This window comes from Amblyomma maculatum, chromosome 11 (assembly GCF_055883805.1).
Source record: "Amblyomma maculatum isolate TAMU_Amacu chromosome 11, ASM5588380v1, whole genome shotgun sequence".
Taxonomy (NCBI): Eukaryota; Metazoa; Arthropoda; class Arachnida; order Ixodida; family Ixodidae; genus Amblyomma; species Amblyomma maculatum.
In genome coordinates, this window is record NC_139354.1 from 36242086 (window position 1) to 36314174 (window position 72089).

The 72089-nt window shown below is 46.3% G+C and overlaps 1 long non-coding RNA gene across 1 annotated transcript; it reads right to left on the reverse strand.

The window, feature by feature from the left end:
- Positions 1-23602: 23602 nt before the first annotated feature.
- LOC146173493 (uncharacterized) lies at positions 23603-36781 on the reverse strand. The gene is made up of 3 exons (XR_014701739.1): positions 36614-36781; positions 26645-26708; positions 23603-23801 (listed from the first exon to the last, which is right to left on the reverse strand). It is a non-coding gene; the product is annotated as an uncharacterized LOC146173493 (long non-coding RNA).
- Positions 36782-72089: the final 35308 nt, after the last annotated feature.

The following is a 72089-nucleotide window of genomic DNA, read 5'->3' on the forward strand; positions in this document are numbered from 1 at the left end:
CCTCTTTTTTTCTTTTTTTCACAGAAGATATACTGTTATGCTCATGTTTTCACATTGCATTGTTTCAAGGGAGGGGAGGGAGGGGACAGCTCATCAAGCCAATAACTCGGCCTTTCCTCCCTGCCTTGCCCTTCACATGATATAAAATAAAGGTATTATTATTACTATTATATGATTATCATTAATTACACCGAAAGATTGGACAAATTCCAGAAAACTGGTTGAATGACAATTTTGTTTTCGCATGTCGTGCACCTGTATCATAAAAATAAATATATCCGCGTGTCACCCTTCGACAGCCTTGTAGTTTATTGCTATTTCTTTTTATTTGCTTCCAATTGATTCTATTTGCTTCCAATTCGATTGTTGTGTTTGCTCGTTGTGCACGCAGAATTAAGTTTAGAATCTTTTTACTGGAGGGAAGGTTAGACGATTTCTATCAATATACCCATAAAATTGTGATACAATATTCCTAGCTTCCTCTCAAGTTTTTTTATATTCTCATGCTCATCAATTTATTTAACAATATCTGATAATTTGTTTCAAAAAACACAGTGTATTGGTTTTCTATGGCAGCTTTAATTATTCGCTTTGAGCGCAAAAAAAAAAAATGTTACAATTTTTTTGCTGCGCCTCCGAAGCTAAGACCATTCCCATCAACAAGTTAGTAACAATACGTTAAATTATCACCACAGTTGTCTTCAAAATAAAGGGCGTTCCAGAATGGTGGCCTTGAATGCTATCCTCAGATTTGGCACACCGTTCACAAGCTAACCGCGCCATTTTGGTGTCCCATTAAACAGGCGCTCTAAGAGCAGTCAACCACTCTTGTGTCTTCCTCCACACCCTCCTGGATAGGAGGTTTAGGAATATCCTTTTTTAATCGGGCCAGCAGGAGCGCCGGCGAGGAAGCCGTAAATTGAGTAGCAAGCAGTACCAGCTGCACTGCATCTCGCGGTGCCTTCTCCGACTTTCCACTTCTTCCCGATGTTCCACTTACGCTCATGGTGCATACAGAACGAAAAGAGAAAAGAGAGAGGCTGCATACGGAGGTGGAGTGGGTTAGTAGCTCCTACATCAGGCAAGACTTAGGCAATGAGGGTACGCAGAAACATGCATGCCTTTCTCACTTTTTATTTACCTTCATCCTACTTACTTTAGGGCAGGGTTAAGGTTTTCGTGCTCAGTAAAGCATCTACCGCACCTCTCCTTCAACTCCTCTTTGATGATGACGTCAGTTGGAACGAAAACCTACTGCTTCCTTCATTGTCCTCGACTTGAAGTCGTTACTACCGCACCTCTTCTCAACTCCTATTTGATGATGACGTCAGTTGAAACGAAATCCTACTGCTTCTGCCATTGTGCTCAAATTTGAAGTCGTTATTACCGCACCTCTCCTCAACTCCTCTTTGATGATGACGTGAGTTGAAACAAAAAAAAATAGTTGTGGTTTAACACTGGTTAACCCTAGTTGAATTGCAATAGCAACGGCAGAAGCTTCTTTTGCCTGCTACATTATTTCCCTATCACGCCCTATAAGTATAAAATGCTACAATATTGGAGACACTTAAACTCATCCTTTAAGAGTATGACGCGAGAGAGTAAGCTACCAGCCCACATATAAATGAGAAGGGTTCAATGCTGCTGAACCGAATGTGGAGCGAAAGCATAAGCTGCCGGTGACCGAACGTTCTTCTTCTTCGTCTTCTTTGTCTTCTTCTTTGCTCTTCGTCTTCTTTTCCTTCTTTTTCGTCTTCTTCTTCTTCGGCTTCTTCTTCTTTGCAGATGTTCAAGGCCAAACGGGGCCCTACCCGGGACGACGCAGCGAGCCGAAACCTGGCGCAGTATTGCTATCGCAATAAAACCTACTGCTTCTGCCATTGCTCTCGACTTCAAGTCGTTGCTTTAAAGCCGCTAATACAAAGTTGACATGCGAGCTGCTTTTGTACACTCATCTTGCTCGCGTGACATTCGATAATATACCGCAGACACGTGAGCATTTACACACGAGTTCACGAACACACGTGTGACGCGTAGCGCGCATCAAAAATATCACGAGCAATGTGTCTTCAGCAGGCTTCAAGTTCAGTTTTCCCGTTGCAAAGTTATATTTCCAAACACATAAGCCTTTTCCATGGGCACTGAAAGATGTCATGTCAATGTCATTCAGCAGCTGTAGGGGTACCTTCGTTGCATCAAATGCAGCTAACACAAAAACTGCCACTGTGGCTTGCACGAGGCTCCACCGCGGCTACGTGTAATGGGACATGGAAGCCCTAGTGACTTAATTTGCACTCCGATGTGTTGGTGAAGGCGTCTTGTAAGTTTGTAGTCTTACTTTTGGCAACCGCAGAAAGGGACAACAGAAGATAAGTAATACGGGACATGCCTTGTCCAAGTTCGAAAATAATATCCGCGCACGGTTCTATTATCCGTAGACATCAAAAAGTACCTCAGGGTAGTTAGATTTAATGACTTCCTAAATGTATTTTCCGCTCAAACTATGTCATTACATACATTTTTTTGCTATGAAGCACCGATTAGTGCTGCTATCTTGGAGGTTCACGACTTCGATGCTCTCAACGTCTGGGCATTGCAGGGTTCAAGCTATTTTTTAACTCGTATAAAAATTTAGGCTTGAGTGACATCTATAATTCGCTGTTTCAATAGCGAAACTATTATTCTAATCGCGCTTTTTGAGCCACTTTTCTGTGCTGTTTTGCCGCCATACGACTACGCGTTAAATAGACGTTCTCAGCAGTTCGAAAGAGACGCGCCCAGAACATTTCGATGAAGGAGGGGGATCGTGGAAATGACGAGAGAGGAGGTGGAGGGTAAGTTGGGCACTGGGAAACTTCCGCGACAGCCGTGTTACATCACGGGAGCCAGCTCCAGGCGCGGACGCTGACGTCAGCGTGTCACGTGACTGCAGGAGAGGCCAACCCTGGGGGCTCAAGGGCTCAAGTTCACTGCGCGGTGCACCTCCTCCACTCCGGACCGGAGCTGGAGATCTGCTTCCTGCGTAGACGCGCAATGCGGCGTTTTCTTCTCCGGTGCACCCAGTCGTTTTTCTCATCTATATATTTTTTGCTTCTCTCCCTCCTTCTGGCACCCTCACTCTGTCGTAATTCTTTTTTTTTTTTTTCTTGCCCTGCAGATGCGGAGAGCTTTAGCCAACATTCCGAAAGAGAAGTTTCCCCCCCGGCATCCTTTCCCGGGCTGGGGAATCGATACAGTGAGCCTTCGTTTGCTTTATCGACGCCGCGATCTCAGTGAACATTTTCTCTCGCTCTCTCCGCTGAGGCTCTTCATAGAAGCAGACGACACTAAATTGCGCTCTTGAAGGAGGCTTTATTTCCCGCCGTTCGTATTGGTTTTGCTTGCCTGAAAAAAGAAAAGAAAAAACAACAACGAGCGCACCTGAGCGAGAACATTCTAAAGACTATGTGGTTACTGTCCGTGTCTGCAGATGCGAGTTTGAGAGTCCTGCCCTCTATTGGACACTTTGGACGTCGTCTGCAAGAAGACGTCGCAGTTTATGGATGCCGTGCTACAAGGTGCAGACGACTGCAGAGTGTAGATGTTACAGGCCGGCCCTCTATCGGACACTTTGGACGTCGTCTGTAAGAAGACGTCGCAGTTTATGGATGCCGTGCTACAATGTGCAGACGACTGCAAAGTGTAGATGTTACAGTGCGTAGTTTCCGGTTCCGGGCTGCGGGACATCCGTGTTTCAGAAGATAGCAATTTTCAAACGCTGATACATGCAGTACATTTTCGTGCTATCTCTTTTATATCTCTGTTTTGTTTTCACATTCGGACTAGAGCGGTCTCACAGATTGCGTATACCAAGTCGTAGATGACGAAAATTACGTCGGGAGGCAATCCCAGAAGGCTTCCATACCGTTTTCCTTTCCGTTCCGTTGCCTGAAAGGGAAATGGCTTGCACTTTCATCGAGCCCCTGCAAAGATCGAAGGTATATCATCTGCGGTAATGGCATCAAATCTGACGACACACTCACAGTCATTTGCTTTTTGTCACGAGCGCGCAAGTTTGTTACCCAGCAATATGTGGTTGATTTAGAGGCGAGGACTGTTTAATAATAAGCGCCAGCCTTCGGCCGAGGAATGCGCGAAATGTGCTACAAGAGCTGTGCGATGATACGACGTCATCGACCGCAGGTTCGAGCTCTGCTAATCTGCGGTGGGTAATTGGCAAAATCTGCTCGCCGTAGTTGACATTTAATCATCGACAGAACCCCAGGTGGTCCAAATTTCCGGAGTCCTCCACTACGGCGTCTCTCATAGCCTGAGTCGCTTTGGGACGTTAAACCCCACAAACCAACCAACCAACCAGATCAGCAAGCGTTGGAACATTGAGCAGCCTTCTCAATCATGAATGCTATAACTGGCAAGGCGTACGCTTTACACGAATATTGAAAGATGAGAAGGAGGAAGAGGAGGAGGAGAAAAGGAGGGCGGAAGGCAAAAAAAAAGATGGTTTTTCAGGGCAGGTTGCTTAAAACAAGTTAATTACAGAGTTATTTGTAGCACCTAAGGCAACAAATTAATTAATATCGAATCAGGTATCTGCCTGCCTTATTGTGCAACTTGAAAATAGGAAACTTGCAGTCATTATGACATCTTAAAAATATTTTTGAATTGCTTTATGTATCGACTTTGCCAAAAGTAACCAGGCAGCACGGTTTGCTCCTTAGCCCTGTAGTTAAGCGTTTATAGAAAATGCCAAATTATTAATCACCTGTACGGAAAGAAAGCCCCTCAATTTTATCTGTGAAGATGATTTTTAGCCTCTTGGAATAGATTAAGGGCTCCAAACACGGCAGAGAAGCAAACCATGCAGCCTGGTTACTTTTGGCAAAGACGGTACATATACACGTGTGTGTACAGAAGTCGTGACGCCCACTGTTATTTTTCTCCTAGCAGACGACATCGACGGCTGTGTGTTTGCAGACGAAACGGGAGAAAACGGGGCGAGGACCTTGAAACACGGAATGAACAAGCGTGGGCCAGGCGATGGGAAAGAGAAAAGATTGCTAGTTCAGAATCACTGCCTTGCCGCGAGCAAGCGAACAAACAAATTGAAGCGAAGTGGGCGAGGGTTGTTGTTTGGAGACGTGTCCCATAGCCGGCGCCAGGAGTAATGCACTCCGCATACGCTGCGCAAGCGCCGCAGTACGGTGAATCACTGCGGCAGGCGAGAAGAACGCCAGTGCGGTCGTCTGCTACCATTGGACGTGCAGACGGCTGCTCTGCGTCGTCGTCTGCTAGCGTATGTACTGCTGCTGCATACCGCAACCCAGGTGGAGGCGGCCGCTTAGTCCGTTACTCGTCTCTTTTATCGCTGTCCTTTTTTTTCTCTCTTCCCAATGCCTTGACAGTGCCTCTGGAGAGTAGGTCCGTATATAAGGCCTCGTAGCGCAGTTTCCCCTCGAGGATACCGCAATTAGCGGCGGCGTCGGTCGTGAAGCTGCCGATTACTGGTGGCCGTGTCTGCTACTCCGTCCTAGCTGACTGTGATGGCACGTCGTAGAGAGATGCGTAATTGCATATCGATTCTTGCCCAGTTGTGTGCGTGTTTTAAACCCAGGCCCCTTTTAGGGTAGGAACACGGAGGAGCTTCTCGTATATTCGAATCCGCAAGGAAAACACAGCTCACCCGGGTATCGACCCGCTTTCCCTTTGATTTCTTGGTTCTTTTAATGGGGACGCTAGGCGCGAAAGCGCGGTAGCTGCGGGTTGGGTTCGGTATGCTTTGCCAAGAAAAGGGCAACTCGAGATGCTTTGCCGGCTTCGTATTGATTCGGTTCTAAGAGTGTTCGATCTCCTGTGCAGTGGCCATGAGGAACGCATGCTTTACAACTTTGTCGTACAAGGGGTATTCACGTGAAGCAGCTTATCGCCTTCTTTAATCTATTCCTCCGTGTTTGCTAGGCTGGCACAGAGCCAGCTGCAACTTCTCTGAAACATTTTATTCCTGTTCACTTCAATATACTCTAGCCTGGCATTATGCAGAAATGTGTCGAAGTTTTTACAAACCCCCCTTTTAATGTTTCCACTTATTTCCTAACTTAAATTATCGATCTGAACATCGCAAGTCATCCACGGATTTCAAATGCGCACATAAACACCCGCTAGGTACTGCATTTTACCCTCATACCCTCACACCGCGCCGTATCTGTTAAGCATGACCGTAGCTCGGTGCACGACCATATTCAGTGTGCGGGAACCGGTTTATTACGCTCTTCATTCTCATGCTTGGACTGTGCGCACTGCCATGTTGTTAGTCGCACAGTTTCAGTGCAAGCGCCTTTCTGCGCACTGCATACAACTTTGGTACACCCAGCAGGCGACCGCGTCCGGTCGCTCCCTGCTGTCCTGTCGAGTACGCCAAAACTCATACGCCTGCGTGTTTCTTGTGTGTACGCCACCGGACGCTTGCAATGCTCGAGTAGTGACGTCGCCGCGGTTGCATACACGCGAAGTGCACCTCATGTTTATGATCACCACCGCTGACTCCAGCGCAGGCAGCAATGACTGCACTGATGGCGCGACGTAAGTGCGCCTGCTGTCCCGAGTCGGTGACATAAATACTTGTGCATTCAGCCAATTAATTCTAAACGCCTGTTTATTGAAAGGAGCATTTTGGTCGCGTCAACCAAGTATCTATTGAAATGTCATTACCCTAATTCCAGCAATGTATATCGTGCATATCTCGGCTCCATTGATTTCCCAGTATCGAGAGTCGCTATAGTAAATTTAAGGGAGTACTTTGGATTTTAACTGCCATCGGAGAAAAAGCAGTTATAGTACAAGCGATTAACCTTACCACTGAGTGGGTCTCAGCAATCCGAAGTCATTCAGCATTTGCTTTTTATTCGCCAACACGTCTTACTGCACTGTGTAAGGGTTCTACCATAAATATACAAAAAAATCAATTCGGAGAAATGAAATTCAATCAAATTATTGCAACAGTGTACACCATAAGATCGAAGTCTTATCAAAAGCACTTGTGATGAGTACTTAAGAAGCGTGGTTCGATGATTCATCTGCTGGGATGTATTGCAGCGGTTCCTGATGTCAACATGCGCCATGAAGTCTCTGTCTCATTAAATGCAAGGATAACTATCCGGTGTCATTTTTATCACAAGTCCGTAGCGCTGGCTTACACCAACTTCTGTTTTGCGCGCATAGCGAAGTGATCCCCGCAAAGAAGAGCCGCAGAAGCAATATATTATACCTGTCATTATCGCAAGCGACAAGTCAATCCTATAGCAACTTTCACGTACCCTGACATCCAAGCTACAGTTACCACGCACTTAAATATGCGGACGGCTCATGAAAACAGATGTGAAAGTTGCTTTTAAAAAAAGATTTTAAGTGAGACAGTAAGGAGGCTACTTAACATTTCGTTATAGGTGGATTACATTCTTAATATAACGAAAACAAAAATGTCTCAGATCCATGTCACTCGTCCGTATTTCTTTGCCGCGGTGGGATGGTTGGTTGGTTGGTTGGTTCATAGGAAGGGAAAGGCGCAGTATCTGTCACACTTGCTCTGTGGACACCTGAACCGCGCCGTAAGGGAAGGGATGAAGGTGGGAGTGAAAGTGGATAGAGAGAAAGGGGGGCCGTAGTGGAGGGCTACGAAGTAATTTCGACCACCTGGGGATCTTTAACGTGCGCTGACATCGCACAGCACACGGACGCCACTTCGTTTAGCCTCCATCGAAACGCAGCCGCCGAGGCCCGCGGTGGGAGATGTTTTTTTTTTTTCATGACAAGCTTTATTTATTCTTTCTGAACGGGGAACAGCTTTTTTTCGTATTCACGTTCGTGTTCAGTTATAAGCTTCACCTTTTCAATGCTACCGACCTTTTTGTGTATAGAGTTTCAATATAAACGGTAACAGAACAAGGAAAACAAGAGACTGAGGCGACACAGAAGAAACGCGTGCCCTTCGAAGAAGAAAGGAAAACCTTACAATGGATCTGACGGAACTTTCAAGAAAGCAAAGGCTATAACCAGGGACAAATTCCAGGAAAAGGAGACCCAAGACCGACCCCGCCTGTCACACGGTGGGACCAGTGGTTAAAGAGAAGAAAAAAAAATAACACATGGAGCAGAAGAAAGCGAATCCAAGCCGCCTGTCTGTTGCGACATTGTTCCCAGATGGCGCCGCGTATACGTCTCGTGTCTAGGTCGGAGCCGATCGCATTAGACAGCTGGAAGGACCATCCATCATTGCGACAGTCGCACAAGAAAAAGGACCGTCTGCTTCGGCTAGGCACGCTCAGACACTGTTTTTTTCTAACAGCGTATACCCACTAAATGCGCAGATGTACGTGACTGCGTCGTCGACCGTGGATTACTTTAACCGTAAACGTGTGCTCCGAGGAAAGAGACAGATAAATACTTCGTTATAAAAGGTGAAATAAAGGCGGCTTTATGCGTAGTCTTTTTCCAATCGGACAAGTGTCAACTGGTCGACATGAACTACACAGTCCTGCCTCTCCCGAAATTTTGGAGGAGGGGTGTTTTAGAAAGTTGTAGGGTAGGGAACCGATGGTATTGATGAAATTGAGGATATTCTCCACGTTGACGCTAGAGCAAGGGCAACTTAGGCAGGAGGGGTCGAAGCGATGGTTCTCAACCTGTGAGCCTGCGAGGTGGCAGAAGATAATGTAGTATAGTTAACATTGGCAGTGAGTGTTGATGACGTGTGTAATATTGCTTCTGTGTGGTCTTATAAACGTGTCACTCGGTCACCGAGGTAGGGAGTGGAATGGATTAAAACTTTCTGAGGGCCCACAGTGCTAACGAGTCTCCCACTAAGTTTATGGATTTTTTACGCCATTTAGTGGGCAAAATTGTATTGCGGGACGCGAGATTTTTATTGCGAAAGCAATACTGCTAGCACTTCGAGCCTTTGGCGTGTCGTGGCGCCTCCATACATGACCTTTCACGGGACCGTGTGACGTCACGCCAGACCGAGAGACGGGGCCCCAGCTCGAGCCATCCGATGGTGGCGGTGAGTCCTTACACGGCGCTGTGTCGCAGCCGAGAGAGGGCGCTCACTGTTTGTGACGTCACGTTAGGAGGATAAATGAGGCTGTGGCTCGGCTCCTCGCAGTAGTCGGGGCGCAGCCTTACGGTATGTCGGATGATACGTTTAAGGCGTATAAGGCGTCATTTAAATGGGCGAACAAGAAGTGAATTAAGCCACTAGAAGCAACCTACAGCAGCATCTGTGCTTTCGCATTACTCCAATGTAGATTCTGCAGTGCTCTAATTTTTTAGATATTTTTCAGTCCTCTTGACTTCTTTTCTGGCGGTTATCGGTGATCCTACATATTTTGTTTACAATAGTCTAAGTAATTATGCCCATTTCTGCAAGAGAACGTGGCAGTGTACGCACGCCGTCACGTTCATCTCACGGTGTCGAATATTACAAAACCCTCAATACGCCTTCAACTGATTTAAGCGTCGTTTTTAATACAGTGGTCGAATGTGCTGTTGCCGGTCATGCTGCCCGATGTTTGGCGGCTCTCAAGTATGTGCAGAATTTAGGAAAAATCGATTTCACTTCCGAAACTGAGTACTGGAAGTTCCAAATACAAATGAACGCTCTTTTGTGTAGTTAAACAGTTGTCTGCGCTTCTTTGGAAGCAATTAGTGTCACGAGAAAAAATTAAAATAGAAGAAACTCGCTCTCGGCTGCTCGAACATGTGGGGGAGCACATTAGCATCCTGAGACCAATAAGTGAATAAGTTCAGGGATGCTTTCGCCAAAATCCCTTTTAACTTCCTTATATCCTTGCTGGTGCTTCCCCGTTCGAGCGCAGAAGGGTAACGTGCGTTCTGTCAACTGAGCATTATCAAATATAAACAGGGCACCCAACAGAGATGACGAATACCATCTTAATTATTCAAGCCGGACTACTAAGGAATACCAGATGCTGCTCAAACTGCGAATTGCTCGCTAATGTAATTCAGAAGATTGTCACAAAACGACGGGGCCCTTTAGCAACAGTGCTGCATTTCTACTGGCAGTACGAGTGGGCAGTCGCTTGCAAAGAAGCAGACGACATTTTTTTTTTTTTGCGAGTTTAAGGGCTTGAAGTAAGCAGTTAAGAAATATTTAGGGGCAATTACGATACTCTTTATTGGGAAATTTGTGCGTAGGTACACAAGCATTTTGCGTTATCTGAGGCAAGGAATTTAAGAGATGCTTGCATGCATCCGTATGCAGTTACAAAGCTCTCTGTTTTTTTCTTCTCACGAGCCAGAAAATTTCTCAGACGAAAAGAAAGAAGAGCAATGAGCGAGCGGCGCAGAGCTCGTGGCTCTTCTTTCTCTTCTTCTGAGAAATTCACTTTAGCTTGTGGCTCTCATCGTGGCTCGTGACTCTCTTCCTATCGGTTACACCGGCAACGCCACTAACGGCGACGCGGCTCTTCCACCGAACGGGCCCATAGGAGTTACGCTTTAAAAGAGTGCCCTTGAAAATCTTATTTCAACCAAAAGAAGCTAGGAAAGACATTCCTAAGCATGAAAGTATTAATAGGTCGCAGTTTCTAGTCAACAAGAAAAAAGATGCTTTCGAAACCATTTATTGTATCGGCTATATTGGTTACAGGCAAAGTAACAAAATAAAATGCGTAAAAACTAACTTTTGGTGGTACAGTGGTAAGACGCCGACTGCTGTCCGAAATTCCCGGGTTCGAACCCGACCTCGGCGGCTGCGTTTCGATGGAGGCGAAACGAAGAGGCGTCCGTGTGCTCTGCGATGTCAGCGCACGTTAAGATCCCCAGGTGGTCGAAATTACTCCGTAGCCCTCCACTACGGCTCCTCTTTCTCATCCCTTCCCTTACGGCGCGGTGCAGGTGTCCACAGACACAAGTGCGACAGATACTGCGCCTTTCCCTTCCTGTTAACCAACTATTATTTATTATTATTGGATGCAAAATATTGAGTTTATTTTAGCGAGTACTAAGACTTCCTAGAGCGGGTTTTCTATTTTTGAGTTAGCAACACTGCCGGAGAAGGCATGGTGTTGCTTGCATAAGCAATCGGTTACATTTCGGGAATGAATTAGGCTAACAGTCGAGCGAGCGGGTGCGTTAATGAGAACGACTTCGCGAAGTTACAACTTCACGGTAGGGACTCGCGTAGGGACTCAGGGTTGCGGTGTTCTTGGGAGTAGTAGAATAAATATGAATGAGGCTGAAGCGGACGAGGTTAGTTGGGAGGTGTACAGCTGGGACGTCGAAACCATTCGTCAGTACTTTTTTTTTTTTTTTTTTTTTTTTTTGCGCGCGTCGCTGCTGCAGATATGGTTTCGAGAAAGGGCAGACATTGATAACTGTTCATCTAACATTTATGTTCATCAAGCATCTGAAGCTTTTAGGAAGAAAGAGCTGTTTCCCACGTTCTTATGGTTCCTATTTATATAAAACTCGTCCCACTGATTGATTGATTGATTAAAACTTTAATTTCCACCGATTTAGGAGGCCCCCTACTCCCCGCTCCTGGCACGCAGGCCTGAGGAACGGGGGCTGGAACCTCCGCGACTAAGGACTGGCGAATATACATTGGTTATTCGCGGCCTCAGCCGCCAGGCGGACGGCTTTCTGCTGGTCAGCGGGGACGTCGCTTCGCAGCAGGGTTACCCAGGCTTCTCTACTTTTAATGTTGTCCCTAGCGCCCGGAGACTTAGGGCATTCCCAAATTATATGGTCGAGGGTCCCCCTCGCTTCGCAGGCTTTACATTTATCGTTTTTTCTCTCCTCTATCTGGGTTTGAAACAACCAGACAGGGTTCGGGAAATTTCCGGCTTGTAATCGCCGCCAGGCTATGGCCTCTTTATTATTTAAGCTAGGATCCGGTGGCGGCATCAGACGTCTTCCTAATCTATAATTTTCGATGATTTCTTTATAGGTTTGCAAACGTTCGTCCATCGCCTGGCAGTCGGGCGGCTCCGCGTTTGCCCGGAAGTAGAGATCTCGGGCTAAATCATGGGCCGCCTCGTTGCCGGGGACGGACGTGTGTGCTGGGACCCAAATTAGGGTGATTTTGCGATCAATTTTAGTTGCAGCTTTTAGAATTCGGGCGGCTTCTTGTGAGACCCTGCCTTTTCCGATATTCCAGAGAGCAGTTTTACTGTCGCTAAAGATCAATCTAGCCTTCGTTCCGACGCAAGCGAGCGCTATTGCGACCTCTTCAGCCGTGTCTATGTTTCTACTTCGGATGGTGGCGGAGACGACTGGTGCGCCGCTACCATCGACTACCGCGGCGACTGCCGCCCCTGATAGGCCGCTTGCAGCGTCTACGTAGGCAACTTCTTTTACTCTGAATTCTTTTGCACTTTTAACCAGTGCTTCTGCTCTCTTCTCCCGTCTCTCCTTGTGGTATTCTGGGTGCATGTTGCGGGGGAGAGGACGGACAATGATGTTCTCGCGACATTGTGGTGGTAGGAAAACCTTGTCGGCTGTGCCCCTATCTATTTTTCGACCCACCCATTCTAAGATGGTTCGACCCGTGCTCGACCTACTTAATCTTTCATGTTGGGCGATTCTTACCGCTTCAGCAAGTTCCGTCCAGCTATTATGCACTCCCATTTCTATCAGGCGTTCCGTAGAAGAGGAGATGGGTAGACCCAGCGCCCTCTTGACGCAACGCCTGATGAGTGCGTCTATCTTTTCTTTTTCATTGGTCCTGATGTTGAGGAACGGTGTGGCATAGCATATTCGACTTATTATGTACGCCTGCATCAGTCTCAAGAGGCTTCTCTCTTTGAGGCCTCTGCATTTGAATGCAATCCTCCTAAATATTCCTGTTACCTGCGTCGCGTAGGTAGTGAGTTTTTTTATCGTTCCGTCATTATACCCGTCCTCTTGAATAAAAAGTCCGAGGATTCTGATTTGCTGGACTCTTGGTACGGTTTTGCCGTCGACCTTTATTTCTACGTTAAAGTCGCCCTTGCACCTCATTGATTTTGGATTATATATGAAAAGTTCGGATTTTTGCGGAGAGCACGAAAGACCCCTTTCGGCCGCGTAGGACACAATGGTGTCCGCCGCCGCCTGTAGGCGTTCCTCTATGCTGCCATCGCTGCCGTTGTTCATCCAGAGATTAACGTCGTCCGCGTAAATGCTGAACTTCAGGTCTTTTATGACTTTAAGGGCAGCAGGAAGGCCTCTCATCACCACGTTAAAAAGGAAGGGGGAGAGCACCGAGCCTTGCGGAGTTCCTTTACTTCCCAGGTGGACAGTGGGGGATTCTAGGTCCTGAAACTTTAGTTTCAACGTCCTGTTTGTCAGGAAATCCATTACGTAATTATATGTCCTCTCGCCGACTCCTAATTCCTGTAGTCCCGCGAGAATTGCCTGGTGTTTTACGTTGTCAAATGCTTTTGTTAGATCTAGTGCTAGAATTACCTTCGCGTCTCTGGATTTCGAGTCAATTATGTCATGTTGTAATTGGAGCATTACATCCTGTGTGCACAGGCCCGGTCGGAACCCGACCATCTCATGCGGCCACAGGTCGTTTTTCTCCATGAAATTAGTTAGCCTTGTTTGGATTACGCGTCCCACTGAAAAGGTGTGTGACGTCACGGTGTATGATGACGACGTCATGGCATCTTTCAGCTCAAGTCGCCGTTCACCAGCGTTCTAACGAAACCAGCGGTGGATGTTGTGACGGTCGTTTTTAAGAATGACGTGAAGCACCGCGAAAGAACATCCTTAGAAGAACAAGACCTACTGGGACTGCTGAAATTTTGACTCGAAAACATCTACTTCGTCTTTCGAGGCAGGTTCTGCAAACAAGTTCGGGAACTGCAACGGACACGCCCATTTTTGTCACGGCCGCCAACCTCACCATGGGAGCTGCAGCCAGCCGGGCTCTGACTTTCAGTCCCCGGCCTAAAGTCTTCTAGCGGTACATTGATGATAGTTTCTGTATAACCAAGAAGGACGCACTCGCCCCATTTACATAAACGGCGTGAAAGAGGCCGTCAAGTTTACTTTCAAGAACCGGTTGCCAACAGACTGCCTTTTTTTTTTTTTGGACATATTAGTGGACCGAGACGGTCACACCCTTTCCTTCTAAGTGTTTACTAAGAACACACACACACACACACACACACACACACACACACACACACACACACACACACACACACACACACACACACACACACACACACACACACACACACACACACGCACACGCACACGCGCACACGCGCACACGCACACACGCACACGCACACGCACACGCACACAGGCATATACAGAGTAAGTCACGCTTAGCGGGAACACGGCTCTGCGTGACCAAATACGGATTTCAAGCCATTACGCATAACCCTGTTACTAACAATGCAGAGTGGCGCACGAATATGAGGACCTCGAAAGAGTGCTTCGCATATCTGCCATTTTGCGCGAATTGCTACCGGTTTGGGCCCAATGAGAATCCACGCGTGCGCCGGCACGCGGAGCCGTATTCGCGTTAAGTGTGACTGACCTTGTGCATGACTTTTAATTCTGTAAAGTCGACCTGCCAAAGACGCGTGGTTGCGGCTTCGCTGCTCGCAATCACAAGAACATGCCTCTGGTCTGGTGCAAGTGCGCCGTAAACTGACCAGTCGCGGCTACCCCGCAATTTTCTTTCTTTCCTATTTTGTTTCCTTCAATCCAATTCCACTGTGTCATTTGTACCTCTGCCTCTCCCCTCTACGATGCTTTTGTAAGCTCTGAGGGTAAAATAAGTAATCATTTTCTTACATACCGTGGAGCGCCGCTCGATGATACTAGGGAGCACATCCCGCAAGAGAACGGCCAATCACTTGCCTCATATCTTATGTGCCTGGCATAAGCGAAGCGCTAGGATGTGCACTGGTTTACCACGACGTGCAGGTTACCTACAACCCCCAAGGTATACTCTGAACTGGCGACTGTGAAAGCTGTCAAAAGAGAAATTTGCAGACATTGTGTGTAAAGAATATCCTGCGACGCTTGCGGCCATGTCGACATAGGCGAGAGCGGTAATTTTGAAAGGGATTTGAAAGAACGTATGAAGGTTGTCAAAAAAAAAAAAAAAAAAAAAGTTGTTTCCGATGCACTTTCGGCGCACGCAATATCAGCCGTGCATGATATCTGCTGAGAAGAGACCTCCGTCATCACCAAGGAAAGGAACTGGCTTTAGCGCCAGAAACACTGAACAGCAACAACGGTAATCATCCACACAGGAATGAAAGATGTTTCGAACGATTGTTGGGATGGACCTAAGCGCAGTTTCCCAAGAGTAGCTTTAGTAAACAAAGCTTCCGCAAGGAAGCCGAAACGTCTTGTTTTTAAAAAACAATATTTTGGTTGCCGAATCCATTTTGTTGCGAGGAACTTACCACCCATTCAGAGATTTTTCTCGAAACCTTATCTTTAATCGGTTTAGCATCTTATCATTTTTAAATAGCATTTCCGCAATCCTACAATTCTAATAATAATCCAGCCCAGCGTCACCCACTGCGAAATAGCTGTCTATGGATTGACGACTCTAGGCTGTATGAGGATGGTTTCTAACCATCCTCATACAGCCAATAGGTAATTCTATTACCTATTGGTTCTGTGAACAGGCAAAAATATCCGCCGGACGCAAAAGTACCCGCACTCTGTCCGACACGTGAATGAGGACTGGCGGAATGTAAAATACGTAGGATAAAGGAATAGAAAAAAATGGAAGAAAAGCGACTGGCTAGATAGATGGGAAGTACCGAATAGCGAAGCCCATTCACTTGTTTTGTACACCCTTGGTCAAGGGTCTTCAAGTCACTATAAGTTTATTCTGAGCCCCATACATGGGCGGGTATCGTACTTTTAACGCCTGAAAATAAACCATTAGTTGTGGTTTAGCTCTGGCTAACCCTCGTTTAATTGCGAAAGCAACGGCGGAAGCTTCTTTTGCCTGCTATATTATTCTCCTATCACGCCATATCAATGTAAGGTGCTAAATTATTGGGGACACTTAGGCTCATTCTTTAAGGGTATGACGCGAGAGCGTAAGCTACCAGCCCATATATAAGGTCACGCTTCAACCATGTCGTATGGACGTGCCTGCGTGTCGTAGAGGTAACGAGAATGCAAGCGGTTCTTGCAGGCTTATTCTGACATCGCCCTCCCACATAAAAAGAGCGACCCGAGTTGGCAACTCCTGACGTGGCATAGGAGTGACGTGAATTCAAATGTCTTGGCAACTCCTGACGTGGCATAGGAGTGACGTGAATTCAAATGTCTTGGCAACTCCTGACGTGGCATAGGAGTGACGTGAATTCAAATGTCTTGGCAACTCCTGACGTGGCATAGGAGTGACGTGAATTCAAATGTCTTGGCAACTCCTGACGTGGCATAGGAGTGACGTGAATTCAAATGTCATGGCTGGCTGAGGAAACCGTAGCTACTCCTCTTCACGACATAGCTGCGGCTACCCGAGGTCTTGAAAACCTATCGCAGTGTTGCTTTCGCTACAAAAAGCAGAAAGTATGGCAGTTTTCCTACATTTCGGAAGGCTTGTAACCTATGGTTGTGCGGCAGCTGCCCTTGCAAGACTCAAAAGCTTAGTTTGTGGCAAGAAGATGAACTTTGTGTAACAAAAAAACACACACAGGCATAAGCATTCGCAGTTCGTTATCTGTGTGCGTTCGGATAGATGCTCTCATATAAGGACGATGTCCAGAACGCACGCTCGTTCGCCCACCGTGCCTCCCATACACATGCCTTGCATGTCTTCACCGCGTGGCCATGTACCTTGCTTCCGCAAGGGAGCCAAGTCGTATACGCGGAGACTTGGTGACGTCTTTCCTCTGAGTTGGCCCCGATGACTCAAACGTCCTGCCTACACGTTTCCGGGTGTATCGCGCCGAAGGCCAGCGTTTCCCGTCTCTTCATATACAGCGCCGACTCGCCGACGCACACGATAGCCACACAATGGCGGTAGGAGAGCTTGTTTTCAGCCGTCGACCGGACGGATCCTTCTCTCTTATCCTTTTCGTCGGTGTTGCGTTGCGCCAGGCCTCCGTTGTCGTCGTTGTCCCCGACGGCGCCGAGACGAGTCGAGGTCACACTCGATCATCATTCGCCGGTTCCCCTCCAAGACCACACCCTCGACGCGTCGACTGCCGCCAAAACTTTCGCACGGGACATGCGTGTCATGTAGAGCATATGCTGGCGGCAGCTGTTTTCTGATTTTCTTGGAGCCGACCTGCGTGACCCGGTTTTTTGCACAGACTGACATCGCAGCTAGAAAGTTTTTTCCGAAGAAGAGGTGTTCCTCAGGCTATTTTCTAGTCGGGGTACGTGAATAAGATTGGGTTGTAATGGTTTATCCAGGGGCAGTCTCGCCGTAATAGATCCATTATGATAAAGCGTCGGTGTTGACTAAATATATCTGGCTTTGAATAGGAACCATGGAGAGAGAGAAACAAATTGTATGCGGCCATAACCTCGCATTTTCTCACACAATCTCACTCAATTCACATAAGAAATCCCTAGGGTACAAGTCGCATATATTTGCATAAGATCTCACAGCTTCTTGCATATTAACATAAGTTATGGCAGATATTATGTGATAATGATGTGCACCGTATGAGAGTCTATGCGATTTGATGAGATTGAGTGAAGTTATTGCCCCGTTGAGCTTTTGGTTTTTCAGTAGGGTACGTGGTACTGGAAATTGGCTGCAAAGCTCCAATCTGAACCACTGTGTCTCAAGATAGATGGGTACGAGGTTTGTCCACTCAAGCGGACATATAACCGCTGCGAGGTTATTCGCTCAATTACTAATTGTAATTTCGCACAGGAGTTCAGAAAGAGAAGCAAGGCAGTTCATGTTAAATGAGAAAACGGTTCACTCGTCGAGTCGAAGCGATCTTTTAACGCTTCATGCTTAATAATAATAATAATCAATCAATCAATCAATCAATCTTTATTTAATGTGCGCAGGAACAGCCATGTGGTCTTTGTGCTGCAGCACAAATAAAAAAAATAAACAAAAATGAAAAAGCGCAAACATGTTTACACGCACAGAGAGAACACAAAAAAAGAAATAAATAATACATGAAATGAAACTGAGACGAAAAGTATCACAAAAAGTAAGCAATCAATGAGTAGCATCACTTATATACACAGTGAGAGAATTTTTGAACACACCAGGAAAGAAGAAAAAAAGAAAAAAAAAGAACGGTAGATACAAGAGAAAAAAACAACAACAAATAACTGACATTGATTATATTAATATAGAAATATACATAAAATAAACAACCATTCCAGGCGCAAGAAGTGCATGGCACTTAAAACACAGGCTAGAAATACAGAATAATACAATAAAGAAGTAAAATTGAACAAGGGACAGTAAGATTCGAATATAAAGTTTAAAGTTGAAATATAAGTTAGAAACAGATAAAAAGTAGTTCAAGATGATAATAATAATAATAATAATAATAATAATAATAATAATAATAATAATAATAATAATAATAATAATAATAATAATAATAATAATAATAATAATAATAATAATAATAATATGTTAATACATTTCATGGCCGGATAAGTTCAGTACAATATTCCACAGGCCAGTCTAAGCACTAACCGCGACTTGTGAAACCACCTGACCTAGTATATATGCATGGAAATACTGAACAGTAGAGTTCACAACATCAGTTCCCCCTATTTAACTGATCCGATGTGACTAACCCGCCAGTAACCTAGAAATAAATTTCGAAGCAATAGGAACTGCCGTCGGGCATGTAAAGCTATAATAAAGCTTTCCACAGAACGGTGAAATTCAATGAAATAGATATATCAGCATTTTTATGGAAGCAGGAGGATAAACTTCGTTGGGCGAGTCACTGAAAACTTTAGGCAGATAGACGCAACGCTTTGTAACTTTGTTGTATCTGGTATTTCCATGAAGAAATGTGACACGAAATTCTACTAGCGCACGCTGAAGAACATGATTAATATTTAAAGCTAGGCTACCGAAGTACCGAAGTGCCGTAATATCACTGTGTGAAGGAATAAGGATTGAGGAAACGGAAAACGAAGCGATCTAATTTTCGTTGGATAGTTAGAATTATTGGTTGTTTGTACGCGACATTCTAAGTGCGCTCTTCATAAATTAATCGATACGGTGCTGGCAGGGACGCGGACAGAAAGTAAATATATATAGTAATGCCGTAACATAGTATGTCATACGCAAGTCCAAGGACGATCATTCTTTTTAACTGAAAAATACACAGTGTTTCTTCAATGATAAAGAAACCGGGCAACATCACTAAGGCGATTGCAAACATGAATTAAATCTGGTTCCCTAGAAACGCTCGGGTATAAAAACATGCCCGTCTATTTATAGAAGAAACGTATTCAACTGTAGGTCGAGAACACGGCGAACACTGATTACTCTATAAAAACTTGGCTAATAAATCACTCCAGTCTTGAAACGATTTCTGAAGCAAATGAGTTTAGTTATTTAAAGGTTAAATTTTAGTAAAATAGTTGAGAACTAATGCATATCTTTAAATACAGCAATACACAGCATGGTATCAGCAGAGTATTACGAACTGTTGATACAACAGCAACAATGTTTACTGCATAAGCTCGCATACAACTTCACAAAGAGGCGAGCGCGTCAAATCCGGTGCGGGAATTGTCGGGTCCTGCCACATTTAGCAAGGTTTTACCTAATTTTGGACCTAGTTTGATGAGCTGTAGTTCGGTTTAGTTAGCCGATCGTTCGTTTCATCTCAACCGAATAACTAATAGCAGTTTCGGCGACGCTACCACTCTAAATGAATGGGGCACAATTAAGCTCCGTCTTTAATGGTGTGACGTCATAGCGTCAATGGCTGCCGTTTGCCAGATCCCCTTGCGGATCCTCGTTCGAGTGCATGTAGGTTAAGCTCGCTTAGTTACCAATTCTTCAATTGTGTCTCTAATATCTCACACATACTAATTATTAATAGTCATTTAGCTACCACGTTATTCAGCTACAAGTCGCACTTGGCCAAACGACTTAGATGTAAAACCCTGCCTTAACTAATCCGTTCGAACGTAACTTCCTGGCCACCGAGTAGCGTGCATTATTCGACACCCAAGAGGCCTGGAAAGTAGATACCTATCCCACCCTTGGAAGGTTATGCCTATCCCAACCCCCAACCTCAAATGAGTAACCCGACTCTGCAGTTCCTTGCAACATTGTGGCGTCATGTGGCGCCATTACGTCACACAACCAATCGACCAATCAGGACTCCGACATTCCACCTGCCAACTAACACCTGCCAGAACCATGCCCGTGACACACGCCGGGCACATCCTGATGAGCGACTTGTGCGTGGAGTAGGGATAGGAAATAAAAACTTCGAGAGCACTGCAGAGATCTGCATTGGAGAACTGCGAAAACATGTTCGTTGGCTGCTATTTAGCAGCTCCTAGAGTGCCATGACTGAGCACTTTTGAGAGTCATGACTAGACACTTGTCATGGTCATGACTTCGACTTACACAAGTCACGCACTCCATAGTCATGCACATTGCATATTCGATCTTACTCATGACAAGTGACCATGACTCATGAATAAATTAACTCATGACTCACATGACATAGTTAGGCAGGACATGGAGTTTATATACCACTCGTCGTTGTCTAACTATTCATGACTACCAGTCTCGTCTTAATATGACGCCATACCACACGTTACATTTTCCTTCCATATTTTGCGTCCATGTTTTGCTTTCACTTTTTGCTTCCACATTTTTCGGACACGATTTCGCAACCGTAGCCAAGTAAGGCTTTCGCCTTAATAATAGTAGCTCTAACATCGATCGCAACGAAAACGAAAGAGAAGCTGGAATTTGTTTTTGACTTCGACAGGTTTGAAGCTCCGCGAAGTTTTTCCCCCCTACAACAATGCCCCAGTGAGGGCATTCTGTATAATTAAAAAAAAAAAAGGTATATACAAACGATCTCGTCAGAAAAAAAGAAAAGCAACTGGCATACAAAACTGCTGCACGGACAAGACGATATTCTTGTCCGTAACGTTAACGAGCACCGGATTAACTGGAGAAAAATGGGAGAGGCTTTCGTCCTGTGGTGGATATAGTCCGGCTGGTGATGGTGATGGTTTGGTGTCAGGCTACGACAGACGCTTTAGTGAAGGGCTCCTGGAAATTTCGACCCCGCAGGGTTCTTTACCCTGCGCTGACATCGCATAATACACGGGCGCCTTGCTTTTCGCCTCCATCGAAAAGCATCGAAAATCGGCCCTCTCGACCGGGACTTTACCTCGCGTCTTTGACCACAGGAGGTGTTTTTCCCACAACACGATACACACATGCAGGTTTAGATTCATCAATGAGGGATGCGACAATATTTTTTTTTTTTTTCAGGTAGAATGCTCTTCGAATTACGGGTAGATCTTATGGACACTTCACAGCCTAGACACTTTGTTGCTTAATTGTCGTAGCAAGAGAATTTCACCTTGAAAATGACTACAACTACTTTACAAGATCACATACTTCCTTTTCCGAAATTTTTAGATATCATGACACCAATTATTGGACTAATTGAATGGTTATCATTTTTAGAGTGTTGATTTTTAAGGTACTTTAATAAGGCAACATTTCAGGGCGCATGAGCGTTGTAGCTACCGTTCTAATGAAAATGTTGCCCGTATACACACTCGAGACGATGTACAAACAAAACAAATATATAACAAAATTGTGTAATTATACGAAGTCAAGTCAAAACCTGCTTAGTAATATTATATTCCGCACTTGACCCTGCGCGGGAGCTAAGAATATTGATCGTACAGTTTTTAGGACCTGAATTCATTACTGCGAAATCTCTGCAGCTCCTGGCACCAAAATAAGACATCGCCCATAAAAAGCGGAGTACAGAAATCCGGCCACGTCACCAACACTTTTCCATAGTGAACGTGTAATCATTAGTATTAGTTAGTTATAATGGGTTTAATTGGTTTGGTTTGTTTGGTTTGTGGTGTTTAACGTCCAAAAGCGGCTCAGGCTATGAGAGACGACGCAGTGGAGGTCGGGTGTGGATCTCACATCCTTGGGTACATCAATCGAGCACCCTAACGCTACACTGCACCACAGCGTCAAAATTGTGAAGCAATCGTTCTTATTCAGCATCCAGTAATATCGGGTCATTTCACTTCCGCTTCATAATCCGTCTGCTAGTCAAGTTAGTGCTATTTAGTGACATAGATTCAAACTGGTTACATATGTGTCTCGAGTCGCGGAGATAAACCTCGGCGAATCTTTAACCGCATGCGGGTACTGATGTTCTCGTGTTAAATATGCGACAGAGTTGGTACCAAATTATTATAAGTTTTCGTCTTCCTGTGGCAACGACAAATTTTCGCGGAAGGAAGGAAGGAAGGAAGGAAGGAAGGAAGGAAGGAAGGAAGGAAGGAAGGAAGGAAGGAAGGAAGGAAGGAAGGAAGGAAGGAAGGAAGGAAGGAAGGAAGGAAGGAAGGAAGGAAGGAAGGAAGGAAGGAAGGAAGGAAGGAAGGGAGGGAGGGAGGGAGGGAGGGAGGGAGGGTAGAAGGAAGGAGGGAAGCATGACCGTCGACGCAGACGGAGCTGTTTGCCATTCGCAACGCAATATCCCTTCTCTGTCCGGTTATCTTGCCCTCTAGTAGTCACGTTGGCATAGTAACGGAATCTTCAGCCGCCATCCCTAGTCTGTGGCGTGTTTTAAATCGCAAAGTTTGCCACAGGATATTTAGGACATGCTGGAAAAATTCTACTTAACCATTGGGGTAGCCTGGATCCATGGGATTGCACACCCTGCTATAGCCTTGGTGGATGGAACAAGTCAAGTCGCTGCAACACCTCCTCGTTCCCTTGAAATGGCCGCTCTCACTATCAAAGGCTAGACTACTGACCAAGACACGGCGCAACGGACGTAAGACAAGCGAGTAGACAGGAAAGGCGCTGAATATCAACTCTGAGTTGATAGTCAACGCCCTCCCTGTCTACTCGCTTGTCCTTTGTCCATTGCGCCGTCGTTTCTTTAGTATGCCGCACCAACTAGCTCAACTCCCCATTTTATTGACTAGAATAACCTCAGAAAAAGAAAAACCTTCGGTGCGCAAAGCAATTGCACTTCTCGCACAACATGGCCGCGACCTACCTGGCGGCCTTGTGTGCTGGGAAGAGGTCTTGCTTCGAAAATTGCACGTTCTGGTCGCTCTCGGCCCTGAGCCTGGTTATGGTCGACCCAGACTCATGCTCCATTCGACTACACCAGCCCTTTCTGTCCTTCTCCTGTCTCCGAGGCAGACACAACACATCTTTTCTGGATGCGGATGGCAGGATTAGGTCTACATCTCCGGCCCTTGCTACATTTCCTTCAGGAATTCAGCCTGTGCCTATACCTGGGGACAGCCATTTCATGCTACAGGGCGCACAAGTGCGATAAAATATTTGTTATGTTAATAAAAACCTCCCCAGTTGCACCTAATACGGCGTTCTAAAAACGCGATAATGACGACGAGGCAAGCACACTGAAACCTGGACATTTTAACTTTTTAATAAAAAAAAGCTTTTGTCCAGCTGGTCACATAATCAGGTGGTAGTACTCCGTCAACATTCCTCTGGGCAATGGCTTTCCTCGAATAACACAAAAATGCAGAGATCTCCTGTAAGGGTGTGTCGCGCATCGGCAACCACGTAGGCAGGCGTAATCCCCTCTGCTCGGATCACACTGCAAAATAAAAGCAGAGTGTTTTGGCACTGATGCGTTAATATAAGCTAAACAACGACGTCACAAGCGCGCCCAGAAAATCCTATTCATGACCATGCAGTGATAGAGGAGAGCAGGTGTCATTCATGCAGGGAGCCAGTCGTCAATGTTTGCCCGGTGAAGTAAAGTAATCAGTGTATCGTGCTTCCAAGCGGCACGCCAAGAGTACATGAACAACTGCAAAGCCATGCATATGGATCACTGCAAAGGTAGATTTTACACAGCTTTGTCCGCCGTAACTTTCTTTTCTGGACGTGTAAAAACGTTATACTTAGCACACGATGTTCCTAACCATGTATCTCGGCAAGAAATCTCAATGAGGCAAATGAAACAGGTAGCTCCAGCGGATACGGGAGAGGGTGGTCAGATGAGCCTTCCTCTGGCACAGCCCTCGATCTCCAGGATATCTCGCAGTCGTGTCTCTGGCTTGCTACCCCGCAGCGGCAGCGTTGATGGCGCCGCTGCGTCGGATCGAGCTCCTCGAAATGACGCTGATAGAACGCAAGCTTTTCCGCTACGTTTGTCGTGAAATGTAGAGACAGGACGTTAACAAGCCGAGCGAAACAAAGGTGTTCACGTGACGCCAGGAAGACAGGAAAGCGCGGGCTTTTCGTCCTCCTGTCGCCCCGCACAGCTGCTGTCATACGTGGCAGCAGATATAGATCTTCCGGTCCGAAAAAGACTGAAGATCGCTCCAAATCCGAAGAACATACACCCGACACACAACAAGGAGCGCAGGGTACATAGAGTCAAAGTTATTAGAAAAAGACTACGAGGGGTAGACTCTACTCAAATTTCGCACTGCGATGCGGCCTGCGGTCTAGAAGGGGCGGTTGTATTGAGTAATGGATGGAGACTACGAGACAGTGGTCCCCGGATTCCTCAGCCCTAGAAACTCGCTCATAGCGGAAGACGCTGTTCTGGCGTTAGCCTGCAGGAGCACCAAAGCCAATTTCATACTTTGTGACACCAGGACAGCAGTAAGAAACTTTATTAAGGGATTGTTTCAAAAGAAGCAGTTAGGATACTTGGACAATCGGTATTAGATAGAGAGATTTCCCTCTTCCTTGGACGCCCCCTAGGGTCTTACTGAGGGAGTGGATGGGCCTCTACATCGACGGCAATAAAGTTATCTTGAACTTGAACTTGGCGCCAGCGGCGGTTCACAGAACTTATACTGACGCCACGGCTCAAAGCTTGCTCCAATTGGCAATTCTATTGTGCGAAACGGGAACTATCGCTCCTCGGAACCCCAATAAGGTTGTAATTAGCTAGCTCCACATGGCGTCTGCAACTCCCGTCTGCAACTGACTAATACAGCAGGATACCTGAAGCTGATCCCGTCCGCTGCGGCCATTTTTTAATTAGGTGAAACGCAATACATCTGTGTGTTATGCGATGTCAGAAGGTAGAGTTACCCGGCAGCCTCAACTAAGGTATACCTCATAGCCCGACTCGTTTTCAGGCAATAAACCCCATAAAACATGAACTAAACTATAAAGTTGGTACAAGTATAAGTGCAGACAGGGACGTTCAGGACGTGAGTTTGCGGGACGTGAGTTCGGGGAAGAATGTTTATTTTTGTGTGACAGCAAACATAGTGAATAAAATTTGCTTAAACACGAAGGGAAATGCACTGCCCTATCAAGGAAAATATATTACAAGAAAAGCTAAGGAGAAAACGAGGAAATAAATGCTTTTCCTCAAATCCGTATCCCGCAATCTTTTTTCCCTGACTGCACATTTGTTATTGCGTATAATATTTTAGCACAAAACATACATGCAAAAAAAAATGATTGTTTTCTTTCTAAAGGTATGTTTAAGCTGATCAGACTGATATCAATCTTGCGTTTGGAAGAGAGTAACTAATTTCATTCTCTGGTTTGTTAACTTCATGCATTTTGCTATATCTTCGACTTTATTGTGTCTTATTTATTTGTTCTGTCGGCGGCTTCTCTTCAGCCCTGTGCTTATATATGTTGACGCTGCGCTGTTGGCGTAAGCACGTTTTCTTTAGCAGCTGTCTGCATAACACGGCATTTTATCACTGAAATACGTTGTTTACGACTCAAGATAATGAGTCTCATCCAGCAAACCGTCCGCAGGAAAACATCTTATTCAGCCGTCTCTGTTTCACTTGAATATTTCTAGGTACTATAATAGACTAATATAGACTTAAAGCAGTAGCTTCCACCTGGTTTGCAAGGTTGCCATATAAAGTCAACGCTGCCACGTCGTCGACAGCGGCCGTAACAATGGAATGGAATTCAAGAAAAGAGTTGCGCATTGTAGGAAGGCTATAGATATAGGCTTATAGTCGCAGCAGCAGTTCCATTGTCTGCTGTACATAGATAGCGCCGCAATTAATCGCCGGCTTCTGAGCTTGGAACTGTACCATTGACGAGCCGCTGCAGTTAACCTCTTCGTGTCTTTCCGTCCCGATTTGCCGGTTCTTTTTTAGGACGTCAGCAGCGATCTCGGCTCCTCCGAGAGATTTCGCTGCTGGGCATGCATACGAATACTCGCCATCTCTGGAGAATGAAAAGGTAGGTAATCAAGGGACCTTCACATCAACATCTGCAATTACACAGAGTCTCTAGTCTGGTTTGAACTCATCTCAAGGTTCTAGGGAGGGGGAAACGAAAATGGGGAGGGTGTTTTTCTACCGGATGCCATTTTTTGTCGGCGGCTCTGCACCAATGTTCAGGGAATGCGTCCCCTTTGACTGCCAAGAATATCAACTAAAATGATTTATTGCGCTTCATGAACAGCATTACGCAAAGCATTGCCTACGATGAACATACCCTAATCAGGCCACAGGTGTCTCTTTGCTTTTTAATTTCTTCTGGATATTGCCGGAAAGGCTTCCTGGAAGGAATCCAAAAGGTAATTTTGTCAAATAAACTATCGTGGTGAAATAAATTCACGTGTCTTAAAAGGTTTTTGTCTCCGCGGTCAGAAAACAATCACTTACACGCACGCACGCACGCACGCACGCACGCACGCACGCACGCACACACACACACACACACACACACACACACACACACACACACACACACACACACACACACACACACACACACACACACACACACACACACACACACACACACACACACACACACACACACACACACACACACACACAAACGAGCAAGGAAACGAAGACGTCATCACAAGTTTTAAAAAATGGCAGAGTTTTAACGTGGCTAAACCTAGTTCAGTGTGTCAAAGCGCTAGTTTAGCCTACTTCATTTTCGTAGATCACAAATGGTAGATGCAGATGACGTTATTACTGTCTTCTCACCCGCTGCCGTTCAAGCCCCTTACTGTGGGCCATTAAGCTCGGTTTTTAAGGGTATGCCGCGAGAGCATTAAATGTTCCCACTTTCCAACCCCATTGCTGATCTTCGTTCGCGTACAGGAACTTCGCCACTGATAATTTAACTTGCACCTCTAATATACCACCCGTACCCGTAATTAGCACACAGTATCAATATCAGATTTTAACAAAGACCATTCGCTGGTGATATAAGCTCCGCTTTAACCAAGCCGCAAGAACAGGTATGCGCGTCTTAAGAGAAGCGCTACTGACGCGGGATCCAAGAGTCCTAGAAGGAGGCATTCCGATGTCGCCTGTGTCAACGGTGAAGCCCGGGATGGCAGCAAAATCGGCAAGCCTCAGAGGTCAAAAGCCGGGGCTGCAGAGATGCAGTGGCTTAGCTCTGCTATGCCTGGATATACGTAGCGTAAAGCATGCGCAGTAGCGCATGGCGCAAATGTCGTAAACACGGCTCCGGCTAAAGGTCACGCGTCGGAGAGGAGCGCACTCCGGCGGCGGCGAGGAGGCGACGCACCTGCACCTCTCGTGACGTCACGCGGCTCTCGCGCATGCGCATAACGGGCGGCGCACACTAACTCGAAACTCGGATCTGAACCGGTTGTGTAGCTTTACGCTACAAAATGTATACCTTGCTTCTTAGCAGGCGGAATAAATACTTGATCTACTACGACTATATACCCGAGTCATATTTCAGCCTCGCAGAAATTTTAGGGGCTCAGACAAGAGAGGCTGCCGAAGGGCTGCTCCCACATACAAGAACTTGGCAACTTTGTGCGATGGATAACTATACAAAGAGATGCGTTGCTTTTCTTTTCTTTTTTTTTTTTTTTTTTTTTTTTTTTTACAGAAGCAACAACAGGGCGAAACGACACTTCCGGATAGTGTGGAATCGAGAACATACACACAGTATGGAAAGCATGTTTCCAGAAATACTGTCTCACTCTGTATATAAAGAACAAATGTAATCCGCGTTACAGCTCGGAGGCCTTTCAAGCATAAACAACAGATCCTGGTTGTAGCAGGAAGCAGGGCTAACAGCTGTCTCTGACGTTGCGACGTGGAGACAAATTTTACAAAAACATTTATTTTACTGGAAACAGACTGTAAAACCTGAACCATAGTAACATTGGAAAATATCAAAACTTAGAGGTATGCAACCAGAAGATACAAGAGAACACGAGCAAGAACAAGTGCTGACTTCCATCTGAATTTTATTTCTTGCAGAGAGAAAGCTTATGTAAGGTGAGAAAAAAGATGAAAAGGTAAGGGAGTGAATCACGCGGGGGTGGTCGCAACGAACAGAAAGATCGGACGTGCTAACAATTAAGGAACTGCGGGAGTATAACTGAAAACAAGGCTAGCCACTCATTCGCGGCCGCATCTAAAAACTAGAACTCAGAATCAAAAAGCGATAGAAACGGTGTGCATGACGCGTCAGTTGCCGCATTTCTTTATGTGACACGTTTATAAGCTAATACGCGCCGTCATTTTTAGAATACACCAACTCGGACAAAAAGCAGTTCTAATAAAAAATATCACGCAAGTATTTATCATCACGTGAAATAGTTCCCGTGGATTCCACGAAGATATCCTCAAACGCTAACTTTGCATCAGTATGCTGTCCTACCTGCTTAGAATGCCTCTAACGTTTTGGTTACAGGAACAGAGGCTGCAAACAGGTCGAAACTGAGCTAGTTGGCTGTTTCAAGACAGTATTGGTTTGGTTTGTTTTGTGGGGTTTAACGTCCCAAAGCGACTCAGGCTATGAGAGACGCCATAGTGGAGGGTTCAAGAAATTTCGACCACCTGGGGTTATTTAACGTGCACTGACATCGCACAGCACACGGGCGCCTTGCTTTTCGCCTCCACCGAAAAGCGGCCACCGAGGCCGGGATTCGATCCCGCATCCTTGGGAACAGTTGTCGAACGCCGTAACCACTGCGCCACCACGGTGGGTTAAGATAGTATTTTTGTTACGCAATGTTTTTGCTACACAATATTTTTGTTACGCAATGTAGCGACAAGTGCGTCGGCGCATTTCAGGGTGGCATTAATAATCTTTTTCCGGATGTTTTCATTTCGCAAGAACGCCTCGAAGTTCTGCGCAATTCCCTCAAAACGCCGATGGCTCAGAATTAAAGTCATTTCAAAGGGAGCGGCTTGGCTGTATAGGATCCTAGTTACGCAATGTTTTACCTGACTGCGGTTAAATTTGAATATGCTGACCGCAGTAGGGTTTCTGTAAACGAAAGCAATTTGCCACTAATAATTCGCAACTAAAAAGCTGCTACTGTTACTTGAAGCGGAGTAAGAAGGCGTGAATAAGTAGATGGATGCGAAAACAATTTTTAACTGTGCATTAAACGTAAAGGATTTTAATCACCATGACGGCACATATTAAGGGTTTCTTCAATCAAGTTTCCCTACATTTTCGGTCTTAATGGACGGCTATTACTGAATCAGGTTTTGGTGCAGCCTGTAAGCGTATTGGAATGATTACGTCCTATATTGTGCGCAGTACAGTTTGTGAACCAGAACGTAATGGATTCATTTAAATACTAAATTGTTCAGCTGAAATCTCAAGTTTGAAAAAAATGCTCGAATGGGAGCTAACGCCGAGTCCATGAAGATAGTACTAATCACAGGGGTATATATGTATACAGTGAAGGTACACCTGGGGTGAAAATTATCGATCCTGCCAGGATATTAACCGCTTCAAATCAGAAAGGAGGAGTGTAATATCCATTATGAAAGTAAATTGGCAGGAACGTTTTCGATAAGTGTAAGATTGTCGAGGGTGGCTACCCAGGAAAGGGGGAGGCTATGGCTAATTATGAATAACGAGCAACCACACGTTGGTGCTGTGAGAATAATCAGCACGATGGCAAGCGTAAAAAAAAAACATTGATTTATAGGAAAGGAAAGGCGCGGTTACTGTCTCACTTGTTTTCTGCGGACACCTCAACCGCACCGTAAGGGAAGGGAGGAAGGTGGGAGTGAAAGTGGAAAGAGAGAAAGAGGAGCCGTAGTGGAGGGCTACGGAGTAATTTCGACCACCTGGGGATATTTAACGTGCGCTGACATCGCACAGCACGCGGACGCCTCTTCGTTTCGCCTCCATCGAAACGATGGCAAGCGTAAAAGCATACATTTGCGGTTAGAACAGAATAATCGCACAACACGAGAGAGGAAATGAAGACCGGAAGAGTGTGATGCGTCTTGAGATAGGGGAGGGCAGTGGCGGAAGAAGGAAAGGCGGAAGCGTAAGATTGAAAATAGAAAAGCGGGGTAGGGAAGGGCAGGAGAGAAGAATCCCACTCAGTTTACGCCGTCTGATGCCTTAATGCTGTAACGATTTTTGAGCGCACTGGAGAGAAACATGCCCACGCTGCCGTGACAATGCCCAGACCAGGTAAACGAAGCGCAGCGACTCCTCGCACTGCCCTACGGAACTAACATTACTTATGGATAGACTTCCCTTTCATAGCGAGGTGTTGGTCCGGAAAAATGTACCACCTTCCCCCCTCTGCCAGTAACGTCGAGTGATGCCGAATTTAACCACTCCCCATCTAGCTTCTTTGCTAGCCTTGACCACCTAGTAAAGAGCAGAGACATTAGACTGCCAACCAAGATCCGGATAACTCGTGCTATGGTCTTTCCAGTTGTGATGTATGGATGCGAGAGTTGGACTGTGAAGAAGGCTGACCGCCGAAGAATTGACGCGTTTGAATTGTGGTGCTGCGAAGACTCTTGAGAGTTCCTTGGACTGCCAGAAGATCAAATCAGTCGATATTGTCGACCATAAACCCTGACTGCTCATTGGAGGGTCAAATTCTAAAGTTAAAGCTCAGCTACTTTGGTCATGAGAAGAGAGGAGTCGCTGGAGAAAGAATTGATGTTGGGAAAGGTTGAGGGTCACCGGAGAAGGAGTAGGCAGCGAACGCGGTGGTTAGATGGCATCCTCAAGGCGCTGCAGATGAAGATATGTGATGTTAGGAAGATAGTGAGAGATCGGAAAGCGTGGCGTGATATGGTCAATAGGGTCACGAAGAGTCGGGCACGACTTCACGACTGAACAGAACTGAACTGAACATCTAGCTTCTATTGCAAGCGGATATTCCAGCTGAGTATATACAAACTATATATCGATCTAGTGGCACTGTGATAACAGCAGTGCGCGCTACAAGAAAGGGGGACGCAGCAAAGAACGCACGCATTTTTGAGCCGCTTTCTTAATCCTATAAGGGAACTATAGGTAAAGTAGAGCCAAACCCAAATACGCAAATGTCTGCCGTACAAATTGTCCAAAATGGAAAGGAAACATGCATGTGGTGAAAATAAATTGCAGCCGATAACGCTGAGTCCACATTACGCGCACAGCAACAATAGCGAAATCAGATTTGAGCAGAAAATGTGCGTTAGAAATCATCTGAGATTGCAAGAAAACAGCGACACGTAGCGAAGCTGCTTTGTGCGAGGGATTTCGAAAAAGTGAGCGGTGCACTTTCGTTCTCGAACATTGCTTATTCAGAATTGACAAAATTTGCATTTATTATAGCCACATATTCGCAGACGTCTGTTACATTTCAATATGATCCCAGTCAATTTTTATGGTGCTACGCACATTGTGAACGTAAGCATGCATGCATTGTCATGCGCCGCCAGCCTGATTGGAAAATCCTCATTGGTCGATGGGATTGACAACGTAGTCAGTACAATACACATACAATACACATAGTGACGTCGCTTAAATAGAAAACAAATACGAGAAGGATTAAACTGCAGCCGTCGTCCGCCACCGAAACGGTGGCGGGTGCAATGACGGCCTACAACAGATAAAAATTCTGTGGCAGGCTAGCCCCCGCCGCATGCGGCGGTGACCCACCTGTTCCAGCCCCATCAGGTGAGTACCAGTCCCAGCCCCGTAAGGCCAGTCCTCGCGCGTCTTTCTCTCCTCTCCCTCTTCCTTTTCTTTCTTCTCTATTTTCTCTTCTGTCTGCACGAGGCAGTGGAGGTGGCTCAGCTACAGAACCAGTAGCAATCCCGTGCATTTTCTTTTCCTTCTTCCTACAGCCACAACAAATAGAAGGATCAAACTTCTCCTCCTTTTTCACTTCGCGACTATTCTATATTCTTTCGTTACGCGACAGGAGCGATGGTGTACCATCCAAACTCACACTTGTCGGAGAAAATGTTATAGATACTGCACCTTTCCTTTCTTGTAAACCAATTATAATTACATGTGAGAGCCCGACTTCGGCGGCTACGTTTCCATGGAGGCGAAGCGAAGAGGCGTCCGTGTGCTGTGCGATGTCAGCGCACGTTAAAGATCCCCAGGTGGTTGAAATTACTCCGTAGCCCTCCACTACGGCTTCTCTTTCTCTCCTTCCACCTTCACTCTCACCTTCCTCCCTTCCCTTACGGCGCAGTTGTGGTGTCCACAGAAAACAAGTGAGACAGTTACCGCGCCTTTCCCTTACTATAAATTTCCTTTACGGCGCGGTTCAGGTGTTCACAGAAACAAGTGTGACCGATACTGCAAATTTTCCTTCCTGTGAACCAATCATTATTAAAAAAAACCTCTGACCATTCGGTCGCGAGTCACGCACAAATAGGTTAAAAGCATGAGGTAAGCAACAAGCGTTGCGGTTCCTGTGTTAGGCTGAGCCCCCTTTTAAGGCGAAAGCCTCTGTAGGCTCACGGAACGAAATCCTGCGCGCGAATTGTGCGCGCGAGATCTGTCATATTCCGCGAGATTCTACGAGATCACTTCTTGTCTAGCGTTCCTGCCATCTGCAATGGCAACTTGAACGCGCGCTAAAGAATGTTGTTGTTGTTGTTGTGGCTGTAGGAAGAAGGAAAAGAAAATGCACGGGCCTTCTACTGTCTCTGTAGCTGAGCCACCTCCGCTGCCTAGTGCAGATAGAAGAGAATAGAGAGAAGAAAGAAAAGCAAGAGGGAAAGAAGGACGCGCGCCGCAACAACAGCCGTCGTCCACCACCGAAGCGGTGGCGGGTGCAATGGCGGCCTACAACAGATAAAAATTTGGTGCCAGGCCAGCCCCCGCCGCAAGCAGCGGTGACCCACCTGCACCAGCCCCATGAGGGCAGGCCACGCGACAGTAGCGATATAATGTAAATTTGTTCACACGAACGGGATGGCGCAGTATGTGTCACGCTCGTTTATGTGGGCACCTGACCCAGCTGTAAGGGAAGGGAAGAGTGGCAGTGAAAGTGGAAAGAGAGAAAAAGAGGAGCCATGGTGGAGGGCTACGGAGTAATTTCAACCACCTGGGCATCATTAGCGTGCGCTGACATCGCAGAGCACATGGACGCCTCCTCGTTTCACCGCCAATGAAATGCAGCCGCCGGTGGTCGGATTCGAGTCCGGGTACTCCGGCATAGTAGTCGGGCGTCTTACCACTGCACAACCGAGGCGAGGCGAAGAGACATAGTGGACCGTCTAAACTCGCACTTGCCGGATAGAGTGTGACAGATACTGCGACTTTCCTTTCCTGTGAAGCAATTATAATTATATGTAGCACTGCAACGAACGCCGATAAGGAGGAGGAGACTGATTTATAGGAAGGGAAAGGTGCGGTAACTGTCACTTATTTTGTGTGGACACCTCAACCGCGCCGTAAGGGAAGGGAGGAAGGTGGGAGTGAAAGTAAAAAGAGAGAAAGAGGAGCCGTAGTGAAGGGCTACGGAGTAATTTCGACCACCTGGGGGTCTTTAACGTGCGCTGACACCGCACAGTACACGGACGCCGCTTCGTTTCGCCTCCATCGAAACGCAGCCGCCGAAGTCGGGTACGAACCCGGGTACTCCGGCACAGTAGTCGGGCGTCTTGCGACTGCACCACCCCGGCGGGGGCCGATAAGAGGAAAACGATGAGGAGCAAATGATAGGAGAGGAAAGGTATATTCGCCATTTTCTTCTTCATATCTTAGACCCTCTGTTTTTATCCGTGACCTAGCCACCGATGAATTGCATTGCAACCTATAGTTTCAAGGGTATAGTAATTTTGTCCAGCCACATTCGACATCTCTACATCCAACAGGAGTCTGCCTCCTTGCCTTCGTTTTGGAGCGACTTTGGGAGCAATCATTCTTCCGCTTCTCCCAATTCTACAAGAAACCCCAGAATTTTCAAGACTTCTAACCGTCATGAACCCTCTCCCCTGCGCAGTACTGAACCCCGATCAACATCGACCATTCAGAAAGGTGTAAACCTTTCGTCCCCGAGAGTAACATCTAATCCACCAAAAGAGCAACAGAACGTCCTTCAAACAAAAGCCCTTCAGTCAACCAGGCATCCTTGCCATCGACATGTCCACATACCACATACTATTGGTTTGGTTTGTGGGGTTTAACGTCCTAAAGCGACTTAGGCTATGAGAGACGCCGTAGTGGAGGACTCCGGAAATTTCGACCACCTAGGGTTCTTTAACGTGCACTGACATCGCACAGCACACGGGCGCCTTGCTTTTCGCCTCCATCGAAAAGCTGCCACCAAACATACTATCAAGGATCGACAGCGTTATCGTGGAGGCTTTCAAGCTCTTGTGCGCCCTTGCAATTGATTGCCACCTGGCAGTCATGACAAGTGGCAGGCTGAAATACCACCTGCCACGTCTACCAGTGGACAGAGTGGAGAAATTCAAGTCCCTTCCCCGCATTTATGGAGGAGGAACAAAAGTAATCGGTGACTTTGTTCTTGGGCAGTTGGCGAGGGTGATGAAGCGCGCTACCGGAATGGGAGATTAGGTTATGTTATGTTACATTAAGTGACGGTGAAAAGTGAAGATGATTTCCCCATGGGGGTGACATACGACTATAAGGGAAGAAGCCTTCTCCGGTTCCAGATAGAAAAGCGTTACGTAATTTCTTATAGCATTTCTTATGGCCAGTTTGCGAAATAAAAAGTATATAAGAATACGAAAAACTGCAAACTAATCGCTGCCTCTTCAATCGTCGTTATTTTTGTTCTTGGTGTAGGCTGGCTGTAATGTTGGTGTGAATCAAAAGGCTCAAGATCGATTATAGTATCGTTTCTTTCATCCCGCACGGGACCTATTCTTAACTCTGACATCACAGCCATCGCTAGACTGTCTAAACGAAATGGTGGAAAAGCTAATACTTCGCGGTCGTAGACAAATAGCATTCGGTAATCAGTGTGCAGCAATGCCTTACGCATCATTCTTACGCATTACGCATGATCTTAAGCATCATAAAATATGCGATAGAAAATTAGATGGCTACGTGTTTCTATGTGCAATGCGTTGCGAGCAAAAACTCACGATCGTATCTCTGATACGGGGAAATAGGCGAACTCATTAAAGGCATGTATAGTTCGTATATATTGGTGCCCGATTTGGCAGCTCCCTAACGGAAACGTGGGACCCTTGGACTTTTGAGGGAGACGCAACTCCTAGGGCACGCAGGGGAGGTCGGACGGCTTGGTTAAAGCGGGGCTCTGTATCGGGTTGTCTTTCACGTAATATGCCAGCTTACGACTGTAGGCTATATGAGGGCATGTAAGATAATATAGGCACACGATAAGAGGTCGTTGATTAAGCAAGCAGAAAGGTGCATGTACAGCCGCCCAAATATTTAACTAGCCTCTTAGACTCTTTTCGCCGGTTATCTTCTTTTGAACGGTCGTGAGCACAGAACAGGTGGCCGCATCACATTCTAGTTAGAGTTGGGCGACTGAATGCTAGCCTGGATCCGAAAATCCCCTTTTTCAATGTTCCATTTGTCAGTTATTTCAAATAACTGTTTAATTATGCACTCTGTTTTTTTAATTACTGTCACCAAGCAATAGCTTTTTATTCTGAGCGTTTTCACAGCTTTTAACCGCCTTTTATCAAAGTTTTCATTATTGATTAATTCAAATAATTATTTGATCAATTAAGCACTCTAAATGTTCTTAATTAAGATCATCAAGCATTGTGCTTCTTGTCATTCTGATCATTCTGACACCTTTAAGACCATTTGTTTTCAAATTTTTCAATTTTTCGATTATTTTAATTCAAATTCATGAATTACGCACTCTAAATTTTCTGAGTTAGCATAATCAAGCATCAGAAGCATTTGAACTTCTATCTTTTTCCAATTTTTCATTTTTTTATTTCTACAATTCATCAAAACTCATCGCCTATCACACACCAATCAGTCATTCATTAGAACCAAAAATTACCATGGAACGATTTTTTACGCAGTCCCCAATTATTTCCGACACGCTGTGCCGACTACTCCCACTTCGGTGACGAGTCTATCGCTGAACATTCGGCCTGCCATTGTCGTCTCAAACACGAGACTGTAAATCTGCACAACGAAATTATCTATGCTCGGCTCAGACAAAAGATGAACACCGCTCACGCGCGTCGCATATCATGCCGATACTCTGAATTCGGAACTTACCTTTTGACACCCCCGTTTGTTAGGGCAAGAGCCAGAAGAAGGACAGCAGCGAAGCATAAAAATCTCATATCGCAAAATTTCCCACAGCCTCCACAGAGAGCCCGACTCACCACAACACTGCTGCACCATTTACTGCCGCTTAGCTTAATGATGGCAGATCTCATCGGAAGGAAATTTTGCGCCGCATAAATATTAATGAACACAGTTTTGCAGGAGGTGTGACGTCAGAGTACACGCATAGCGAGTGAACCAATTTCTCCAGATATTTATATTTTTGCACTTAATCAGTCATGATATTCAACGTAAAAAGCAAACTTATGGCGCAAAGTATTCACAAAAGGCAGTAATGTATGCAACTGACGCATCCATCCAATTGCTTATAAGTATGCTTGAGGTTTACTTGCAGCAGCAAAAAGAGAGGACGCTTATATACTTGAGTATTCGGTTATGCGACCGCTTTCTCCTAAAAAATTAGGTACCATGAAGAGGCGGGCAAAGAGAGGATTTCCCTTTTGATGTGGGTAATATTAGATTCGGAATCAGGACTTCTGCTATGATCTTGCCCTTTTAATTTTCATAATTTTAAATATCGGTCATCGCCATTAAGTTAATATCCTCTCCGTGAGAAACGTATGCATAACGAATCATTAACTGTAAAGATAATGTCGTCAATAACGTCAGGTCCTCCTCTCCGTGAGAAATGTATGCATAACGAATCAGTCATTGTAACGATAATGTCGTCAATAGCTTCAGGTCCTTGAGACCGACCTAGTGTTCACCTTTGTTAATTGTGCCTTTCAAATGAGCCATCAGCAGTCCACGTCTCTCTCCTTAGGACGTGTTATGATTCTAGCTCTTGGAATGCGCCCCTGGCCGACATCGAAAGTGCCCTTTGACCTTTGTTTCTACTACGGCAACTGGAATGTTCTGCACACAGCTCACTCGTTGCCTAACATCTTCGAAGCTCTCACTTTTCAAGAGCATTTTGAGGGCATTTCGAGGAAAGTTTCAATGACATTGAGTTAGAACTTAATTCTCCACTGTCATACGTTTTAAGGTGTAGCCATGTCACCAGGCTTCTGTTGCCATACTTTCTATAGCTACGTCACTGAGCGTTGTCTAAGCATACCTTCACGTTCTCAAACCTCAAACCGTCAACGCCTCCATCGCTTCTGTCTTGCTGCTGTATTACTGCAAAGTGAGGCCCTATAGTGGGGGATTTGCGATTTAAAATGACTAAAAACAAGTACCATCGGATATTTTTGAGGTATTCAACGCGGGCGCGTTTCTTTTTGCGGATAAAATGTTTTTACACGAAACATGTTATGTGCAAAAAGAAACACTCGTATCTCTTTCTGAAAGAATTTATGAACAGCACTGCACAGTGCCGTCACTGCCGCTGTAGAAACTAGGCACGTTGCTTCCGCTCGGCAGGATAATAAATGGAATACAATTATAACAGGTCGTCATTCCAGGGTATAAGAATATAACGGATATGACAGTCAGTCCAAGCACTTCGTTAATGCCTACGGAGACAACATAAGCCACAGCCACAGGTGGACATGTACAGCGCAAGGTTGAGCGCAACAGGGATATTAGTGCTCAAAAAAGACTGTCAGATCGAGCATCTTGAACAGTTATGGCACAATGCCAGTCATTTCGGGCATTCAGTGCGAGCTCCGACTTACGCTTAAAATCTTTGCTGTATGCGAGCACTTCACATGAGAACATTATGGCGCTGCTTTTCACATACTGGAACTGATGTTCGTTCGGGGAAGGAAGGGGGGGGGGGGGGGGGCGTGTACATTTAAAGTTCGGAATTATGGATTGGGCCTAACGTAGCACTCGCACTTACAAGCATTTTTGTCAGCCATGCTGACACGGTGATTGAGGTTAACCTTCCCCGGAAGGTCAGAAAATGTTCTCTTATGAAGGTGATTTTTTACCCTTTCTCAGAATAGTTGAAGTAATTAATAAAACACAATGTGACCTCAGTGTGTACTTTACGTTAAAGCCTCTGGTTGAAAGTAATTCTCAGTTCTTTGGTGCAGCGATTACATTACATCAAAAACACGCAATTATTGAGACACAGTTCAAGGCAAATAAAAGGGATTTCATTAATTTATAGAATAATACTTGCATTTATTCATTTAGAACGAAGCAGTCTCGTTGTTACGAGTCGCGGGGTTTGGGGGGGGGGGGGGGGGGGATTTGTGGCTTTGCCAGACTGAGCCCAGTTTTCAGGAGCAAAATGCGAGATCATTAGTGCGTGGTTATTCTGAAAATGCAATATTTGAAAAACAAAATTGCCAGAATTGGACCTAGCTGGTTGTACATGATGATGAACCACGCCAAAGTTCTTATGGCCAAGTACCGTCTTGTGCTGCATCTTTATTTCTCGGTCGTTAAAAATTTAGCGCCACCTTTGAGCCTCGATTGTTACAAGTTCATGGCGACGATTCGACCTAAAGGTGATTCAGAGACTTTCGAAGCCCAAATTGACTGTGCTGTAGTACTGCACACCTGAGGCGCCTTGTTTTGGTGAAATATATTTTGACGTCACGTTCTGAACGCAGCAAAAGACATTCATCGTAAGCAAAACTATTATGCAAGAAGAAACAATAGAATGGCGGGAACTTCCTTAGCGAGGTTGAAATCAGGCGTATGGGTCTCATTTTGACCATTTTCTCTGTGGTGCATCAGACTGTGTGCCTCAGAGCGTGTATCGGCCAAACTAGGCGCAGTTTTAATGCTTGCATAAAACGAATAGTATTTGTCCATTTTCTCTGATTGATTTGCGTCAGTGCAATGGCGGCATCAGGTGTGTTAGCCTGTTTTAAGGCGAAAGCCTTCATAGGCTTATGAGTTTGCATCCGTATGTGCGCAGAAACTCCCACACTCAACCTGTCAATCAAATCGCGGCGGAGTCTTTTACCTTTAAGACGAAATTCCTCCACCGATAATCGAACACCTATCCCGCCAGTCACCAGCCTAGCGCGTTAACAGACTAAGCCATAACGGGAACGTGAGAAACGCATCTTAGTTCTCCTTGTCTAGTGTTCGTGCCATCCCCATGGTAACAGGCATGGCAAAATGGGTGCGTACGCCCATGATATAGTCATAACACGGTTGCCATGGAGACCCTAGCCTTTGACGTCGTGGAGCCTTCTATCAATAACGTGTGACGTCAAGGCAGAGTCCGTGCTTTCGCATTACTGCAATGCATATTCTACTGCGCTCTTTAATTTTAATATTATCGCCGCGTCCACGTATGCTCCGTTCACGTACCGGCCGCATTTGACATGTAGGGCACGAGCAATCAACGTGTGTCGACCTGCGGTATGTGCGGGGTGGATGTCTAGGCTAGGAGTTTAATCAAGATAGTTCTCCTGACATGTGTAGGTAACTGTGCTTTCGCGTTAGTGCCTGAAAGTTGTTCGCACATGTTTAGTCTGTAGAGGATGACCTTCCTCACGTTCGTGCGAGTGATCTGGGAGCTGTGCGATCTGGGAAACTACTTGAGCCCCACAAAGCTCTAAAGGCGTGTTGTGAACGCCAAGTGCCAGCAACCTTTCCGCGAACGTACTGTGAGGGAGCCTGAGTGAACTGGGCGCAAAAGTGAGTGCGAAGTTGGTATTGCTGTCGTGCTTTGAGTGAAAAATTTTCTGAGAACGCCGCTGCGTCATTATAGAGAGGCTAGAAGAACTATGATATTTGTCGTTGTTCCATACTTGGACGCAAAATAATCGATCGATATCGCTAATAATACTTCACTGGAAGCGAAGCTCATTTTTAAACAAGGAAAAACACTGGAACAGACATTGTCAAATGTTTATTATAGGCTCAAAGTAGCGGTTTTACAATCGACAGAGTGCATATTTTTAGCCTGTCAGATAATTTGGTACATGAACTGCCCCCCCCCCCCCCCCCCCCAAAAAAAAAAGAGAGAGAGAGAGAAAAAAAAACTGGCAACTGATATTTCTGGTTGGGGACGCCACGCACTGGCATGCTACAGCGCAATTAAATGGTCTACGCTGCGGATTGCACTATAAAATAAAGACCCATTGTTTTGACAAAGCACTTGAAATGGCTGACAGACGGATTAGCTACCGCGCCCATCAATCGTCTAAAGTTTTTCCTTGGTGATCGAGGCGCAGAGGCGTCCGAGTGAAATATGCTTACCTTCAAAGAAAAAACTGCTGTCTCTTTCAGCTGCACACAAGGCAGAAAAATAATGCGGCTAATGAAGTGAACGAACGAGCAGCTTTGCATTTAGGCCATCGCCAATATGTGGCAGCATTCTCCGCGAAGAAATAATAATAATAATAATAATAATAATAATAATAATAATAATAATAATAATAATAATAATAATAATAATAATAATAATAATAATAATAATAATAATAATAATAATAATAATAATAATAATAATTGGTTCACAGGAAGGGAAAGGCGCTGTATCTGTCACACTTGGGTCTGTGGACACCTGAACCGGGCCGTAAGGGAAGGGAGGAAGGTGGGAGTTAAAAGGAGAAAGAGGAGCTGTAGTGGAGGGCTATGGAGTAATTTCGACCACCTGGGGATCTTTAACGTGCACTGACGTCGCACAGCAGACGGACGCCTCTTCGTTTCGCCTCCATCGAAAAGGCGTCCGTGTGCTGTACGATGTCAGCGCACGTTAAAGAATGGCGTTTTGGTATTTAGGTGCAAAATTGGTCAAAGGTTCCCAGCTCCCACGCTGCAGCGTCTGCGTTCGGGTGGTATAACCTGGCACTTGCGGTGGCCGTGAAATTTCCGTGTACATCATGACAGAGAATGGTTGGTTGGTTTGTGGGGTTTAACGTCCCAAAACGACTCAGGCTATGAGAGACGCCGTAGTGGAGGACTCAGGAAATTTCTACCACCTGGGGTTCTTTTACGTGCACTGACATCGCACAGCACATGGGCACCTTGCTTTTCGCCTCCATCGAAAAGCGGCCACCGAGGCCGGGATTCGATCCCGCGTCCTTGGGAACAGTAGTCGAGTGCCGTAACCACTGCGCCACCCCGGCGGGCATGACAGAGAATGAGCCTTTTGCTCACTACCCTTAAATATTGAGCTTGAGGAGGAGTGGCGACATAACTGCAGTGCTAAAAAGCAGACCATGTGGCCTGGCAACTTTTGACCAAATTTTCCGGATATCTTCAGGTGCTCCAGCTAGTGCACTATATCTTTTACCAAGCAAGACAGAATGAAAATAAAGAAACTTTAATGCTTTTCTGACCATCAGTCATATGGAATACGGCTCAAATAGCTGATAGACCTGCTCCCCGATCAGTGACGTCGTCAGTCATGGGTACAGTCTTTGTCAAAAATGTAGAACCCAGCGGGTTTGCGTCTGAGCCTCCCTGCGTGTCTTGTAATGCATTCCCAGTGTCCACAATCTGCTGAAGGTAAAATCTCTTGTCCTGCACGCTCCAAAGAGTATAAATTCCATGAATGTTAATTGAATGCCACTGCATGGCTTGGAAGTAGACGCCATGAGCTCTAAGCTCCTAACACTGTGCTTCTTTTTGTAGGTTTTTTTAGGAACATGTAATAAAGCTCGTTAAAAGTACAAACAAAACATCCTGGTAAAACGATTAAAGATGTCCACCGAGGTGCTCATAGGATGATGTAATTTAGTGCAAACGCTGCAAACGAAAAACTTGTCCGAAGACAGGCAGAAAAGGAAGGAGTTATAACGTTAACTGCGCAGAAGAGTACAGCGGAGAAAACATTTATTTCGTGCTCTTCCGCACTGGAACAGGAGAACCAGCAAAGAGTGAATAATATGACGATTCCAAGGGATATCAGGATAGCATCCCGAATTTAGCAAACGCCGAAGCTGACAGCCGTCTGGTCTGCTTATGGCCTGCCATCGGCGGAATCTGCCAATCTCATTGCTCGTACAGGACGATCCGGAGTTCCCGGGTTCGAACCCGACCGCGGCGGCTGCGTTTCGATGGAGGCGAAACGAAGTGGCGTCCGTGTGCTGTGCGATGTCAGCGCACGTTAAAGATCCCCAGGTGGTCGAAATTACTCCGTAGCCCTCCACTACGGCTCCTCTTTCTCTCTTTCCACTTTCACTGCCATCTTCCTCCCAATTCTCTTACGGCGCGGTTCGGGTGTCCACAGAGCAAGTGTGACAGTTACTGCGCCTTTCCCTTCCTGTGAACCAATTTAATTTATGCCAACCAATAGACGCTGCCAATCTTTTTTTTTTTTTCATGCACAGACAGCTGCTCTAATGTGACTGCCACAGCTACTGTATCGAACGCTGTGCATGACGTTGCCGTAATGTCGACTATAGCACAACGCATGCGGAAAATAAGAGAAATTAATACGAACTCTACATCTATGACGTCTGGGTCACCATTTGGAAATCATGTGGAAAGGCTTTTAGGAAAAAAAAATATTGAAATGTTTCAGAAAAAAATTTGGAACCCATACGAATACAATGTTTCTTCATATTTCCGTTAACATATTTTGTATCCGTATCCTTCTACATCCATAACGCCGCTCATACGGAACATTTGTGTAAGGCTCAGAGAGCTCTGAGCGGACTTGTGAACACCTATTATTCATTTTATTCTGCATCGCATTTCCGAAACCACTTTTTGCATTCATTACGGAGATCAATAATAATGCTTCCGCCTTGAATATCTGTCACGGAGCGAAGACGACTTAGTCGAAGAACAGAAGCAGAAGATCGGGAGAAAGAAATGGAAATTGAGACGGCTGAACAGTATCGGAACCTGTGCATGTCTTGCGCGAACCCCGGTATTAATTAAAGGTTTTTCTCTTACACACACACACACACACACACACACACACACACACACACACACACACACACACACACACACACACACACACACACACACACACACACACACACACACACACACACACACACACACACATATATATATATATATATATATATATATATTGTAAGCACTGTGAGTGACCTTCATCTTCATCTCAGCGTAATCATCATCGGTCATCGGGTCGTGCGAAGAAGACGAAGTGTTGCTAAGCTGTGGCTAGTCGGTAGCTGCTGCTTCGACCTACCTGAAGTAAAAAAAGGTGAATTTGCTGGTGCGTTCTTCTGCCTCACAAGTGGTGGAAGTGACTCCTGATCCCAGCGTCCTCAACGCGGCACCCCCTGGAGCTCCGTTCCGGTCGTGTTCTTGGCGGCACATCAACCGCCATGGCGCAGTCACATCCCCCTGTTCTCACCGTTCCGGCGCCTGTAGCTACCGATGGGCATCCCACGGCTGCCCATGCCACCTCTGCACCACTGACGTCCCAAGGTGCACTTGCTCAGCACCATTTGACCCACCCAACTTGGTCAGTTACCTCACGTCAGCGCGACCCTCCGGTTTTCGCCGGTCTCCGCGGTGACGACGTCGAAGACTGGCTACAGCAGTACGATCGGGTGAGCGCTTTTAACGGTTGGGACGCTTCTATGAAGCTACTCAACGTCTCATTCTACCTGAGTGACGTGGCTAAGACGTGGTTCCTCAACCATGAGGACGCCATTCCTGACTGGCCTCAATTCACGACACAGATCCGCCAGATATTTGGAACTGTTGGTGCTGGTCCGGCCTCTTTTCAAAAGAAGCTAGAGACCCGTGTGCAGCTTCCAGGAGAGACATACACATCCTACATTGAGGACGTACTCGCCCTTTGCCGGCGAGTTAACAATGGCATGGTCGAGGCTGAACGTGTCGGACATATTTTAAAAGGAATTGGCTCTTTTGCCTACGCAGCTCTAGCTGCCCAAAATCCCGTCACGGTGGCAGACATTCGTGCCACTTGCCAGCGACTTGACTATCTACAGTCGCGCCGCCTCAACAACACCTGGGATCCGAGCCAAATTCCCGAAACTGATCTGCGCACCATCATACGATCTATAATACGGGAAGAGCTCCACAATGATATTTCGTCGGTTCCTGCCTTCTCACGCCCACCTGCTCAATCTACTGGGTTGCGTGGCATTATCAAGGAGGAGCTTACTTCACTCAATCGTCCCATGGCTACAGAACCACCAGCCCCTCCCTACGTTCCGACGTATGCTGAAGTCACTGCGGCTCCTCCTCCTTGTCCTCCTGTCCATCACGCGCCTGTCCCACCCAGCCTCGCCGCCCTGTCCCCGCGACCACCGGTGTATGGTAATTGGCGGCCTCTCCCACCTCGTCCAGTATGTTTCTACTGCGGAATCCGCGGCCATGTAACACGCGTTTGTCGCCGACGACTGCGAGATGAGCGTGCGAGCTATGGGTACGTTCGACGTGACGACGCCTACCAGCTTCCTCCTCGCCAGTACTACACCGATAATGACCTCCGTCCCTCTTCCTCCCCGTCGACTTCTCCTGACCGGTCTAGGACAGCACGGCCATCGCGTCGTCGCTCCCCGTCACCCTTTCGCCGGACTTCGTCGCCCCTTCGCCCTCCATCTTCAACTTCTGCCCGCCAAACGGAAAACTAACCTGTGCAGTTTCCGGAGGTAAAACTGCACCGCCTGTCGTCGCTCCAATTCCTCCTCTGCTCCCATCAAACATGTTGACTGTATTCCTTGAGGGACATGAACTGGAAGCTTTAATTGATACCGGCGCCGCTATTTCTATTATGAAACTTGACTTGTGTTTAAAACTGCGAAAAGTGCGCACACCTTATACCGGTCCTCCTTTACGTGCTGCAAATGGACAGAATATTAACCCTTGTGGAGCGTGTACAGCCCGAGTCACCATTGACGGCATCTTGCACTTCATTGAGTTTGCTGTCCTATCCTCCTGTGTCCATCAACTCATCTTCGGCTGGGATTTCCTCCAAAACGCCTCAGCAGTCATTACGTGTTCCCCTCCCACTATTGAAGTCACTGAATGCAACATTCTTACCGATAGAGAACCACTTTCTTCCCGTGTAGTTATGCTTGCCGATCACGTCCTCTATCCGGGCAACGAAGATATTCTATCTGTGACTTCTGACGCCGTCACCGATGGCGACGTCCTGATTACACCCAGCCCTCGTCTCCTGTCAAGAGGTATTATCATCATCGTGTCCCTTCTTCGCTTCTCCAGCGGTTCTTCTCTTCTCGCCGCATTCAACACCACATCAGAGCCCATTCTTCTGCGACGCGACTCTACTGTTGCATCAATTGCTTCCGCCCAGCCTGTCACACTTCTTCCCATTTCCACCTCCGATCGCTCTGATTCATCCCCTGCCTCGCTCAGTGCAGCACTTCGCCACACGATCAGCACCGACCTGACAACAGACCAGACAGACGCATTGCTCGCTGTATTGAACAAGCACGCAGACTCGTTCGACGTCAATTCCGGCACACTGGGTCAAACCGCTGCAGCAACGCATCGCATACTCACCGACGGATCAAGCATAGTTAGACGCCGGCCTTATCGTGTTTCTCCAACCGAGCGCAAAGTTATTCAGGAAAATGTTGCTGACATGCTTGCACGCAACATCATACGCCCATCGTCTAGTTCCTGGTCATCGCCTGTTGTGCTAGTGCAAAAAAAAAGACGGTTCGGTTCGTTTTTGTGTAGATTACCGTGCTCTAAACAGAATAACTCGTACGGATGTGTATCCCCTCCCTCGAATTGACGACGCCCTCGATTGTTTGCAAGGTGCCCAATTTTTCTCCAGCCTTGACTTAAGATCAGGCTACTGGCAGATCCCCATGAATGAAGATGATAAAGAGAAGACCGCCTTTGCAACACCGGACGGTTTATACGAATTCAATGTAATGCCTTTTGGACTCTGCAACGCTCCTGCTACATTCGAGCGTATGATTGACACAGTTCTCCGCGGCCTCAAATGGAAAACATGTCTCTGTTACTTAGATGACATCGTCATTTTTTCTTCGTCATTTCCTGATCACCTTACTCGTCTCGATGAAGTTTTGACAGCACTTTCCAGCGCTGGCCTACAGCTAAACACGAAGAAATGCCGTTTTGCATCAAAATCCATTAAAGTTCTTGGCCATCTCGTAAGCAGCGAAGGAATTAAGCCTGACCCTGAAAAAATCGCTGCTGCGCTGCACTTTCCCCGTCCAACTCGGGTCAAAGATCTCCGCAGTTTCCTCGGCTTGGCATCATACTTCCGCAGATTCATCCGCAATTTCGCCTCTATTGCCTCACCTTTACATGCGCTTCTTCACAACGACACGCCTTTCATCTGGTCTCCTGCTTGCGAAGAAGCATTTGAAACTCTGAAGCGTGCTCTGACTTCGGGTCCCGTCCTCTGCCATTTTGATGATAAAGCACCGACAATTTTGCACACCGACGCCAGTAGCCATGGCATTGGCGCTGTCCTTCTGCAACGCCAAAACACCTCTACAGAAAATGTTGTTGCCTATGCGAGCCGAACTCTGACTTCTGCGGAACAAAACTACACTATTACCGAACAAGAATGTCTCGCCGTCGTCTGGGCTGTTCAGAAGTTTCGTCCTTACCTGTACGGCCGTCACTTCACAGTCGTCACTGACCACCACGCCCTATGCTGGTTATCCACTTTGAAAAATCTGTCCGGTCGTCTCGGGCGGTGGATCCTCCGCCTTCAAGAGTACGACTTTACTGTCACTTACAAATCGGGCAAGAAGCACAAGGACGCCGACGCTCTCTCTCGTTGCCCTATTGCTTTGCCGTCGCAACCCATGTCCTCGCATTCCTCTCCTGTCCCAACGGAGTCAAGCCATTTAAACCCTACAGTTATGCAGTCTTTGAGCGCCGCCTCTATTGCTCCCATGCCAGATATACACTGCAATCTTGCTCACCACCAGAGTGCTGACCCTTACTGTCAAAAGCTGATTGATAGTCTCAGCGGTGTTATTAGACCTCCAAATGCCCGTCTCCGTCGTCGGCTCAAAAATTTCAAGTTACAGGATGGCACATTATTTTGGCACAACTACAGCCCACTGGGCCACACATGGGTTCCCGTAATTCCTTCTTCCCTGCGTCCTCAAGTTCTACAAGCCTTTCACGACGACCCCACCGCAGGTCACCTTGGGTACCACAAAACCTACGACCGCATCAAACGTCGTTTCTTCTGGCCTGGCCTTTCAACCTCAGTATTAAAATACGTAGCGTCTTGCATCCCTTGTCAACGACGCAAGCGGTCTACGTCGCCTCCTGCCGGTCTCTTGCAACCTCTCCCATGTCCTTCCACACCTTTCGAAGTCGTCGGAATCGACTTGTACGGACCCCTGCCCTTGACTCCAGCTGGCAACCGCTGGGTCGTTACTGCCGTTGACCACCTCACCCGATACGCTGAAACCGCAGCACTTCCTTCCGGCTCCGCTTCCGAAATCGCCAACTTCTTCCTCCACACCATACTTCTTCGCCACGGCGCCCCTCGCCTCCTCCTTAGCGATCGTGGCAAGTCGTTCCTCTCCACCGTCCTCGCCGCAGTGCTTCATGCTTCAGGCACGGTGCATAAAACTACATCTCCTTACCACCCTCAGACCAATGGCCTCACAGAACGCTTTCATCGCACCCTTTCTGATATGCTATCCACCTACATTCACCCTCAGCACAACAACTGGGACTCTTTACTCCCCTTTGTAACCTTCGCCTACAACACTGCCGTTCAACGAACCACCACCTACTCTCCGTTTTTTCTTGTTTATGCCCGCCATCCTACCTTCTCCCTCGAAGCATCTTTCTTCACAGCTTCTACTCCTTCTGCCGCGCCTTCCCACGAACAGTTCGTGTCTCGTATCGCCCACTGCCGTGATCGTGCCCGCCTTCAAACTGAAGCCACTCAAGCTTCCAGGAAAAGCACGTATGATGCGACTCATCGCTCAGTGTCTTTCCGCCCTGGAGACGAAGTGCTACTCTGGACACCTACTCGCATCCCCGGCCTGTGTGAAAAGTTTCTGAGCCGTTTTATTGGCCCGTACACGGTTCTGGAACAAACTTCCCCTGTAAACTATCTCATCACACCTGCATCGCCTGTTCGCGATCGTCGGTGTCGCGGCACCGAGATTGTGCACGTGTCGCGCTTGAAACCCTTTAACCGCCGACCTTAAGATTTAATTTGCGACCAGGATGGTCGCTTTCGTTCGGGAGGGGGAATGTTGTAAGCACTGTGAGTGACCTTCATCTTCATCTCAGCGTAATCATCATCGGTCATCGGGTCGTGCGAAGAAGACGAAGTGTTGCTAAGCTGTGGCTAGTCGGTAGCTGCTGCTTCGACCTACCTGAAGTAAAAAAAGGTGAATTTGCTGGTGCGTTCTTCTGCCTCACAATATATATATATATATATATATATATATATATATATATATATATATATATATATATATATATATATATATATATATATATATATATATATATATATATATATATATACCCCGCCGGGGTGGCGCAGTGGTTACGGCGCTCGACTACTGTTCCCAAAGACGCGGGATCGAATCCCGACCTCGGCGGCAGCTTTTCGATGGAGGCGAAAGGCAAGGCGCCCGTGTGCTGTGCGATGTCAGTGCACGTTAAAGAACCCCATGGGTGGTCGAAATTACCGGAGTCCTCCACTACGGCGTCTCTCATAGCCTGAGTCGCTTTGGGACGTTAAACCCCACAAACCAACCAACCAACCGTATATATATATATATATATATATATATATATATATATATATATATATATATATATATATATATGTGTGTGTGTCTTTCAGACTTTGTAACGCACCAGCGACATTTGAAAGAATGATCGACACTGCACTTCGTGGCCTAAAATGGAGAGCCGTTGTTTTTTTAACTAGCACTACTGGGGAGGACCATGGAATATATATATATATATATATATATATATATATATATATATATATATATATATATTTCTCGACCTTGGACCTTCGCTCAGGTTATTGGCAAATACCTATGCACGAGGACGACAAAGAAAAAACCGCTTTCGCAACACCCGATGGCCTTTACGAATTTAATGTTATGCCTTTCGGACTTTGTAACGCACCAGCGACATTTGAAAGAATGGTCGACACTGTACTTCGTGGCCTAAAATGGAGAACCTGTTTGTGTTACTTGGACGACATTGTTATCTTTTCGGCAACCTTTAATGACCATCTCACGCGCCTGAATGAAGTCCTCACCTGTCTCGCTTCGGCAGGCCTTCAGCTCAACACCAAGAAGTGCCACTTTGCTCAGAAGAAAATTAGAATATTGGGACATCTGGTCAGCCATGACTGCATTCGCCCAGATCCTGAAAAAATAATCGCGGTCTTTAATTTTGCTCGTCCACAACGGACTACAGATTTGCGCAGTTTCCTCGGCCTCGCCTCTTATTTCCGGCGTTTTATAAGGCATTTTGCAACTATTGCTGCACCACTTCATGAGCTACTAAAAGCACGCAGCCCTTTCGTGTGGACTGAGCAGTGCGAAACTGCTTTTAATAACCTCAAGCACGCCCTCACATCAGATCCTGTTCTTGGCCACTTCAGTGACAGCGCTCCAACTATCCTGCACACCGATGCCAGTGGTCACGGTCTTGGCGCTGTACTTCTGCAGCGTGATGCAACATCGCGAGAGAAAGTGATTGCCTTTGCCAGTCGGACTCTCACTCCAGCTGAGAAAAACTACACCATTACCGAGCAGGAGTGTCTTGCTGTCGTCTGGGCTGTCCAAAAATTTCGCCCTTACCTATACGGTCGGCACTTCACAGTTCTGACCGACCACCATGCTCTTTGCTGGTTGCCTTCACTCAAACATTTGACAGGCCGACTTGGCCGCTGGATTCTACGCCTGCAAGAATACCATTTAGACGTCACTTATAAATCTGGTCGCCAACACCAAGACGCCGACGCTTTCTCTCGCTGTCCCCTTTCGGAATCCACTTGCTGCTTTTCTTCCCAATTCATTTCCACCTCTGATCAGAGCCGACCATCTCTTTGCCCGACGTATATCACAACAATTTGTTTTGACGACTCTGAGAACAAGCACGCTCTCCGCTCACAGCAATTAGCCGATGCCTACTGCCGTCCTATCATCGACCGCCTTATCGGCGCTTCTGACCGGCCCAATGCTAGGCTTCGCCGACAGCTTCGCAATTTCAAGCTCGAAGATGGCATTTTACTCCGCTACGTGTATTGCCCTGATGGAACTCGCTGGATCCCAGTAGCGCCGCGTGTGCTTCGTCCGCGTATACTGGCGGCTCTCCACGATGACGCTACTGCAGGTCACCTTGGTTTTGACAAAACCTACGACCGCGTGAGAAAACGATTCTTTTGGCCTGGCTTATCTTCCACCGTTGCCAAGTACGTCGCATCCTGCCCTCTGTGTCAACGTCGCAAACGGCTGACGTCTTCGCCCGCTGGCCTTCTACAACCTCTTCCTTGTCCCACCACGCCATTCGACGTAGTCGGCATCGACTTATATGGTCCCCTACCTCTCCTATGGGGGTAACCATTGGATTATAACAGCTGTCGACGACCTCACACGCTACGCTGAGACAGCACCTGTACCGACTGGTTCCGCTGAAGAAGTAGCAAATTTCTTTTTGCGATCAATTGTATTGCGTCATGGCGCTCCTCGGGTGCTCCTGAGTGACCGCGGTACAGCCTTTTTATCGAAAGTCGTTGCCGAAGTTCTTCACGCCTAATCCCAACGTTACTAGCTAGTCTAGTAACGTTGCCTCATCCACCCTTCATAAGACAACCTCAAGCTACCATCCCCAGACTGACGGTCTGACTGAGCGATTTCATCGCACCTTGTCGCACATGATATCAATGTACATCACACCAGATCATCGAAATTGGGACACTATTCTACCATTCGTCACATTCGCCTATAATACAGCAGTACAGCGAACTACCGGTTACTCTCCATTTTTTCTTGTTTATGGCCGTCCTCCCACTACAATTCTCGACGCTTCCTTCTTCTCTACGCCCGACTACTCCACATCAGTACCTACCCATTTTTTATCTCGTGTGGCCAGATGCCGTCATCTTGCCCGCCTCAACACGGCAGCGTGCCAGGAAGTCCGCATGACTCGCTATGGTTCTACACATCGAGTGTTCTCTTTTCGTCCTGGTGACGAAGTACTGCTTTACACACCATTGCGCACCCCTGGCCTTATAAATTCCACCACCGCTACGTAGGTCCCTATGAGGTCATATGCCAAACTTCCCCAGTGAACTACAAAGTGACGCCTGTTGATCCCCCAGCTGATCGACGCCACCATGGAACTAAAATTGTTCATGTGTCTCGCCTGAAACCGTTTGTGCACCGCGATGCATCGCTTAGTTAGGAGCGGCCAGGCTGGCCGCTTCCGACCCCCCGGGCAGATTGTGTGAGCCTTCCGTGGATGTTCTTTAATTTGTGCATGCCATGATCTTCCTCTTTCATTTGTACATACCATCATCATCGTCCCGCGGCGCCGGCACGTGCCTGGGTTTTGTCATCGGATTAAAACGCTAGACAAGGCTAGACAACGCTATATATATATATATATATATATATATATATATATATATATATATATATATATATATATATATATATATATATATATATATATATATATATATATCGGCACGGCACGTTGTTTTTTCTTCTACTTTGTGTTTATCTTTCCCCTAAACAGAAAAAATTACTAATTTATGTGATTACCGAAGTAAAAAAAAAGACAAAGTACAATCCCCAATGCTTCCTTGGCCTCGCCGACTGTTCGCTTCTTTATATATATATATATATATATATATATATATATATATATATATATATATATATATATATAATGAAACGAACAGTATATATATATATATATATATATTCCGCGCTGGCGAATCTTGTCAACGCCGAAAAACTCCTCAGAAGTCCCCTGTTTCGTTGCAGCCGTTACCCTGCCCTGCTCGTCCGTTTGACCGCGTTGGCATAGATCTCTATGGCCCTCTTCCTACTACTCCTACTGGAAACCGGTGGATTATTGTGGCAGTAGACCATCTTACTCGCTACACTGAAACATCACCGTTACCCTCTGCCTCTGCAAGAGACGTTGCTTTGTTCATTCTCAACAACTTGATTCTTCGCCACGGGACTCCGAAGGAACTGCTCAGTGACCGCGGACGCGTTTTCTTGTGCGACGCTCTCGAGGCCCTACTGAAAGAATGTCGCATCATTCATCGCACCGCTACTTCTTACCACCCTCAGACGAATGGCCTGACAGAACGCTTCAGCCGTACTCTGAGTGACATGCTGGCCATGTACGTCAACGACGCTCATTCCAACTGGGACCGCGTTCTTGCCTTCGTAACGTACGCGTACAACACTGCGATACAGACCACCACTGGATTCTCTCCCTTCTTTCTGCTTTACGGGCGCGAGCCAACCTGCACAATGGACGCACTTTTTCCCTACCGACCTGATGTTTCTGAATCGACGCCACTCTCGGACGCCGCCCAGTACGCAGAAGAATGCCATCAGCTCGCTCGTTCGCTTACAAAGGTAAATCAATGGCAACAAAAACACCATCGTGACACTGGCGAGGCGCCTTCATATGCGCCCAACTCCCTGGTGTGGCTCTGGGTTCCTGCCACAACCGCCGGCCTGTCAAAGAAGCTTCTTGCTCGGTATCACGGTCCGTACCGAGTCCTTCAAAAAACATCTCCTGTGAACTACGTAGTTGAGCCCGTTACGCCATCTGCGGACTTGCGTCGCCGTGGACGCGAAATAGTTCATGTGGACCGAATCAAGCCCTACTACGATCCGTCTGTCATTTCGGCACCATGAGTCGCCAGGATGGCTCCTTCTCTGCCCGGGGGGAAACTGTAGTGTGGTAATCTTCATCGATATAACCACTGACATGCGTCGCGTGCTGCCACTCTCAAGGACGAAGAAGTCGTTCACTGCCTTGCTCTTTCGCCACGCCTGACGCTCCGCTGCGAGTCCCTCCTGCCTCCTGAGCGGCTGGATCCATCTGGGTTTACCGAATAAGCACACCCCTACAATATATATATATATATATATATATACTCTTATTTATGCAGCATATACTCCTTTAACGAACGCATGCACCGATGACAGCTACAGAAATCAGAAATTCGGCGCACTTAGCTTTATTTTACATGTAGCTAAGCACAATAAATCACTTTTTATTAGCATTGCATATGAAGCAGTTAAAATTGGCTTTATCCAAGTTTAAATGACCTTTGTAGCCTCTTCAGATTACGTATGCACTCTGCGAGGATCTGTAAATCAAATGCTGATTTCAGGAAAAGGGTTGGCGCATTTTCATGTAAACAGCGCAAAGAGAATCTATAGAAAGAGAATACAAGTGCACTGACTTGCAAGCAAAGGAGATAGTGGGACAGGCAGAACAGCAATATGAAGGGAACATGACGTCATAAATCAGAAATTTCAGCAAGCAGGTTGTATCAAATGGGGTCACTGATAAAGAAACACGAGCTTTTAGAGGCTCATAGCCACAGGTGGCTGACTGGCACACTTATCGCCAATTGTCCAAGTCAAAAGCTTCGCTAATGAGCTGTGAGATCTGGTCTCTACATGTATTTACCTATTTAGCTGTACTTGATATGCGTCAGGTAATGTAGGAGTGATCCCACGTGTGACCAAGGTGGCAAAAAATTTCAAATCTTAAATTTCTTTGATTACTTTATACATTACGCGCATATTATTGAGTACGTCAATAGTGAAATTAGATTTGTTGTAATGATAATACTTTAGAAGAAAAAATTATGAATGACGTCACTGAAGGGGCCGCGTTCATGCTCACCACTTTGTTTGTTGTTTCTTTTTTGCAAGTTTGCAGTGGCCTGGGACTATCTCGATATGCAGGCTGCGATGAATATACTTAGCTTGCTAAAAGTAAAAATATTTTCGACGCTGTGAGGAAGGCATTACTTCTAAGAACAAACTTAAATTGCGCCGCAAGTCTCAAGCGAGGCTATTTTCTATTATTATTTTCTCTGTGACTTTGAAGCACGTCTTCAAGATCACACAGTATATAAGCATTTGCGTGCTAAAAACACACGAATGTTTTGTCATATATAAAATGGAAGCCCGTCAAACGCTTTCACAAATATGGCATGCTGTAAAACAAATGCGTTCTCAAGTTAAAAAAAGGCACCTCTAGCGAAATTTCAGAAGCAAGTCTCTAGGAGAAGTTAAAAAGATGCCTAAAAAAACATTTTGCATTATATTGCTTCCAAAGATGTTATCAAAACCAAGCCTGTAGCCTCTCAGGCATCAAAACAAGAATTTAAATGAAGGCGCTAAAGCAGCAGACTCCTTGCTGCTCAAGCTGCTACTCCTCGGCAAAGACTGAGACCTTTACTGTAAAGATCTGGCATACCTGACGACACTATTAGGGACAAACACCGATGTGTGATGTAAGCAGTATATGGCGGCGCTACTATCTGTGAGTACAGGTAACAGCTCGGAATACCGTCCTTAGGAATGCACATAAACTACAGATTTGTGCATAAACGACATACCACATATTTGTTTTCGAAATTCTAAGTAATGAATCGAGATTTCCAGCCTTTCCTCAAAGAGGATATACCCATTCAACTGCTAGTAACAAGTGTGACACTAACCACGTGAGCTGCCAACTGTTCCTTCACACATTGGTATATATAACGCTCGGCGAGGTTCAGCAGGGGAAACCTCAAATCCATGTGCTATCAGGGTTGGCGTAACAAGTTACGTACTTAGTCCAACGTGCTCTCGTGGTAAGAATCCCAAATGACGGCAATTAAGAAAATTTACTACCGTTTCGAAACTATCTTCCAGCAGCTTGTGCAAAGTGGCCAACATAACGTGACTAAGTTCGAGCTTCAAATCTGCAGCGCTTTCAATACAAATTCACATTGCAAAAACCAATATCGAAATTAACGAAGCACATTTTGCGGCTATTTAGGGCCTTCAAAGCCGGTTTTTATGAAGGAAAATGAGGGGCTTTCCGAGATTTAATTTCTGCATTTAATAACTCGACATTACGGCTAAGTACTCTTCGTTACTGCCCGCTAGACTTATGCACATAATTCCAAGACACTTCGTCACGGGCTGCTAATGCGATGTTAAGACAATATATGGCAGCGCTGTTACCACTTGACTGCTTTCTAGTGGCTTAACGAAATGAGTGCACAGAGCTTTGTTTAGCGACAGAGCTCGCTATGTATGCACGACGAATAAAAAGTGAGTAGCATTAAAAATTACTTTCAGAGATTGTCTGCAGGGTAGCCGTAAGAAAAGCCGCAGCTATAAAACTTGCTATCATCATCATCATAATCAGCCTGACTATACCCACTGCAGGGCGAAGGCCTCTCCCATATTTCTCCACTTAACCCGGTTCTGTGCTAGCTGCATCCACTTGCTATACAATCTCCTAAACAGGTGCAGCTGGTAAGAGAGGTCAAAACTAGATCAAATGATTTTTTTTTTAATTTACATGTTGTTGTAGTGGTTATTTATGGTATATACAAAAGGATGGAAAATATGTTTGCCAGCCTCGGTATCTGCTATCTGATATCTGAAGCACCTGAACTGGGGCGGCGGAAATAAAGGGATAGCGAGGAAGGGGTAGAAGAAATCAAAGAGGTTAGCGATAGGGAGAAAAGAAAGGGTACGTGGGTAAAAATAAAAAGAAATAGATACACTATAGAACAATATAAAGCAGATCGCTTGAGGCCCACCCGCAAACGTCTTAGGTCACTGAGCACTCGACACATCGGGCGGGCCTCTGCAATAGCTCTGCGTCCATATGTGCCATTTTCTTAAAACTTACTGAATGCAAAGCCCCGTGATTTTTTAAGGAAATACAAATGGTTACGTTACACAAAAATATATGTGCTTCGTGTTTTATTTTGGTTTGGTTTGGTTTGGTTTGGTTTGGTTTGGTTTGGTTTGGTTTGGTTTGGTTTGGTTTGGTTTGGTTTGGTTTGGTTTGGTTTGGTTTGGTTTGGTTTGGTTTGGTTTGGTTTGGTTTGGTTTGGTTTGGTTTGGTTTGGTTTGGTTTGGTTTGGTTTGGTTTGGTTTGGTTTGGTTTGGTTTGGTTTGGTTTGGTTTGGTTTGGTTTGGTTTGGTTTGGTTTGGTTTGGTTTGGTTTGGTTTGGTTTGGTTTGGTTTGGTTTGGTTTGGTTTGGTTTGGTTTGGTTTGGTTTGGTTTGGTTTGGTTTGGTTTGGTTTGGTTTGGTTTGGTTTGGTTTGGTTTGGTTTGGTTTGGTTTGGTTTGGTTTGGTTTGGTTTGGTTTGGTTTGGTTTGGTTTGGTTTGGTTTGGTTTGGTTTGGTTTGGTTTGGTTTGGTTTGGTTTGGTTTGGTTTGGTTTGGTTTGGTTTGGTTTGGTTTGGTTTGGTTTGGTTTGGTTTGGTTTGGTTTGGTTTGGTTTGGTTTGGTTTGGTTTGGTTTGGTTTGGTTTGGTTTGGTTTGGTTTGGTTTGGTTTGGTTTGGTTTGGTTTGGTTTGGTTTGGTTTGGTTTGGTTTGGTTTGGTTTGGTTTGGTTTGGTTTGGTTTGGTTTGGTTTGGTTTGGTTTGGTTTGGTTTGGTTTGGTTTGGTTTGGTTTGGTTTGGTTTGGTTTGGTTTGGTTTGGTTTGGTTTGGTTTGGTTTGGTTTGGTTTGGTTTGGTTTGGTTTGGTTTGGTTTGGTTTGGTTTGGTTTGGTTTGGTTTGGTTTGGTTTGGTTTGGTTTGGTTTGGTTTGGTTTGGTTTGGTTTGGTTTGGTTTGGTTTGGTTTGGTTTGGTTTGGTTTGGTTTGGTTTGGTTTGGTTTGGTTTGGTTTGGTTTGGTTTGGTTTGGTTTGGTTTGGTTTGGTTTGGTTTGGTTTGGTTTGGTTTGGTTTGGTTTGGTTTGGTTTGGTTTGGTTTGGTTTGGTTTGGTTTGGTTTGGTTTGGTTTGGTTTGGTTTGGTTTGGTTTGGTTTGGTTTGGTTTGGTTTGGTTTGGTTTGGTTTGGTTTGGTTTGGTTTGGTTTGGTTTGGTTTGGTTTGGTTTGGTTTGGTTTGGTTTGGTTTGGTTTGGTTTGGTTTGGTTTGGTTTGGTTTGGTTTGGTTTGGTTTGGTTTGGTTTGGTTTGGTTTGGTTTGGTTTGGTTTGGTTTGGTTTGGTTTGGTTTGGTTTGGTTTGGTTTGGTTTGGTTTGGTTTGGTTTGGTTTGGTTTGGTTTGGTTTGGTTTGGTTTGGTTTGGTTTGGTTTGGTTTGGTTTGGTTTGGTTTGGTTTGGTTTGGTTTGGTTTGGTTTGGTTTGGTTTGGTTTGGTTTGGTTTGGTTTGGTTTGGTTTGGTTTGGTTTGGTTTGGTTTGGTTTGGTTTGGTTTGGTTTGGTTTGGTTTGGTTTGGTTTGGTTTGGTTTGGTTTGGTTTGGTTTGGTTTGGTTTGGTTTGGTTTGGTTTGGTTTGGTTTGGTTTGGTTTGGTTTGGTTTGGTTTGGTTTGGTTTGGTTTGGTTTGGTTTGGTTTGGTTTGGTTTGGTTTGGTTTGGTTTGGTTTGGTTTGGTTTGGTTTGGTTTGGTTTGGTTTGGTTTGGTTTGGTTTGGTTTGGTTTGGTTTGGTTTGGTTTGGTTTGGTTTGGTTTGGTTTGGTTTGGTTTGGTTTGGTTTGGTTTGGTTTGGTTTGGTTTGGTTTGGTTTGGTTTGGTTTGGTTTGGTTTGGTTTGGTTTGGTTTGGTTTGGTTTGGTTTGGTTTGGTTTGGTTTGGTTTGGTTTGGTTTGGTTTGGTTTGGTTTGGTTTGGTTTGGTTTGGTTTGGTTTGGTTTGGTTTGGTTTGGTTTGGTTTGGTTTGGTTTGGTTTGGTTTGGTTTGGTTTGGTTTGGTCTGGTCGGTCGGTCGGTCGGTCGGTCGGTCGGTCGGTCGGTCGGTCGGTCGGTCGGTCGGTCGGTCGGTCGGTCGGTCGGTCGGTCGGTCGGTCCTTCTTTCGACATTAAATTCCGGATGCATATTCCTAGGGAAGGGGGGGACTATCAAGGCTTTCCTGATTTCACTATTAATCGTGACTTTTTTTTTAACTCCTCTGTCTGGGTTGAGGCCTACTTTTGCAAGGATTACCCTGCCCGTCTCGGTCATGCTTAGTCTCTCTAATTGGGAGACTCGCACTGCCTCCGCCAATTCTGCCCACGTGTTATGCACCCCGAGTTCGAGCAGTCGTTCGCTCGAGGTACCCATAGACAGTCCTAGCGCCTTCTTAACGCATCTTAGAATCAGGCAGTCTAATACCTCTGTCACACGAGCAGATTTAATGTCATTCGTATCAAATTTCGTTCGATGCATCGAATGTCATTCGGTTTCTTTCGGTGCTACACGGTAAAACATAATGTAATTCGCAAATGGTGGGAATAACGATCAGCTATAAAAAAAATACTGCACTTAAGGAACATCAGTGCGCATAAAAGGCGTTTGAAATCACTGTGTAAGATTTTAAAGCTGATCAAAACATTTCTGTACGACAATTCAAGCGAAAAATATTACTTTTGGCTGTGCGGTGGCCCTTTAGCCATAAAAATTCAAGCCAAGTATCGAGACACTCCCAAATTTGATAAATGTCATGGAGGTAGGAAAGAACTTAGGAGAGGCTCTGACGTCATTTTTTTTTTTTGAAGCCGGCGCGGCCGCGCCGCGACCGGACGCTGCAACGTCTCTCCTCCTCCTCTACTCTCCGCATGCTCTTTCTCCGCGACGCTCACGTACCTAGGGCCCTTAGCAACGCTGTTGCTAGTGGCCCGAGTTTTCATAGCAACGCGTCGCCGTTGCTAATGGCCCGACTTGGCTAACCCTAAATTTTGATGTCACTTCCGCCATATTTTCTCCAATGCATAATGGCAAGGGCCTCTCCTAAGTTGTTTCCTTCCTCCATGATAAATGTAAACGGATGAACACAGCGGAGCGCGGATACACAATGCGGACACGTACGGAGACACGTAGAGCATGTAATGGACGTACAAACTGTGAGAAGATCACTCACAACTTTAAATAGTTCTGAGATAAGCATATGGTGAGATGCGGCCGCCAAGAAACAGAGTCCAAAATGCTCGTAAGTCGCTGCCATGACTGGACCACTGCTGTGACCGACAGTAATGCTGTTCCCCGAGAGCCTGCAGTGCGAATAATTTTACACCTAAATTAACAGGCTTTAAAACAGAACTCTAGAAATATAGTTTCTTAATTTCATTGTGTGCAGAATATGTTGCTGCGTTACTTGTTTCTGCTGCGTATCTGGCGTCAAGAGTACACATTCGGTTCGCGATCGAATGCGAATGAGTTCCCCAAACTCATTCGATGAAGAATGTCATTGGAACCTAATGACATTAAATTTTCTCGTGTAGCAGAGGAATAGCGACATTAGATGCTAATGTCATTCGATACGAATGACATTAATTCTGCTCGTGTGACAGGGGTATAACTTCTCTTTTTCACCGGCCTTGATGTCCAGGTAGGGCGTGGCGTAACTGATTCTACTTATTACGTATGCCTGGATTAGTTTTAGTAAATTCCTCTCCTTGAGGCCTTTTCATTTAGTGGCGACCCTCCTCAAGAGCCAGAGGGTTTGCATCGCGTACATGACCTTTCACGTAACCGTGTGACGTCACTCCAGACCGAGAGACGCCCCCCCCCCCCTCCCCCCAGCTCGCGCCATCGGGTGGTGGCGGTAAGTCCTTACAGGAGCCGCAGCGGTGACGTCACGCCATTTTCTCGTGACCGTGTGATGTCACGACAGACCGAGAGACGGGGCCCCAGCCAACAACACTAGAAGTCTTCTAGGTGGTGTTGCCCCAGCTCGCGCCATCGGATGGGGGCGGCGAGTCCATACACGGCGCTGTGTCGCAGCCGAGAGAGGGCACTCGCTGTTTGTGACGTCACGCTAGGAGGATAAATGTATATTCGCCAGACCTTAGTCGCGGAGGTTCCAGCCCCCGATCCTCAGGCCTGTGCGCCAGGCCAGGAGCGGGGAGTGGGGGCCTCCTAAATCGGTGGAAATTAAAGTTTTAATCAATCAATTAATAAATAAATGGGGCTGTGGCTCGGCTCCTTGCAGTAGTCGGGGCGCAGTCGCCGAACAAGGCGCAGCCAAGGTTATTGCTTTCGCAACCTTCCAGGCTTAACCAAGCTAAGCCTTCAGCCAAGATTTTATTCATCGGCGCTAATAAACTGCCGCTAATGCATATTCCCTTCGACTAATTATATTTTCCACGCTAATGTAAAAGGCATTGATTCAAAGCTGTGGAATCCCGGCCGCCTCGGCCGCTTTTCGATGGAGGCGAAAAGCAAGGCGCCCGTGTGCTGTGCGATGTCAGTGCACGTTAAGAGCCCCAGGTGGTCGAACTTTCCGGCATCCTTCATACGGCGTCTCTGTTAGCCCGAGTCGCTTTGAGACGTTAAACCCTAAAAACAAAACCAACCCATACTTTGAGGAATCCTTCCTTAAACTTTCAAGTTCGATAATAAACGGTCTTGTACCTCCGGAAATTCTGTTTTGAGAAAAAATTAAGATAACGCCTCTAAAGTTGCTCCTGTTCCGCTCGATTATAATTGGTTCACAGGAAACGGAAAGGCACAGTATATGTCACATTTGTTTCTAAGGAAAAAAAAACTGATTTATTTGCAGGAAGGGAAAGGTGCAGTAACTGTCTCACTTGTTTTCTGTGGACACCGCAAAAACGCCGTAAGGGAAGGGAGGAAGGCGGGAGTGAAAGGGGAGAGAAAGAGGAGCCGTAGTGGAGGGCTACGGAGTAATCTCGACCACCTGGGGATCTTTAACGTGCGCTGACATCGCGAGGTGGAGGTGGTGAAGGGTGGCAGTTCCTGGCCCTACGGGCTAGGATGGTAGGTCAAAGCCACTTTCGGCGAGGGCTATCCAGCCTTTATCTGTTGTAGACCGTCATTGCACCCGCCACTGCTTCAGTGGTGGACGATGGCTGTGGTTGCGGCGCGCGTCTTTCTAATACCACCTAGACTACTCAAGGCCTCTCCGCTCCTCCGTGACGTCATCACACTACGACGAACGCGGAAGCTGCGCGCTGCTGCGGGCTTATTCTTGTTTCACTAGAATTGTGATTGTTGCCGCATGTGAAAACATTCTTTGGTATTTTAAGCCCCGTTGTTTAATAATAACAATAATAATAATAATTGGTTCATAGGAAAGGAAAGGCGCAGTATCTGTCCCACTTGTTTCTGTGGACACCTGAACCGCGCCGTTAGGGGAGGGAGGAAGGTAATACATAGCTTTTCAGTCGGCTGCAATATCGCAAGTAAACGTTTGTATATTCGTGCAGCGGATTTTCTAAAGAAGATTAAAGTTTCAGGAAACAGCACATAATCTAAATGAGTTTATGAAAAGCCAGGTGGTGGTGGTAGAAAACATTTATATAGGACAAATACAGGAGGTTATGCGTGAGCTGACCCTGAAGGGGCCAACCCTCACAAACACTAGGTGGAGGTCCCTAGTTCGGGACCCCAGTGGCGTCTGCCGCCGCTCGGGCTCGCCCGACTAAGGCCCGTTGGGCCTTCAGGTCGGAGCAGCCGAGCAGGGTCGCCTCCCAGTCCTCCCGGGTTGGGTTGGGGTGAGGGGGGATAGCCGGATTTGAGGGGCAGGCCCACACCATGTGGTAGATGTCCGAAGACACCACCCCACAGTGCGGGCAGCTGCCAGAGAAAGCAGGGTCGAAGTGTTTTAGAGCTGCCGGGCACAGCAGTGTGTTTGTATAGAGGCGGAGTAAGAGCCGCTCATCCGCCTTTGAAAGGCCTTTACATGGGCGGGGGTAAAGGCTGTGGCTAGATTGGTAGTAATTTACGATATCTTTGAATGTATAAGCCGGATTAGGATGAAAAGCCAGAAGCACTGCTTTTATTCTGCCAGTGTTAGTATAACGCTACGGATATAAACGTAGCTTCAGAAAGTCAGCTCTATAAACGCTGGGACATTCTTAAGTCTCTGTACTCGTTTTGGAAACAAATGGGAAGAAAGTTTCGCAATTATTTCATAGCACTCAAAACATGTAACTCTACGATCAGCAGTGGACTTTATTTTTGGCTCTAGAATTGATTTCAGCTCAATAAATACGTAAAATGTATCGAGTATGAAAGTATTTATTAAAAAATACTCTCGAGAGGCACTTGTAGCTCGACCAGAAAGATACGCTGGGCAGTTTGGGAGTATGCTTGGTACTGCGTCAGGTCGAAGTCGTACCAGTTGTTTCAGCTTAGCTTCAATCACTTTTCCTGTCTTCGCATCCACGTAACTTGTTTTGTCGACCATGTCCGCAGGCTTAAAGGGACGCTCGCAGGCCTAGGATGTGAATTCAGACGTTAGAAGGATGCAATACCTGAAGGTAAAAAAAAAAAAAACAGCAACCCCACCTTTTAAGGTACTAATGATCGCAATTTAGTTTAAAGTCCGCGCGCACCAAATATCAGTAATACTGTGTCTCTAAATCACATTCACGTAGTATATAATAAGGTTCGCACCATAGCTATGGAAACTTTCGTGGACAAAGTGTGTCCCGCTTTTGCGGCAGCTGTCACTTGGCGTTCCTCGATGCGCGTTCAAGTGTGGAATTCAGGTGCAGGAAGGCTATACAAGATGAGACTTCTGGAGGAAAGGCGCAGTATCCGTCGCACTTTCTCCGACAAGTGTGCGTTTGGATGGTACGCTATCGCTCCTGTGGCGTGGCGTTCCTTGGCGCGCGCGTTCAAGTGTGGGATTGCAGATGTCAGGAACGCTAGACAAGATGAGATTTCTCGGGCTTTCGCCTTCCACTACTTGCTAAAGTCCCTCGTTATTTTTAAGGTATGTATCACGTACACATAATCTCGGAGTATCTATGTAGCGTTAATGATGCAAAGAAGTTGTCGATAACAAATAGTAAAGAGGAATATTTCCCTTACCACCTATCGCTTTCCTGGTGTGAAATCGGCACGATGGATGGCTTTTATCCATTGAGCCCTTCTCACTGGGTCCGATGGGAACGTGAAGACTCTCACTGTATCTCCACCATCATAGTTTCCGCGGCACCGCGGTTCACAGCAATGTCCAGGCATTCTCAAAACGTGCACACTTGATGAAAACACTGCAGAATCAGCGCACACCTGTCACCGCCACTCATCCAGTGCTTATTTCTAAAAAAAAAGAAATCAGAAAAACTTTTGCGACACATGTTGCACAAAGGCGAACTCTCGCACTGCAGTTGGAGCATCAACAACACCACCTAGAATAACCACTCGCACCCCTCGCACCCGCTTCCCGGATATGTGCCGAGACGGGAGACGACGAAAGAGCTCCGTCGTAGTGTGATGACGTAGCGCCTCTTCTTTTTTCTTTATTCTCTATTTTCTCTTCTGTCCACACGAGGCAGCGGAGGTGGTTAAGCCACAGAGCCAGTATCAGGCCCGTGCAATTTCTTTTCCTTCTTCCCACAGCCACAACAGCAACAACAACAACAACAACAGCTGACATTGTTGTCAGATATCGTAGATCAGCTTATATGAATACGATCGCACTACAATGATTACAGGTGTTGAATAATTACCACGACTTACTTAACTGTGATAAAAATTGAGTTTTACTATGAAACGTTACGTCATATATGGCTTAAAAGTTTTCGACGAACAGAATCCGAATTCGTTGGACATGTAGGGGCCCCGCCGGGGTGGCGCAGTGGTAAGACGCCCGATTACTGTGCCGGAGTTCCCGGGCTCGAACCCGACCTCGGCGGCTGCGTTTCGATGGAGGCGAAACGAAGCGGCGTCCGTGTGCTGTGCGATGTCAGCGCACGTTAAAGATCCCCAGGTGGTCGAAATTACTCGTAGCCCTCCACTACGGCTCCCCTTTCCCTCTTTCCACCTTCACTCCCACCTTCCTCCCTTCCCTTACGGCGCGGTTCAGGTGTCCACAGAGCAAGTGTGACAGATACTGCGCCTTTCCCTTCCTGTGAACCAGCCAACCAACCAACCAACCAATGTTGGGTGACAAACGCATATGACAGCCCCGCCGCTGTCACTGAATAGTTGGGGCGCGTGTCTGCTGAGCCTGGGGGCGGGCGTTAATCCCAAACACAGTGGTCGCATTCCATCAAGGCGAAACGCAATTCACCCGCGTAGTTCAGGACAACAGCGCAGGTTAAAAAACGCCAGATCGCCAATGCACTACGGCGTCCCTCATAGCCTATGTCATTTAGATCCGTTAAATTCTAAACCAAACCAAGCATTCATGGCACCTGTATCGGCAGTATTCGAAACGAGCTGAAGACAGTAGGCGAACACTTCGTGGCCACATTTTTCTGAAGACCATCTTCATGGTAGTGCTGAGAAGGCCATTATTATCAGCGATTCAAAAACTGCCATACGTAATGTCTCGCGTGGCAGAATATCAAATACTGCCAGAAACATCCTCTCGAATATCGGACTCGACAAAGAGATAGAACTCGTATGGACACCCGCCCACTCAGGGAGGCTGCTCATCAACACGCTCGAGGTTTTTGTCGGGCGAGCGGTGAGACCTAATGCCGAGGAACATGAAATGGAAAGATTGCTCACATACAGCGACCTTACACAACACTTCAAACTCTCTAGAAGAGTATACCCACCACCACACAAATAACAAGACAACAAGAAATTGTTTGGAGGAAACTGCAAACGAACTCCTTCCCCAACCCTGCGGTGTACTCATATTTCCGGATCATGCACTAAGTGCGGAGAGAAAGCCGACGTTAATCATATCCTGTGGAATTGCTCAGAGGACCCGCCTCCCAAGGCTCTCATAGAAGCTCCCTCATTTGAATCCTGGGAGGAAGTGCTGCGTAACGCAAGCCCTGATATACCATTGGGCGCCGTAAACCGCGCTGAGAAGTCGCCGCAAGCCACCAGCTAACGGCCACTTGGCTCTTCCACTAAGACCCAGTAAGACTACTCCCGACAATAAAGTTTGCTTTCTCTCTCTCTCCCTTTTCCAATATCTTAGTGGTTCCAAGCTTTTCAAAGACCGCGTATCACACTCATCACGTGTCCTCTTTTCATTTGTGCCGTAAGTGCGCTGTTACTATGGAGCTCCGAAACCAATTAGTGCAACATATTGTATCCTAGATCTCCTAGAAGCCTGCCCATGCAGTTTGATCCAATGATATGTTATTTGGGATGAGAATGGAACAGTAAATCCAAAATAGATTTGAGACAGCACTCCACTGTGTCAACAACCTGTGAGAAGTGGCTAGATGCCTACGATGGCCGGTAAATCCACTTACCAGAGAAGGAGCATAATGTGATGGACAATGCGAGTTGCTTTTGTGAAAATATTATTTTCAGACAGGACTGCTTTTATGCGATCACGAAGATCAGCGGTGCCTAGGCCCTGTGACTGGTCAAACTACATGGATTATAACACGTTGAAATTGCTCATGACGATCTGCTCGCAAAGCACATTCACATTTATTTCCAAGGCATTTGGTGGACAATCAATGGAGTGATAAGGAATTACGAAGAAGAATGGTCATTATCATCATCAGTAGGACTATACCCACGGCAGGGCGAAGTCCTCTCCCATATTCCTCTAATTAAACCGGTCCTGTGCTAGCTGCATACACTTGACCCCTGCGAAGTTCTTAACCTCATCCGCGCACCTCACTTTCTGCCGCCCACTGCTACGCTTTCCTTTGCTTGGAATCCAATTTGTTAAGCTAAGTGGCCATCCATCGGCTATCCCTTCTTCGCGCTGCCGGTCCTACTTGTCTTCTTGGTTTCCATTGGAGTGTCATTAACTCGGGTTATTTCTCTGCACGCATTTTTCCATTCCATAGCTCTCTGCGTAACCCTTTTCGTTAGTCTCCACGTGCCAGTCTCATAAATGAGTACATGTAAAATGTGACTGTTTTATATACTCTCCTATTGAGCGACAGCTCTAAGCTTTTAGTAATAACGTGCGAGTATTTGCCGAATGCGCTCCACTCCAGCAGGGCCGGCTCTACCCCAATCAGCGCGCCGTGCGCACCACTGCGACGCCCCCACCTCCACCCTCTTCAATTTTGTCCCTTGATACTTTTAGTGCGAATGCACTATTCCACGAGGTCTACCGGGCCTTCGGGATGCGCGCGTCAGGTACTGCGCCTTTTGTTTTTGCTGCAAACCATTATTATTATATTATCCAGGTGTCCACGGAGAGCGCCTTTCCTTTCCTGTAAACCAAAAACTAATCCCGGCCTCGGCGGCTGCGTTTCGATGGAGGCGAAACGAAGTGGCGTCCGTGTGCTGTGCGATGTCAGCGCACGTTAAAGATCCCCAGGTGGTCGAAATTACTCCGTAGCCCTCCACTACGGCTCCTCTTTCTCTCTTTCCACTTTCATTCCCACCTTCCTCCCTTCCCTTACGGCGCGGTTCGGGTGTCCACAGAGCAAGTGTGACAGTTACTGCGCCTTTCCCTTCCTGTGAACCAATTTAGCTTAATGAAAGAATTTATAGGGTATGGACAAATGATAGTGGTGATGGTAATTAATAACAAATACTAATAAAATAATAATCCAAGATAATTAGTGGGATAAAAGAATAAAATAGAAACTAAAACCAACAAGATATATAAATGAATTTAAAATGAAGAAATAAAAATTAAAGAGCACTGCAGAATCTGCATTGGAGTAATGCGAAAGCATGGATGCTGCTGCTGGTTGCTTTTGGTTGTTTCTAGCTACTTAATTTCCTTCTTGTTTACCCATTTTAGTCATTGGTACTTTCAAATGGCGCGCCATTCCCTTCCTATGCCCTTCTTCGGCTCCACTTCCGGTGCGTGACGTCACAACTTCTACGTCACATTATTTAACTTCTTATTTACCCATTCTAGTCTTTGGTACTTTCAAAATGCGCGCCAATTCCTTCCTATGCCCTTTTTCAGCTCTACTTCCGGTTGCGTGACGTCATACCCTTGACGTCACATTAACTTCTTGTTTACCCATTTTAGTCTTTGGTACTTTTGAAATGCGCGTCAATCTCTTCCTATGCCATTTTTCGGCTCAACTTCCGGTTGCGTGACGTCACATTCTTGACGTCACCTTACCTGATTTAATTAACTTTTTAGTTTTTGATGCATTTAAATAATGGGCCAAGCCATTGGTTAATAAGACCATTTTCACATTTACTTTGCCTCTATTTAATTGTCTAATTAACATATTGCCTAAAACTGCTGCAGACACAATTTTGTGTATTTTGTCTCTAATTAATTACCGAACTAACTTATTGGCCTAATTATTTTTTCGGACACAACATTATGTCACCCTCTATCGATTGACATCACTCATTAATCTCTACCACTTCTCAATAACTCACAACTGGTGCGGACAACTTTTACATCTTGTCTGTAATTAATTAGTTAATTAACTTATTATCTAATAATTTCTTCACCAAAAACATTACGTCACCCTCTATCGATTGACACCACTCATTAACCTATACCACTTCTCAATTACAACTGCTGCGGGCACGATTTTGCGGACGCGATCTGCGGACAGAAATCTGTGAACTAGCGAAGTAATGCTTTCGCATTAAAAACACTGAAAGATTAAAAAGTTAAATTGGTTCACAGGAAGGGAAAGGCGCAGTAACTGTCACACTTGCTCTGTGGACACCCGAACCGCGCCGTAAGGGAAGGGAGGAAGGTGGGAATGAAAGTGGAAAGAGAGAAAGAGGAGCCGTAGTGGAGGGCTACGGAGTAATTTCGACCACCTGGGGATCTTTAACGTGCGCTGACATCGCACAGCACACGACGCCTCTTCGTTTCGCCTCCATCGAAACGCAGCCGCCGAGGTCGGGTTCGAACCCGGGAACTCCGGCACAGTAGTCGGGCGTCTTACCACTGCACCACCCCGGCGGGGCACTGAAAGATTGAACAGCAAAAATTAGAGAAACTTTGCGGTAGCACTAATACTTTCACATTCATATATATATATATATATATATATATATATATATAATTGGTTCACAGGAAGGGAAATGCGCAGTATCTGTCACACTTGCTCTGTGGACACCTGAACCGCGTCGTAAGGGAAGGGATGAGGGAGGGAGTGAAAGTGGAAAGAGAGAAAGGGGGGCCGTAGTGGAGGGCTACGGAGTAATTTCGACCACCTGGGGATTAACGTGCGCTGACATGGCACAGCACACGGACGCCACTTCGTTTCGCCTCCATCGAAACGCAGCCGCCGTGGTCGGGTTCGAACCCGAACACGGCGGCTGCGTATTCTCCTAATGCAGTTTTGCAGTAATGGTTATCCGGACAACAGGATTGTCTCACCCGTGTGGCACCGACAGTGATTCAGCCCCGACGCGATGAGACTGGCATCTTGCTGCGCGCCTTGGTTGCCGGCATAGCGCAAAAAAAAAAAAAACTGATTAATTTATAGGAAGGAAGAAGGCGCGGTAGCTGTCTCACTTGTTTTCTGTGGACACCTCAACCACGCCGTAAGGGAAGGGAGGAAGGTGGGAGTGAAAGTGGAAAGAGAGAAAGAGGAGCCGTAGTGGAGGGCTACGGAGTAATTTCGACCACCTGGGGATCTTTAACGTGCGCTGACATCGCACAGCACACGGACGCCTCTTCGTTTCGCCTCTATCGAAACGCAGCCGCCGAGGTCGGGTTCGAACGCATAGGCGCAAAGCACAAGTGCTACAGCACGTCAGACCATGTCAGGATGGCGAGCGAGCCGGGTCCTTCCACTGTCTCGGTCGAAGAAGCGCGCCGTGTCCGGCGGGATGAGTTGGAAAGGGAGCGAATACGCCGCGAACGTGAACGCGTTCCCTAATGTATGTATATCCTAGAACGTAACCAAACCGATACTTAGAACAACAAAAAAAATTCTTGTCAATAGCTAAACCGAAATAACCCGTGCTTTCGCACGTCTAACTCGGTTTAACTTTAAGTGAAACCGTACAATTGTGTTTTATGTTACGTGCGGAAGGGGGAAAACGTAGATAATGCTAGCATTCAGAAAACAGTCGTAAGCCGCGCGACAAAATGGGCACTCTGAGTCAAAATGCAAAATGGGTCTTTAAACATCCGCATGTTGCGTCGACGAGTTTGAAAACCTATTTTGTTCTTTTAGCCGCGTTTTGCAGTTTGACATTAGGTACAGCAGGAGAGCCTTTTCAACTTTTTAGCAATCGAATCCTGCGTAGCCTCTATCCCCCCCCCCCCCCCCCCCCCCCCCCCCCCCCCCCCCCGCCCTTGTCAGCGCACGTTAAAGATCCCCATGTGGTCGAAATTACTCCGTAGCCCTCCTACGGCTCCCCTTTCTTTCTATCCACTTTCATTCCCAACTTCATCCCTTCCCTTACGGCGCGGTTCAGGTGTGCACAGACACAAGTGTGAACCAATTATTATTATTATTATTATTTATTATTATTATTATTATTATATTTGTCTGTGGTTCACTTTTGGAAACATTTAAATATGTGTGGCAAAAAAAAATTGCTCCATGCAGCCTTTTAGTTCCGCCACCTGTCGCGTACCCTACGTTCCCTGTCTGCTGCGGCCTGTGAATGAAAATGGTCTGAGTTTCGGAATGTAAACAATAATGTATTCAACTGGCTTACAGGCGAGCATGTGCTTTTGTCCGGTACGCAGCGAAACACGTAGCAATGAATCGGGCATACTGATGCTAATGGACGTCCTTCAGAACATACTGACGTGGAATCTTGCGTAGGTTCTCAATCCGGAGCATTACTAAAACTTTAATGACGCAATTATAAATGAATTATGTTCATTTTGGCGTTAATAAATATAACGCTTTTAGATTGGCAGTGCACAATTGTTTTTTCCTCCTTTTTAAAATATTTTTCTGGGTAGGAAACGGAATAAAATATATTCCTCACGTGTCTTCATATTGCACTAATTATTCATCTCTAGTTTAGATGGCTTATGCCCGGAAGGATACAGCGAAATTATAGTGCCTAGAAGTATTCACCACCAAGGTATCACAAAAGGTAATGGACCTCTGCCTTTGCAGGCGGGTAAGTTTAAAATATAGAGAGGCAATAAGGCTTGTTATGGAAGGTTAGTTTATTGGCAGTAAACAAAAACGCCATAAATATTTTTTTTCTTCGACAAGTTTTTCGAAGAAGCGAAGGACTAATTGTGACAACGTTATTTAAACATAAAAGAAACCAACAATTTCTAAAGTCATGGCAGGAGGGGAATGAAAGCGACACATGTACTTACTAAGAATCCCTGTAGTCAGTGGTAGGAAACAGGGAGAAGTAGCAGCACCTGGGTCTCAGCTATGAAGGGACAAGTCAAGACTCTATTTAGTTAAGAAAGCTCTTAAACAGAGAGCACTCCTTTTATGCAGCGGAGTCGGTTGTTGCCACTGTATTATTTATTCCAAAACTGGGGCACAGGTAGACCTTAGAAAAAGAAGTAGTGTGAGTGTGAGTGATTCAACTTTATTGTTCAACAGAAAAGGCTTCTTTCCTACCCCAGGCCCTCCCCCCTAAAGGAAAGGTGCCTTATGGCAGGTGGGAATCCGCTTCAGATGCTGACCCAAATTCCTTAGATCTCAGCGACCTCTTCAGCCAGTCGAACCACTAGAAGCTGGCGTTCTGTGCTTGGGTTTTCCAGAAAAGCCTCCCAGGCTTCTCTACGATGAATCTTGTTTGCCCTGTCTGGGGAATGAAGACACACTCATATTATGTGATTCAAGGTGCCCCTTTCCGCGCAAACCATGCAGCTCTCATCTTCAAAATCTGGGAATATATATTTGTTTAGGACCGGATTTGGATAAGTATCACCTTGCAGACACCTCCATGCTGTCATATTCCATAATAAAAAGAAGAGCGCAACCAAGACAAAAAAAAAATAAATCGAGTAACATTATGGAACAATACCGACTAGCCCAAATTTCCACCCTTGTCAAGCAGTATTAGATCGCACATCGGATCAGTGCGCGAAAGCCTGTGCCAGCGTATTGCGAATTCCTCGTAATGAACAAGTGCACATGGGGGCAAGAATGAATTAGAAACTTAAGTTATTTGGTTAACTGATCCGTTCGACCATCTTTACTTTGAAAGCATACGATGCAGCAAAGAACTATGAGGTGCCGGCCAAAAATAACTTGTCAAATTTGTTGAGGAAGTGGCTGTAGCTACTTGAGGAAGTGGCTGTAGCTCTAGCTTGCGCCCAGACGAAGGCGTGTTTGTGGTCTGCGACAACCAAACTGCCGTATGAAATTACAGTCGTGGGTTGATTACTCCCCAGGTGAATCGAATATTACATCAATCTCCAACCTCGCGAACTGTACAGCTGATATGGACTCCAGCGCACACTAGCGTTCCCGGCAACGAATCCGCCCATGCCATGGCTCGAGGGCTCTACCACTGAGCCGTCGGCAGAGAGAGGGTGCTTGGAGCGGGGAGCGTAGTGCGTCAAATCTTAAACCGAAACTCTACAGCAGCATCAGGTGAGTAGGTAGGTTACTGCTGCGCCAGCCCCTACTCTGAATTGCAGACAAGCCC